We start from the raw sequence: 72,089 nt of genomic DNA on the forward strand, positions 1-72,089 counted from the left end.
CTTTCAAATCCAGCCATACAGATTGATGCTTGAAGATGTATCCCCTATCACTGCTACCTTTATGATATAACTAACATTATGTACCTTTCTATTCTGAGACCTTGCTGACTTGTTTTTGACCAAAGTTCTTACGGTAGTGAGTTCCATATTACAAGGAAGAACAGCTTTATCTGAGGAGATTGTTGAATAGCTATTTCAAAATTCTAGCCCACTTAGATTTATTTTACTGGCAAAAGTCGTATATATTTTGATTATTTTATAAAGGCTAAACACTACTTTGTTTATTTTGATGGATCAAAGATTTCCTCATTTGCTGGGATCAGAGTTTCCCATATTTTAGGCCTCAGATTAGGTCTAGTTCACAGAAAACTGTTATGGATTCTCAAAGCAAACTTAAATTTGAAAGGAGAAAGAAGGGAAGGAAGGAAGGAAGGAAGGAAGGAAGGAAGGAAGGAAGGAAGGAGAGAGAAAGAGAAAGAGAAAGAGAAAGAGAAAGAAAGAGAAAGAAAGAGAAAGAAAGAAAACTCTGTGTAGCTCTAGATTTTTGTCTGACCTCCCAGAAGTGGGATCCAGCTTCCTGGGGAATGAGTAAGCTCCCTGCTAAAGAGACAGAAGCAGGAAACAAACACTTATGACATCTCATAGAAGCAATGTTTACTCCTTCCAGATCCAGCAGGCCCAGGCTTAGAGCTTAGAGCTGTCTTCAGTCAAAACGACAAGCACAGCCCCTGTCCTGAAATTGGCCCACACTCCGACATATATTTTCTACCAGTTACATCTTTTTGAGCTGCGCACAAATGGTAGAGTTTTTAACACAGTGCATGAGATGGCTTCCAGCTTGGAAGTTTCTAGATGAGCAGTTGGATGTCGGATGAGCAGTTTCTAGATTTTGCCAATTCCCTTGTGAGAGATTTCATGATGTGGTGGTGATGATTGTTTCCTGTCAAGAATGGAAACCACCAATTATTGGAAGCCCTGAGATGCTTTATATAATTTGTGTGTCACCCTGATCTAACACCCAAATTCTGGCCTAATTTCTGACTACTGTAACAAGGCTGCTATTCATCAGAAGCATCACATACACACAGCATATAGTCAGGAAATGGAACCAATAGAAGGTCTAGAGCTATGTCTATACATCTACATATCTGTATCTGTATCTGTATTTATTATAAGGATTGGATCATGTGGTACTGGAGGCCCACAGTCTGCTGTCTGCAAGCTGAAGGCCCAGGAGAGCCAGAGTATTGTTTGGAGGCTGCTTCCTGGAGAGCTGATGTCATAGATTCCGAGTCTGAAGGCCTAAGAACCAAGAGTGTTGAAGGAAGATCTGTGGACAAGCTCACTGATATAGTTGGGCAGAGAGAGAGACTACGGAACCTTCTTCAGCTTTCTTGTTCTATTCAGGCCCTCAACAGATTGGATGATGCCCATTCACCCTGGGGAGAGCCATCTGCTTTACTCAGGTCAGCACCAATTCAAATGCTCATCTCTTCTGGAAACACCGTCTCAGACTCACCTGTACATAATGTTTAATCCGGTGTCTGGATATCCATGGCCTAGTCAAGCTGACATGAAAATATTAGTGGTCACATGCCCTCACCCTTATTGTGGTTGTGGCTGCCTTGTTGTGGCCCAGGAGAGACTGAGTTAGGCGAGCCTGGCCCAGGCCTCCTGCAGCTCTTGGAGACTTGCAATCTACAAAGAAGATAGGCTGCCATGTTGCCTGTCTCCAGGAAGTACCAGAGTGAAGGGCATCTATGGATGACCCACAGTGCTCTGCTTCCACAGCCATATGTGGTGACAGAGAGCCATGATCAGATTTGTGCCTTAGTGGTGGTGAATTGATACATCAACAAAAAACATCAGAACCAGGTTACTTAGCAATATGGAGGCAACTACCTAAAGAAATAGCTAAGGGTCAGAAGCAGTTGCTTTTAGGAATTGGGTCTAGAAGTGGGAGGTGTATGGAGGGGGGCAGAGAAGCTTGCTTGTCATTTTAAGCCTTTGATTTCTGTTTGATTTTTTTTTAATTTCTTAAAATTTATTTACTCATTTTGAGAGAGACAGAGACAGCACAAGTGGGGGAGGGGCAGAGAGAGAGGGAGAGAGAAACCCAAGCAGGCTCTGCGCTGTCAGCTGAGAGCCCAATGTGGGGCCCGAACTCATGAAACACAAGATCATGACCTGAGCTGAAAGTGAGAGTTGGCCGCTCAACTGACTGAGCCACCCAGGTGCCCCATGATTTCTGTTTGATTTTTAAAAATCAGATATGTGTATATATAAAGCAATATCATAGGCACATGTATGCATAAATGTGTGTGTGTGTGTGTGCATATGTCTGTGTGCAGGTATATATCAATGCACACATACATGCATATGTGTATGTATGTGTGTACATACATCTATAAATGTATGTACACATTCTTTGAGATTAAGGAGGGAGATATCCCTGGGGATAGTGTGGATCAAGTATTGGAGCAGGGAGACCAGTTAACAGGTGACTCCTGCACAGACTGGGGCCAGAGAATGCTCAGACCTGAACCCAGGCTGTTCACAGAAATGGAATCAGTTGATCTGGGAGATGCTAAGGAGATGGAAGGAACAGGACCCAGTGCTCATGAACACAGGCTTTCTGCCTCATGTCCTCGTCTCCTCCCCCTGCCTGACCTCCTGCTAGCCTCGCTCACCTTCATTGGGAATGGATGGGTGGAAGCAGGGAGAAAAGGGAGGCAGAGTAGATAGGAGAAGCCATGGGAAGGAAAAAAAGGGACCCATAGACTTCCTGCTGGGACATGGTGTTTCTTTCTCTTCTGTCTATGGATGCAGAGTATCTCCCACATTCAAGAACAGAGAGGTAAACAGATACAGTTCATAATGATCTTCCCCATGTCTATTTTGTACCCCATCCCCAAATATACACACACGTACAAGGTTTGGGGTACACTGGCTGTCTTTAATGTTCCCACACTTCTCTTTACACTTTCAATGTGACATATATTTGATGTGTATATGTATGTTTTGTGGGGTTGGGTGAGTGGGAGAGGATAGTGGTTTAGGGGGCCTGAGCTGGATAACAAAAAAGGTTTTATTTTGTTTAATAAAGAATATATGCTTTTTATTATATATATGTACACACATCATCATCCATCCCTCTCATTCCCTCTTACATGTATTCATCTATTTATCTGATTTTTGTGTCAGGGTATTATCTGTATTACTGACTCTCCCCCAATTATAGTTGCATTTGGAGAACACTAATTTGGATCTGACAAAAATATTTCTAGAGGTTACAGAATTTTGACTCTCCCCCAGTTGCTGGTGAGGCAAGAATCAGTTCTGATGATCTCATTCATCTACCAAATGTTAATTTAGAGCTTATAAGACAGTTGCTGTGTTAGCTCTCTTAGTACCCATTTCAAACTCTTTTCCCTTGCCTCCTTCCATAGAAGTTGCAAAGCTAAACACATTTTTAGGCAAACTTGAAGCTATGGGTGGCCATGTAACACTGTTCTGGCCAATGAAACATAAGAAGGAAATGTTGCTTGAGATTTCAGAGAAGGCCTTCACTTTCTTGCTAACATGGATAGTACCATCTGCCTTTATTCTACACCCTATCTTCCTTTATCTTGCCTGGGATAAAGATGTGATATCTGGAGCTCTAGCAGCTATCTCATGAGCATAAAGTAAGACCAAGAGAATTAGCAACTATGGCCTTAATATCCTCCACCTAATGAATCCACGCAAGCAATTACCCTCAGATTTCCTGTATAAGCTCAGACAATTGGGTTTTCTAAGACTCACAACAAAATGCCATTTCTGACTGATATAGATAGGCATTGGGAAAATAGTGGAAAGAGGACAGGATAGAGTCTCTGACCTATAATTTTGTGGGCAAGACAAGTCTATAGAATTTGAGGTCTTTAGGCAGTGTCCTCCACAGACATGTCTTGGAAGCTCAGGGCTCATTTTCTGCCTGAGAAACTTGGAGCACAGAGACCAATAAAACACATTTCTAGCTATTAATGCAGAATCAGTGGCAACTCCAGTGTTAATCCTGCAGCCTGGAAAAAAATTATGCTCTGTCTCCACTGGACTGAATCTTTACTAAAACAGCATTAAATACCTATTTATATTTTTCTATCAATATTTCATAAATTTGAAGAGAAACAACTTGAAAGAATTCAGATGATTTTTTTCTCTGTGTGTGCTTTCAGAGCATCAATTATTGCTGTGGGGCACCTTCAGCATTGCCTAAAGCTGCAATAAATTCCAGAGTTCTAACTTTGAAGATTTTAGAAATGCTAATAGTGAAATGCATATGAATTATTACTCTTGCTTTAACACAGTGATACTCTCCTGAAGAGTAAACAAAATCTTCATTCAATTTAAGAATGAATGATAATTTTTTTGGCTTGAGTTAGAGGAGGGGTGAGTGGAGGGTGGAAGGGACTTGTGAACTTCTTCATTGTTTTAAATTCAGTGTCTCACTGAGTAAAGAATATAGATAAGTCAAAGAAGATTGTTAGTGTAATATCTTTACATTTTTTTCCCTAAAAATTTCACATTTTCTAACTCATCTGCTTCTTATGAAAATATTGTTGGCAGGCAGGTGAGATATAACTATTTCCATTTTGCAGATGGGAGATTAAGGCATAGAATATATTTTCATCATGGGCTTCTCAGTGTTCCAGGAAGACAAAACTCATTATTCACAATTGGTATCAAAATGGTGATCTATTGGTCATGTCTGTCACTTTGTTGTCCTTCAAGCCTGGTAATAAATAAATAAATAAATAAATAAATAAAAACAGAACAAAATAAAACAAAAAGCCAAAACAAAATAAAACAAAAATAAAAGAAAAAACAAAACAAAACAAAAAAACCTGACCAACTTCCCTCATTCCATTCTTGAAAACAACAACAAAGAACGGAAATATTTGTGAATCCATTTACATTTGATCCAAAGTGAACCAGGAGAGGTAAAGAGGGAATGAAAAAGGGAGAAAGGAGGATCAGAAGTAGCATTAAAAAGATAAATATACCTTCATCTGCCCCCTTAATCCCTCTCCCAGATCTAGAAAAAGAAATGGGAGGAATAACGAAAAAGCAGATTCCATATTTTTTCCCACTTCACATATTTTAAGTTCTAGTTAAATCTGAAAAGAAAGGTGCATGGAGAGGGTGGTGAGAAGAAGGAGATGAGATTAAAATCAAGTTTGAGGAGAACTTCTGCAATAGTGGTGTGAGAATCTCCATGGATCATCTCCCCAACAAAACCATAACTGGTGAAGTTTATTTTTTAAATAAAGTCTCTGTAAATTGTCTTAATAGTATATAAGAAATGGAAAAAGATTTATTCAAGGAAATCTAATTAATCTTGATAAGAACAGCAAGAATCTGTGGCATTTGAGCCATGACCCACTCCATTACCTCACACACTCCAGCTCATTTCAATGGAAGTGTTATCATGAAAGGAATAACCATAAGAGAGCTAGAATGACTTGTACTAATACCAGACAAAATGGACTTTAAAACAAAAATATGTTACTAGAGAGAATCACTTTATAATAACAAATGGATTTATTCATCAGTTAGATGTAACACTTATAAACATATATGCACCTAACAAGAGAGGTTTCAAAATTCAGAAGCAAAGTTGACTATTTGAAGGGAGAAGTAGACAATTGAACTATACTAGTTTTAACTTCAATATTGTACTAACAATAGTATATACAACAACCAGGCAGAAGATCAACAAATACATAGAAAAATTCATGACATTATAAGTCAACTAGATCTAGCAACAATAGAACATTCTACCCAACAAAAGCACAATACACATTCTTTTTAAGCACTCATGGATCATTTACAGGTATAGATCATATGCCAGGTCATTAAAAAAAAAAAAACTCAATAACAATTAAAAGGTTGAAAGTATACAAGGAATGTTTTCAAACCACAATTGAATGAAGCTAGAGCTCAACAACAACAACAAATTTGAGAAATTCACAAATATGTGGGAAAAAATAAGACACTTCTAAATTACCAATAGGTCAAATAAGAAATTACAAGCAAAATTAGAAAATACTTTGAAGTGATAAAAACAAAGCAAAAAAGGAAGATATCAAATTTACAGGATACAATTAAAAAGCAATACTTGGGGAAAAATACATACTACAACAGTATTTGGAAAGAAATTATAATAAATGTCTATATTTAAAAAAGAAAGATCTAAAATCAATAATCTAACCATCTACCTTAGGACACTGAAAAAAAGAAAAACAAACTAAATCTGAAGCAAGTAGAAGGAAGGAAATAATAAATATAAATATATGTAAATATAGAATAGAAATAAAAGAAACGGAGAATAGAAAAAAAAAAAGTAGTGAAAACCAAAAACCAAAACCTGATTCTTCAAAAAGATCAACAAAATTGACAAATTTTTAACCAGAGTGGTCAAGAAAAAGAGAGAAGACTCAAATTACCGGACTCAGAAATGAAAGAAGGGGCATTACTACCAACTCTGAAATTCACTATGCTATATACACTGCTTTATCTTTCCTTACTGGGGGACAGGTCAGCCTTTTTGTTCTATTCAAGCTTTCAACTGACTGGATGAAGCCTACTCATATCAGGGAGGGAAATCTGATTTGCTCATTCTACTGATTTAAATGTTAATCTCATCCAAAAACACCACACAGAGACACTCAGAGACACTCAGAATAATGTTTGATCAAATAGCTAGTCATCTTGTGGCCCAGTCAAGTTGACACATGAAAATAACCATCACACTCCCTTCCTTCCTCTCTTCCTCCCTTCTTGTCCCATCTTGGCTGTAGGAACCCAGAGTTGAGCTTCTGTTGCACTGAGCTGGATGTAGAGTGAATGAGCAGGTTGTAGGTCAAATGCCATGGATTCTTGATTCTTATCAAGATTTATTAAATTTCTCTTGAATAAATGTTTCTCAATTTGCTATAAGCCATAGGAAAACTTTCAGGCTTTAAAATTTTAAACCCATTGGATAAAATGGAATTCATTCTCCCTCCCTCCTTCCTTTACTTCCTCCCTTCTTGCCAGAATTCCTTCTTTTCCCACTAACTTCCTTTCTTTTTTCTTTCCTTTTTTTCTTTCTTCCTCCAACACATGTTTGTTAGGGCCTCTAGCTCTACATAGCCATATTAAACTCTTTGGAGAAATAACTTGCAAAGACTGGAGATCTAAGAACTCTGAATGTGGGAACTGAATGCCAGATCTTGGATTCTCAGTGGGAAGTGTGGCCTGGAGAAGAAGTTTACAATGGTAAGGGTCAAAAAAGGTCTTTTTATAATAGAATGCTTACATCAAAAATCATCGGTATTCTGTGACTTAGAGGAGAATACTTATTGGAAATTATGCATTTATTGGTTTCAGTGTTGCACATTCTGGATTTGGTCTCGATTTCAAGATTTTAATTATTTTTAATTAGTATACATGACTTATACTATTGCCTTTTCTTTTAATGAATTTAAATATTGGTCTAAACCAATAACCAAAAATCTAGTAATATAGTTATTGTCTCCTGCAAAGAGTGGGGTTTTGTTTTTGATCATAACCTTATTGAATATTTTTATGCTTAGATATAAATAAAATTTCATTTTATGGATATCATACATTGTATATATTGAAGTAGTGATTTGTTTAGATTTTCCATAAATTATTTGTGCTGCTACATCAGAAAATTGAATAATGATTTTGTAATTTTCTTTATTAAAAATAACTGAAGCAATTGTTTTGAAACTAGTGGGATATGAACCATCTCTAATTCAACATGTTAATCATGGATGCTTAGGGGGAATATTTTGGAATCAGAGTATTAAGAATAATTATTATCCCCAAACAATAGGCATTCATTTTGTGTATGCGTGCACATGCTTTTTTGTTCAATTTAAAAAAATGGAGATTTAATGCCCCTTATTGTCCAAGAACCTGTATCAGATACACAAGTCTTCCATCATTTTTTAGCCTACTTTGAGGGTGGGAGACATATAACTGAGGTAGTAGAAAGTCTAAGAAAATTCCTTCAGAGGTTAGAATTAAATACTACAGAGTTTTGGAGAAGAGAGTAAGTGCGATTTGTTTCAGGGTCCAGGAAATACACAGGGGAAGTGATATTGAAATTAGAAATATAGGGGCGCCTGGGTGGCTCAGTCCGTTAAGCGTCCGACCTTGGCTCTGGTCATGATCTCTCAGTCCGTGAGTTCGAGCCCCGCGTCGGGCTCTGTGCTGACAGCTCAGAACATGGAGCCTGCTTCTGATTCTGTGTCTTCCTCTCTCTCTGACCCTCCCCCTGTTCATGCTCTGTCTCTCTCTGTCTCAAAAATAAATAAACGTTAAAAAAAAATAAAAATAAAAGAAATTAGAAATATATACCCTTTACGTTGGAATTAATTGTTTCTGCTTCCATGTTCTTTGCATCTTTATTATGGTATTTGTTTCATTCAGTTTTAGCATACTTCATTATTTTTATTTGCTTATCTGACTAGTTTTAAAGCTTCTAGAGGACAGGGACCTTGTCATAATCATATTTGCCCCAAATACTCACTATTCTTCTGTATCCTTTCATCTAATCCCCATAGTAGTGGCTAAACAAATGTTTGTTTCATTAAACTTGGCACTACTACGAAGAGAAAATTATGCAGAAGCTCAGAGTTCTAGTCTATGAGTCTAGATGAGTCTCCCAAATACCTTTGGTAAGAGGTTTAAGATTAACGGAAAATTCCTATGGAAGTAATTAACACTTTCCTCTGAAAAGAAGTCAGGGTCCACATAGACATGAGTTCAGAAACTGAAAATATTTTTGAGAAGCAAGGGGGGATATGGTAGGACATACTTGTTTACAGACACCAGGAGAAAAAAATGTAAGTGGGTCTTGTTACGATTAGTGACTGGAGGTCTTAATTTGTACCTATGAATAAAGATGTATTGTAAATTTTGCTAAGGATTAATTACAGTTAATCCTACCTACCTATGCAAACCTGTGTTATAAGATATGAACAGATAAAGAAGACTTGGTTCCTGCCCTCAAGCAGCTTTTCAAAATATATTTTTAACAGAAACATATCATCAGCATCGTTTCTCTTGCTTCTGCCTTCCCTATTTCTTATAACTAGGGCTATTGATTCACCATATCCAGCACCAACTATTTCCTGATTCTGAGGCTAATCTTGAGTGAGGCAGACATATTAGCCTCATGTGCACTATTTAGGAGGACGTGAAAATGAGTCTCATTTCTGGACCTGGAATCCAGGACTCAGCCCAGCCATGGGTGCTAGGCTCCATTGCTTCCTTGAATCTTCTGAACACTTAGACTTGGGATGGCCACTGTTCTGTTGTCACATGGGTAGAGTTATAGTATTTGCTACTCTCTCTTTTACCTGGTCTGGCACCTTCATCCTCTCAAGTTTTTGCCTTAGCCCATACCTTGTCAGCCATGTATTTCTCTGCCTATTTCCTCTGACCCTCTGGCCCCCAATACCAGACTGTTCCTTCCAGTCTCTTTCTTTGAGAGCTGGGCGCTGTCCTGGTATATCAGACTGCAGGCCCCAACTCTGTAGGGAATGGGAAAATCTCCCAGGACTGTCCTCTTCCATTTCCTGAGATTCTCTGCTCTCTTCCTTTTTGAATCTTCCATTCCTGTGCACTCTATTTGTAAGACCAGACCATGCAGTTGTAATGGTTTCCTGAATAGTGCCATGTTCTCTATACCCCTTGGATTCTAGGCCTTAGACTATCCAGCTTCCTTTCCCTGGGCCAGTCTTTGTAGCTGGACCAGATTCTGTGCTACCCTCACATCCATTTTTACTTTACTTAGTTTCTCTCCTCTTTCTTCCAGTTACATGTTTCTGAGGACCCTTCATACTTCAAGCTCAAGTCCAGGTAGGTACTGCCACATTGATCTTCTTATATTAGATGATGCTTCTAATCTAGTTAGAATAATTTTCTTAGCAGATATGGACACACACACACACACACACACACACACACACTCATCCATAATGCATCCTATTTAAGTATTAACTTTGTGTCCAAGTATTTTTCTTCATCCGTCCATCCATCCATTTATCCATCCAACAGATATTTAGTAAGAAACTACTGAATTTAAGCCATCTGGCTCAAATGATGATTGGTAAATTCAAACCATACAGATACTCTGAAGGTAAAACTCTGCTAGCTTTAAAATTTCTAAGATAACATGAAACTTTTGTGCTATATAATCATTAGTGATAAATTTTAGACCATGGATATAACTTAAGACCAAGTGTATTTTAAGTTCAAGTAAAAAAATATGATTTCAAGTCTATTATATGGGATTTTAAAGCTAACTGTTATATATCAGGTACTTTACATATTTTATAAGATAGGTTTTTATCAGTATCCACAATTTAAGATGTGAAAATAAGAAATGGAAGCTCAGAGAAAATTAAGTAACTTGCCCAAGTCAATTGTCAGAAAGCAGTGGAGAGAGATTGTATAGTTAGTTATTTCTAGGTCTAAAGTCCAGGTTCTTACCATATCACCTCTCTGATATTTAATAAAGAATAAAAATAACATTTGAAATCTTACAATCTGATCCTATTAGAATTTTGTATTGTTATTATTTTTAAATGGTTGCTTTTTTATTCTTCCTGATAAGTCTGTCGTTACACAGAAATGTTTTATGTGTGTATCCAACTCCCACCAAGCCCCCAGCGTTTGTCTAGATTTAAATAATCAGGATACAGTTAAAGAAAGGGGTTTGACCAGTAAAGGGAAAACACATGGCTTCCCTTCTGCTCAGGAACTTCACTTGAGGTACAGTATCTCAGCACCTCAGTTAATGTCTAAAGCTCTAAAGTTTTACTGAATTCTAACAATACTTTAGGTGGTTTCCCAACCCAAGGCAGAAAGAAGAGGGGGTGATGAAGGCATATAACTGCAAGAAATAATAGTTGCTGTGTTTTGATGAGAGGAAAGATGGGAAAACTACAAAAGTAGGCACAGGGACTAAGAAAACTAAACTAAGAAATTTAATGACCCTTTAAAATGGTGAGACATTAGACATACCTGCCCGAAAAATGCATTGTATGATAATTGCTTCCTTACAACCATTTAGAAGGGAGCTGGTACATAGGGACACACAAAATGATGATTTGGGGAACTAAGTGAAAGATTAAAATATATTCCAATTCTCTCTCTTGGAAGGCAAGAAAGTGTGTACGACATACGAGAGTATTGAAATCCAAAATGGTTTTAGGACTTCAAGGAATAAACTTCTATTTTCTGAAAAATTACACTCATTCGGAATATGCATCCCAGTGCTACTTCTTACCCTCTCTGTGACCTTTGGAAAGTCATTCAGTTTCTCAGAGACTGTTCCCTTCTCTGTAAAATGAGGCTAATAATAATAATAATGATGATGGGTTGGTCGTGAGGATGAAATTAGATCAAGTGCTACCACAGCTCCCAACATATGGTAAGCACCTAAAAAAGAGTTTGCTATTGTTTTTTAGGTTCTGTCCATTTGCATTTTGCATTTCCTTGGATCCATGGATTTAGGTTTTTGCATTTTAGAGCTTAAGAAAATTCATCAGCAGAGATATGTTTATTAGAGAGTTTGTTGTATCTTGAGATCCATCTTTGCCTGAGTTTCTCATTACTTTTTACAATTACATGAGACTCAATTATATTTCACATCTCTTTTTTTTTGTTGCCCAGACACTCCATAGGAACCACATGGCAGCCATGATCCAGTTTAAAGAACACCAGGCCAGCCTCTGGAGACCTAGATTTCATTTTGTCTCTCTCGGTACCTCACTGTGTGAACTCAGGTAAGCAGCTTAACTTCTCTGGGCTTTCTTGGTCTGAATTTCTCCCTAATATTCCTATCACCTTCTTTTATAGCATTTTCTATCAGTCTTTGGAACTATTTAAATGGTTTCTTTGAATAAATTTAAATATATGCATAGTATAGTGTTTAAGTGTGGACTCTCTAGGGTAAGTTTGACTGGCGTCAACACTTACTGGCTCCTGGAGGGTAGGCAAATAACCTAACTTGCCTGTACCTAGTTCTACTAATTTGTGAAATGGGGATAAAAGTATCTACTTTGTATGGTTATTAGGAGGATTAAAAAATGACTAACACACCTGCAGCATTTGAAATCATGCCTAGCACATGGTATAAGCCCCATAAGGGATATGGAGATGAATGCATTTTTAAAGAGCTGGCAATTTACTGGGGGGAGATTAAGGCACATACCAAATAACAAAGAAAAGTATGATGCATATTCAGTAGAAAGAAATTGCAGAACCTGATGGAACACTAGGGAAGGAGCAATTGATTCCTACTGAAAGGACCAAGGAAGGTCTCATGAATTAGCTCAATGTTGTCTGGGCCAGGAGGAGTAAACTGGCTCTCAAGGGAAGGTCAAAGGTATTTCTTCTTGGTAGAAGAAATAAAAGGAGGAAGGGTGAAAAACTCAGAAAGTACCTGATGTGTAGCTCTTTTTAGCTGCAGTGTTGGTGGTGAGTGAGGGTGTGTACTGAGAGATGAAGTTGGGAGAATGACCTGGGATTAGATCAGTAAGAGGTTTGTTTAGTGCTTCGGCAAGGAGTATGGGGTTGACTCCACCAGCAACAGGAAGCATTGAAGATTGTTGAAGTGATATCATCCCATTTGTGAGCCTGGGAAAAGTCTCAGGTGATTCTATCAAAGAGAAATTAGAGGAAAGAGAAAATGCAGTCAGGGAGAACATTCAAGGACCACTGGGGTAGTTGAGTAAGAGATTTTAAGGGTCTAAATTGGAGAAGTGGCTGTTGGGATAAAGAGAAGGGCTAAGATTGAGAACTGGGAAGATAGGTGTTGTCTTAGAAACTCTCTTACCTGCCCACTGTTCCCCCCCCCCCCCCCGCTTGGTTCTCTTTGTCCACCTTTTGAGCTCCTGTGGAATTCTCTCTATGGTGATCTACCTGTACCCAGTGGCCCACATGGGCCACTATCTAGTCATGGAAGCATTAAATGGCAAGCCCTCAGTGAGCTAGCAAGCCATCAGCTTTTATTCCTGTGTTTAAGGGAGAAGATATTTTAGAAGCAGAAGACAATCACACAACAAACAGCTTTTGTTTAATGGGGGAGAGGCTTCCAAGCAATAATTAATCTGAAAGCCTTCCTTTACTTGCAGGAACCCAACTATTGAATGGTGCATTTAAACCTCTTCATTATGTATCTGCAATAGATACTGTGTAGCAGGAATTTTGTGGGGGGCATTTTATACTGCAGAATCTGTGGTATGGAGAGCACTGTCGTTCATCACTGCCTGGGTTTGTTTAATAGCAAATAGGAAAGGGACCATCTAGATCAAAAGAAATAACTATTATAGGCAGCACCTATGTATTGCAGGGCAGATATTCTCTTTACTTGAAAGAGTGCATCGTAAGAAACTGAAGGTCATGCTGATTCTCTTTAATTAGTTGTACCTGGTTTGACAAAAGAAGGTGAAATTCATGAATCTGTGTAAAATACAAACCAGAAACCAATCAGTGAACACTGCAACAGTATAACAAAAGGGGATCAGAACCAGGTAGAAACATAAAGTTAACAATTATAGAGTGACAGTGATGCCCTGTGAAGAGACCATTAATGAATCCCAGAACCACACTGTAGCAATTATCCTGCATTTACATATGTGAATACGTATGCATATATACATCTGTGTATATATGCATAGGTATATACACATAATATAATACATAATATATGTAAATAAAAGATAATTCATTCAACAAATGTTTACTGAATGCTCAACGTGTGCCAGACACTCTCCTAGGTACTAAGGATAAAACAGCCAACAAAAACAGATCATAGCCTGAAGAGCTTCTCTTTAGTAGGAGAGACAGACAATAAATATACATGAAGTCAGATGATGATCAGTACTAAGAATAAAATAGAGGACACATTAAGTGGAGAATGAGAGGTAGAGGGAGGGCTGTGTTTTATATATGTTTAGGAAGGGCCTCCTTAGTAAGGCGAAGATTTGAGGAAAGGCTTCCAGAGATCTGGGAAGGAAAAGTGGTCCAGCCAGAGGGGACAGGAAGTGAAAGCTCTGAGGTGAATGTCTTGTGGGTTTTTTTGTTTTTTTTCCCAATGAATTTCTTTTATTTTTTTTTAATATGAAATTTATTGTCAAATTGGTTTCCCTATGACACCCAGTGCTCCTCCCAACAGGTGCCCTCCTCAATGCCCATCACCCACCCTCCCCTCCTTTCCGCCCCCCATCAACCCTCAGTTTATTCTCAGTTTTTAAGAGTCTCTTATGGTTTGGCTCTCTCCCTCTCTAACTTTTTTTTTTTTTTTTGAGGAAAGCGATGAGGCAGGGTGGTGGGAGCAGATAGAGGGAGAAGGAGATTGTAGATGGGGTTAGAAGAATAGGTAGGTCTTTCAGGCCCTCATAGGGCACAGTAAGGACTTTGGGTTTTACTCTGAGTGAGATGGTAAGCTTCTAGAAGCATATTATTAGTATTTATTTTTTTTTTATTTTAGAGAAAGACAGAGCATGAGTAGGGGAGGGGGCAGAGGGAGAAAGAGGGAATCCTAAGCAGGTTCCATGCTCAGTGTAGAGCCCTATGTGGTGCTTGCTCCCACGACCCTGGAATATGGCCTGAGCTGAAATCAAGAGTCAGACTCTCACCCAACTGAGCCAACCAGGTGCCCCTAGAAGCATATTATTACACTAACCTCATAGGGTTAATTTGACTACTTCCACATATTACTTTATGATCCCACTTTGCATGCATAAATTTCTAAAATAAGACATGTCCCCCTCTTCTGTCCTGCTTGCCTTCTTCCCATCTATAGTGCCCAAGCACAATGTAAAGACAGCTCTGGATTCTGTCCTGGCTCCTGCCACTGCATCCTTGGATAGTTTCAGTAAGTTACACTTCCTATTTGATTCTCTGATCAAAACAATGGAAATACTTTCACAAAACTCATGTTATTAATGATTTAGCAAGAAAAAAATTTAAAAAATGTGCAAACTCGTAATATTCCAAGATTCTTTGTCTTTACACAGTTGCCACAGGGCATAGTATGCAGTAGGCACACAATAAAGGCCTATGGAATTGAATTAGAAAATTAAATGAGGAGAGGTGTAAAATGTTCTATTAGGTAGGTAAAAAGTTTTATTAGGACTAGTATAATTTTATTCACTGAGCTCAAAAGATACTCTCCCTGGGGAGTATCACTCTCTACCCAGAAAGTAGTGCCATTTTTGTTTTCATAATGTTTCTCTAATACTCTTTTTAAAGAGCTAATTTTTTTATTTATTTATTTTGAGAGAGAGAGAGAGAAAGAGAGGGAGAGAGAGATAGAGGGAGAGAGAGAATCCCAAAAAGGTTCCACACCATCAGCGCAGAGCCTGATGTAAGGTTCAAACTCACGAACCATGACCCGAAAAACAAATAATCCAGTGAAGAAATGGGCAGAAAACATGAATAGACACTTCTCTAAAGAAGACATCCAGATGGCCAACAGGCACATGAAAAGATGCTCAACATTGCTCCTCATCAGGGAAATACAAATCAAAACCACACTCAGATATCACCTCACGCCAGTCAGTGTGGCCAAAATGAACAAATCAGGAGACTATAGATGCTGGAGAGGATGTGGAGAAACGGGAACCCTCTTGCACTGTTGGTGGGAATGCAAATTGGTGCAGCCGCTCTGGAAAGCAGTGTGGAGGTTCCTCAAAAAATTAAAAACAGACCTACCCTATGACCCAGCAATAGCACTGCTAGGAATTTACCCAAGGGATACAGGAGTACTGATGCATAGGGGCACTTGTACCCCAATGTTTATAGCAGCACTTTCAAAAATAGCCAAATTATGGAAAGAGCCTAAATGGCCATCAACTGATGAATGGATAAAGAAATTGTGGTTTATATACACAATGGAGTACTACGTGGCAATGAGAAAGAATGAAATATGGCCCTTTGTAGCAACATGGATGGAACTGGAGAGTGTTCTGCTAAGTGAAATAAGCCATACAGAGAAAGACAGATACCATATGGTTTCACTCTTATGTGGATCCTGAGAAACTTAACAGAAACCCATGGGGGAGGGGAAGGAAAAAAAAAAGAGGTTAGAGTGGGAGAGAGCCAAAGCATAAGAGACTGTTAAAAACTGAGAACAAACTGAGGGTTGATGGGGGGTGGGAGGGAGGGGAGGGTGGGTGATGGGTATTGAGGAGGGCACCTTTTGGGATGAGCACTGGCTGTTGTATGGAAACCAATTTGACAATAAACTTCATATATTGAAAAAAAAAAACAAAAAAACAAAAAAAACAAACTCACGAACCATGAGATCATGACCTGAGCTGAAACCAAGAGTTGGATGCTTAACCTACTGAGCCACCCAGGCACCCCTAAAGAGCTTATTTTATTTCTTAAAGTGAAAATGGTTAATTATACTTAGATTTGTACTTTTCATTATGCTACAGATAATACATAATTATTCCCTTTATGAAATTTTGCCAACAATTTTAGAACAATTTTGAAGCTTTGCAGAATGATCTGTGTGATACTTTTGTGTGTATATACCTTGAGTCTAGCTTTTATAGTAGATGTTTGCAAGAAATGGTCAGAAACTCTTTTTCTTCCTATATACATGTCCCTTTGATGTGACTTTGCAACCCATTAAGAGCTGATATCTATTTCTTTATGTCTTAACTCTGGACTTGGCCATGTGACTTGCTTTGCCAATAGAACATTAGCACATGTGATGCAACTAGACCCTTGAAAAGTACCATGCACAGGACTCTCCCTTGCTGCTCTTGGTAACCCTGTGGCCAATAGCATGTAAACAAGGTTAAATTTACCTGCTGGATGATGAGTAACATATGGCCAATTACCTTTGCTTCTGCCAAGAGCCAGACAACTACAAGATATGCCAATGATGCTATTGTCAGCCAGCTGACACATGATTGAGCCTGACCAACAACACATAGACCAGAAATGAACCATCCTAGCTGAGCCTAACCCAGCTAATCCACTGAATTCTGAGCAAATACATGTTTTAAGCTCTAAGTTTGGGATAGAAAAATCTAACAGATACAGCTAGTATCCCTATTAATTGTTTATATTTTGTGAAATGTGTTTTCTTTTCGCTCCTTTTTGCTCCAGTGTGTTTCCCTCCAAAACACACTGTGGTAGGGACAAGTGTCTCTACCCCAACATCCATTTTCTCTTTTTTGTTTTATTAATAGACCTCCACCCTTTCTTCCAACTTTCCACATTTGAGTTTTATCCAGGCCCATGGCCGTCCAACTTAAGACTAAATTCCCTGCCTTTCCTTGCAGCTAAAGTGTGGTCATGTGACAAAATTGTGGCCAGTGTGACATGAATGGACAAAATGTGTGCTAAGAAAGCTTCTTGCTGTCCACTCTTCTGCTCTGTCATTTTTCCCTCCCCATTTCCTCAGGCTGGGAAATGGAGCAGCCTCAGACCAGGAGATGGAAGCCACAGGTTAAAGACGGCAGATGTAACCCACTAGCTTGGGGCCCAGAGCACACCTACTTTGCACATCATACCTACTTACCCGTCCTGGACCACTGTCTACCACTGGTCTGTTATGTGGTAACCGTCTTAAGTGTGCCACTATATTTTCATGTCTCTTTGTTACAGCAACTTGACTTTTACCCTAACTTGTACATAACAAATAATCAACAGATAAAAATAGCAAATACAACTGCCTACAACTTAGAACTCAGGAGCTCAGTTAATGTTAGATTCATGCACTTATTCAATAACAGTTACTGATTTCCTATTGTGTATTATATTGTGTATTAAGCCTAGAGTTGCCTAGATAATAGCTTTTTTTGGGGGGGGGGTGGTGGGCAGGACAAATGAGCAGGGATAGAAAAACATAACAAACAAACAAGAAAGGAATTAAAGGTGAAGAATACTGTAACATAGGACTCTGTCAGGGGTGGTATCCAGAGAAAATGAAAGGATTTGGAGATCTTTTAAAAGTTTGCTGTAGTAGGATGAAACACAAATCATGAAACGAAGCAGCCATTCAATGCGCCTGTACAATTACTTTTACAGAATTTGGAAGCCTCCTCTCTCTTGTTTCTGGGTCACTGACCTTGAGCTGGGGCAGGGGTAGGGGCTGGCCACTGGCTTACTGCTTTCTCACTTCAGACTTCCAACACTATCTTTTCAAAGGGTTTTGTGTGTTGGGCATAGGGGTGGCAATAGGGACGGAGGTTAGGTTTAGAGGATTACTGACAATCCTGTAATAACTTTTGAAATAGCTTTTCAGATCAATTCCCATTCATTTCCCACTTTACAGAGAAAAGAGGACCAAGGAAGGATCAACAGTTATGAGAAAAACTTAGAGGAAAAAACTCCACTAACCACACCTGGAAATGGAAGATATCTCTTTGTTCCTGTGTCCCATTCCCCGCCCACCCCACCCCCAACCATATCCTGTGGCTTATTTGTGTTTTCCTTCTATCATCCACAGTAGCTTTTATTTTATATTGAGAATGTCCTGGGAAGAAGGCACTAAGTGAGAAATCATTGCGAAAGTTCAAGAAGAGAATACACATAGTATCTTGGGTGTTAACTAAGACATACTAAGCATGAGAAAGAATCTTGTCAAATTAGGTAGTCATGTCTACTTCATCTAATTGCACCAAATCTCCTGTCACGATCATTGGCAATAGTGGTATTTTTTACCTTGAGTCATAATAACCTTGCTCTTTATGAACGCCTTGCCCATATGTGCCTTATGTTTTCAGAATTCCATTCATTTCCAAGTTGTAGGTTATATGCCTTTACAGAAATCATGTATCCTCTGTAAGCCCCAGTTTTTTTTTTTTTTTATTTGTAAAATGACCACATAATCTATGAGATCTGCTTTGGGTCCCAAATTCGATAATTTGAGTTCCCTTGTAAACATATTGATTAAAGTCTGGTGACAACTGTAGCTACAATGACAACAGAATGACGAAGCATATTAACGTTAGTGTTAATGCAATAATCAGCTGTGTTTTATCCCATATGGCAATTTATTTCAACAATGAAGCCAAACTCCATCTGTTTTGGCATACACATTTTTTTTCAAACGGGTTCCTGAACTACATCTTTGGAAATAATTTTATGTTTTGCAAATATTGCTACCATCCATAAATGATGACTGTGTGGAATCTTTCTGATTAAAAAAAAAATCATGGGTGCCAAAGCCCATCTTATGTGACAAAGGGCTCGTTTTGCTGTTTGACCTTATGGATATGTTTCATTGTCTAATTGATAGTCCCGGAAAAGGAAGATAAATCTCAGTGTCTGTATAGAGGGAACGTACATGGGGTGCTAGTTCCTAGAAGAGACAGAGAAAGCCTCAATGCCATCAACAGCAGATTTCTATTTTTCTGACCTGAGGATCCTGTTGGGACAGGATGTACCTCAATCTGTGATGGAGACAAGACAAATGGTAACTTCCATACATCCGGCTTGGGTTGAGCTGCATTGACAGAATAGCAATAGGGAACATTTGTCTTTATCTTTATAACGCTTGACAAGAGGCATGATTACTGCTGTAAGGGTATCAAAATAAAGAAAAAAATGGGCTGTCCTACAGCCCTGTTATTTATCACATTCAGAAACGCTAACCCAGACTAGCAGGAGAGAAATTCCTTGTCAAATTGCCTCTAAAAATCATTTCCCTCCCTGAGATAATATGTGAGTCCCATGGATCCACCCATGCTGTCCCCCCACCCCTCCAGGTTTGTGGTTGGGGACAGTCTTCCCCTGAGCCAGGCTGTCCCTCCATAGACTGGAAGTTGCTTCCATGTGGCTCATTGCATGTGCCAGTCTGCCAATAAACACACCGTTCCTTGCATGTGCAGGAAATACAGAAAAAATGCTAGCTGGCAGCTTATTAACAAATATTGAATGTACACAGCAAAAATTCGATTTATTTTGCAGCAAGTGTTAGGATGTCTCCAGGCAAATTAGTGCTGGAGCCGACTTCGTTCAACCCCTTTATTTATTTTCTTATTCCTCATTTTCTAATTAGGCAGGCTTTCTTCTGCTTTACAAACACCCTCTCTGCCTAAATCATTGCAGGTCTATTGCATCCTGAATACAATAGGCTTACACATTCATAGTAATACCATGATAGGGAGGTATAATCCACCCTTCTGCATATAGGCTCCAAATTGTTTCAAGAGTGATACTAAATGCCTTTATGACACAGTATGCATTTTCCCACTCTGACTTATAGGAGGCCTGCATGTGCTAAAGCCAATGATTTTTTCCGAAGAAATTGCAAACAGTAAATGGGTCTAAATAGTGTTTTTGTTTTTGCTTTTGTTTTTTTGAAAGGCCACCTTCTTCAGTGTGTGGTACAAAGTAGTGTTTTCCCCTCAAAATGTTCTTTTTCAACAGGTATTTGCAAAAGAGGGTATTTGCTCCCAGTTCCTCATGGAGAGAGCAACTCAGGAATTAAATCAATGGCTATGTCCTGAAGCTTGTTTGAAATTCAACATAATTTTATTTGGATTCACATTCTTTTGTAGGGTATAGAGCAATGGTTCTCAACCTTAGCTGTCCATTGGAATCATATGTGAACCTTTAAAAAATATTGATGCCCAAGCCCCTTCCCAGACCAATTAAATCAGAATATCAGAGGGTGGGGCCATATGGCACTAGCATTTCTAAAGTTCTCCAGGTGATTCTATTAGGCAGAAAGCCATTGGTTTTCAGGGTTTTTATCATGAGAATACATCCAAAGAACTCTTGTTTATTTATTCAATGAATATTTGAATAACTACTATTAGGAAAAAGACTATGTACCATAGGGGAATCAATGACCTACCAAAGAATGTCTATGTTCTGAAAGTAGCTGGTAAGTTAATAGAGGACATGAAGTTTTCATTCATTCCACACATATTTATTGAGTCTTATTATGTGTTATGAGCATTGGGGAGTGAGCAGGGAACAAGACAGACAAAGCCCCTGCTGTCGTTGAGCTTACATTCTAGCCAAACATTGTTTTAAATAGGTACTGATTAATCATATAAAGAAATGAATACAGAGATAACATGATAGAGAGTGGCTGAAATGAGGGAAGAGTTCTGGGATGCTTATCTGAGCAGCAGATGAGAATGATGTGAAGGAAGCAGTTAAGTGAAGACCTGGAGGGATCCAGTTTTGGGTAGAAAGAACACCAGTGTCAAGGTCTTGAGGTGGGAGTGAGCAACTGCAGAAGCAGAAAGAGGCCAAAGTCTTTAGAGGAGGTAGGTGGTCAGAGAGGAGGTCAGAGAGGTGAACAGAGAGTCAACAGTCTTCATAAAGGTAATCTTAACAGAGAGAAGAAAGCAGGTAAGAGTTGGGAGATGCAGATTAATGGTTCTGAGTATTCAGAGAGAAATGACATTGCTTTGGTATGGACATTCAGTGTTCATAGAGAAAGTGGTTTTGAATTGTACCTTGAAGGAGAATACCTGAGAACTGGAGGGGAAGAACATTTTAAGTAGTAGTATTTCTCTGCAAAGACAAAAAAGGCACAGCAATCTAGACCATGAACTGAGACTAGTATATTGTTCAACTTGACTGGAATGAGGGATATAGGAAGGAGTAATGGGGACTCAGACGTTGGGGTAATAAAGGACCGTGTATGTAGAAAGCTTGGACGTCATCCTAGAGAGCTGCTTACTTCTTTAGTCTTATGTGTGGCCAATTCCTGCCTCACTCTCTGTGTCCCAGAAACTCCAAAACACTCCTTACTGTCCCACCTCCACACACATACCACCGTGCTGGTCCTAGCCTTTAGGTTACAATTGTCTTTTCCTCTGTTTGAAATATCTTTCCCATGTTCTTGGGCTCCTCTTTGTCAGGTAGTCAAACTCCTCCTACTCAGGAGTTAGCCACAGTTACTTCAGGAAGGTGTTTCTGACACTCCTTCGTGACTCCATAAAATGAGAGGCATATTTCAAGGGCACTTGCCATGTTGAGTGGATCGTTCATGAGTGCTAGGTACTTGCTCTTTATTGAGTGCTAGGTACTACTCTGTGTGCTTGCATTATGGCTTAATTGATAGGCAATAAATACTGAGCATAACAAATAAACAAATTGTATAGTATGCTATAGATGGTAAGTGTGATAGGAAAAAGTAGCCTAGGATATGGAAGGTTAGGAGTGGCGCAGGAAGGCAGTTACACTTAACAGTAGTAAGTCAGAGTGGGCCTAACTGAGAAAGCAAAATTTGAGCAGACTTTGACCAACTGTTCTAATTTACTTGAGACTATTTCCTGGGATGTGGGATGTTCAGTACTAGAACTGGATCAGTCCTGGGCAAATCAGGATGGTTGGTCACCCTAGAACTGTCTGTTAATATTTGTCTTCACTACTAGTTCTAAACAATTTGAGGACAGGAACTAGAGAGTCAGAGTAGCATGGTGGCTAAGATCATAGGCTTTGGAGTCAGAGTAGCAGGGTTCAAATCATAGCTTAGCTCAGCCATTTGTTAACATTGTGACCTAGGACTAGTAAGATTTTTAATTTTCCTGAACCTCTGTCTCTTAATCTATAAAACTGAAGTAGCTGGCACAGAATAAGCGCTCAATAAATGTTGCTGTTATTATTCACAGTGCCCAGCACAGACCCTGGGGGAATAGTAGCTCCTTGGTAGATGTTTGTAGAAGGAACAAATGAATTAATGATAATGTACCATGTGCCAGGCACCAGGCTAAGCCCTGGATATATAAAAATGAATCAGGCATGATTTCTGCCTTTAAGAAAATCGCAATCTAGCAGGAGAGACATACATGAAACACCATATTTGATTTTAACAACCGCTCTGTTGTTCTACCATGCCATTCTTCATTCTACTTTCTTGGTGTACTTTTCTTTTATAGAGTGTTCTTATATGTCAGTTATTCTCATCAGAATGCAACTGCTTAAAAGCAGGGACCTTGGTTTTTTCACCGAGATATCCCGAGTGCCTGGAACAGTACCTGGCATCAAGAAGATGCTCAATAATGTTTTGTGGATGCATGAATAGAAGGTCCATTTGGTGTGATAAGAACTTTTAAAGAGAATGTGCAAGGTGTGGATGACTATTTTTGGAGTCAGGAAAGGTTTTGTAGATGACTCAGGTTCCACAGATGTGGCATTTTAGGTTGATCTTGAAGGATATACAGTGTTTCTTCTAGAAGGCTTCTGGAAGGCTTCTAGAGCCTTCAAGGCTCAGAGCTCATCAAGAGGACCTGATAGGAGCAGGAGAACCAGAAGAATGCAGGGTCAATGAAGGTGGAAAGAGGGATTGATGGGTTGAAGAGAACCTGAAGCAGCTTAGTATGGGTGAAATTAAAAAAAAATTTTTTTTTTAACGTTTATTTATTTTTGAGACAGAGAGAGACAGAGCATGAACAGAGTAGGGTCAGAGAGAGAGGGAGACACAGAATCTGAAACAGGCTCCAGGCTCTGAGCTGTCAGCACAGAGCCCGACGCGGGGTTCGAACCCACGGACCGTGAGATCATGACCTGAGCTGAAGTCGGCTGCTTAACCGACAAGCCACCCAGGCGCCCCTGTATGGGTGAAATTTAAGAGACATTTCAGTGTGTTGTTGTTGATGGAAAATGGATCAAAGGTTGAAGCAGTGTGTGGCGTGACAGCATGGAGACCCGTGTGTAGTTGCTTAAGAATCTGGATGGAGATGAGTTGGTAATTTGATGGAGGATGGTTTTAATTTTTAATGAATTAAGATCACTTGAGGATTAGAACACTAAGGGGAAATAGCCAACGGAGGAGGCTAGAATAAACACTGGAAGAGGGCACAACTGATACAACGAAGTTCTGGAAGAGACAGGAAGAGATAAAGTTGAGAGAACAGAGACAGGGAAGGAGGGATTCCTCTGAAAGGAAAAGAAAACCTTAATCTTCTTCGGAGACTAGACTTAAGCTTCTCTCACTTGTGTGGAACCCAATATTCATGAAGTCATAGGAGACAGAACTATTATAGAAGCTGAGTCACTATTGGCACGTCAGTCGAATCCTGTTACCTCACTTTATGCTGGATAGCAGTTAAGAAAGGTGGAAACTGGGAGACTTTCTTCAGCAGGAATGTTTAGAAAAAAACTTAACCACTCAATTATTAGAAAACACAGGGTGCTGTAATGGAATTTTCTGGCCAACTCAGAATTCACCAAAACCAAAACCAAACCAAACAAAAAAACCCAACCCTTTCTGTTTCCAACATTGTTAAAAGTGATGGCATTTTTTTCTTTAATGGAGAATGACAACTGAAAAAAAAAACCCAAAACATTTGGTTTTTAACAAATTCGAAATGCCTCAGAAGTTTCCTCCTCATTTTCATTTAATTATACTGAGTTGCAGAGGTAGATGGTATGAGGGATTAGTATTAATGGGTATGGAATTTAGGATGTACCCAGAGACAGCCTTTTTTAAAAAAAAATTACTTAATTCCAGTTGTGGCACAACTACTTAGTGAATTGAGGATCCTGGTTCTTTCTTTTACTTATTTTTGACTTTTGTTTTATATCGGAAAATTAACATCTAAGAATTAGGAAGTGAAAGGTTATGAGTAGCCTGGCTTTTGCAGATCAAACTTTAGCTTATAAATTTTGTAGTGGGTGGGTAATCTTTATATTCTGCCATCAGCCAAAGAAGTGGGTTGTCTCTGAATATAACTATTATATTATCAGCCATAATAGTCTTTTCCTCAAGGGCAGTTTCTCAAACAAATGATTTCAAAATCAATAAACACCCTGTAGCCTCCTATTTCAGAATTTACTTATTCATGAGATGCTTATCTCTCTGTAAATTCCCAGGAAGAATTCTTATTGCTTAATCCCACCATATTGGATTGAATGCTTATCAGTTCAAAATTAGTTCTTATTAAATTTTCTTGGCAACTTTGTAACCATCTCAGGGGGTTCTCCCCCAGAGAGTTATTCTTACTTTTAAATCTTACATGAATAGAAACACACTTTAACATCCTAAAAATCATTAAACATTGGCTTGCCCATTTGCAGTCTGTTCCACTTCAGTGTTAGTTAGGCAAAAGCCATATGCCCTCAAACAGGGCTTCCTAAACAGACTATTTTGTACATCTGCATCTTTTCATTATTAGACACCAACAATCTCCATCACTGACAGGTAGAGACACATTGGAAGCTAAAGCACAATGGAGGCTAGTATAGGCACGTCCTCATTTTTCACCTTGAAGGCTGTTCTGCCATCCTTTGGTTTGGTCCCAGGGTCATTAGCAGCTTCTCTCCCAATCTAGGGATGTGATGTACACACACATGGCCAGGTAACTAAAGAGGAATGGTCTGCTCAGACTGCCTGACTCTGAGAGAAGATGCCTGCTCAAGATGGCGAGAGCTTCCGAAATAATGCTTTGCTGTGGGCTCATTTGAATAATCTCTCCACTCATTAAACACAGCTGCAAGGCAAGAGGCAGCAGAGTTCAAAAGGCAAGCCAAGGGAATATATTAGTAATAGAATTATAGTTTAAGCCTTTAGGCATGTTTCCCCAATATTTTTGTACTCCATTAATTACAACAAGAACACTTTTGTCACTTACTGAAAAAAAAGGTTAGAGGAATATTTTGACTAGGAAACATAAGTAAAATGTATATGTTTTATAAAAGTGTTAGGTATGCTGCAATTAAATTTTAAGACAAACTCTGGAAGTCATCCAACAAGTCATTTCCCTGTTGTACAATTTAAATCCCTGGTGAGCTGGGATTAGAAACCATCAGCATGATTTAGCTTCATGAGTCACTTTACCCTCGGCCCAGTACTTTGGTGTCCTCACGCAGTCTTCTCACAGCTGTGTGTGTGTGTGTGTGTGTGTGTGTGTGTGTGTGTTCTGCTGGGTGATTTCTGGTTTAAATCCTAGAATGCCTCTTATACCCACTCAGAATAGCAAATTTATTATAAGACTAGAAAATATATAATAGAAGACAGACAACAGTGGAAGTAAAAGGTGGAAATAAAAAAACCAAAAGTTTCTTTTTGAAGACCTCACTGGCAGCATTTTTCCTCTTCTCTGTCTTTGAGTTTCAGGGTCACTTGGGCACTTCTGGAGTTGCAGGCTCTAGGGTCATGTTTTTGCTCTTGATTTACCCCCACCCCTAATCTCATCCACCACACCATCTTGCCTGGATGACTCACCAACATGACATTTTAAGATATTGGGAATTTGATGTATTTAAATTCTGAATGGTTTAACTCTGAATTCAATTCTGTAACCTCCCTTGGGCTGTGGATTGGATTGAGCTGAGGTTTATTACCCCAGGGACTCATGTCCTCTTCCAATACAGAAGCAAATGGCTTTCATTTTGTCACAGTTTCTGTAGGGATTTGAAGGATATATTGGTGTCCAAGGGTGGACAACTCCATCCTTCTCCTTTCCTTGTATACCTGTCTAAATTGACAGAAAGTGATGTAAATAAATGTAGCACTATTAGAGATTGTAGGGACATTCTAGTTCTCCATTTTCATTAACATTTCCATGTTAAGGTGTTCCTAAGGCATGAGGCAGAAAACTACTGAAGAGTTTTTCTTTTTAAGGCACCTTATTTCACCCAGAGTTGGATGAATAAAATATTCCTTTCTGGTGAATTTTTTAGATAACCGAATTTGTCTAAAAGTTTGAAGAAGAGTTAACTGACAGTTTATCACTTGGTTTTGGCTTTGATCTCTCCCTCTATTTGATTTTGTATGTGGTAAGCGCTTGGCAAGCAGTGAGTATAGTATACCGAAAAATGGTTCCTCGAAAGATTTCCACATCCTAATACCTAGAACCTGTGAATGTTAACTTATGTGGAAAAAAAGAGTCTTTGTGGATATTATTCAGAATCTTGAGAAGGGGAGATTATGGTGGGTTATCTAGTTGGGCCCTAAATGCAATCACATGTATGCTTACATGAGGAAGGCAGTGGGAGACTTGATACACAGAGGAAAGGTGATGTGGAGATGGAACAAAGTCAAGTTTTGAGATACTGGCCTTGAAGATTGAAGCAATATGGCCACAAGCCAAAGAATGTCAGCAGCTACCAGAAGCTGGAAGAAGTATGACTTTACCTGGAGAGACTGTGGCCCTTAAGATACATTGATTTTTGCCCAGTGATACTCATTTTGAATTTCTGACTTCCAGAGCTGTGAGGAAATAAATTTATGTTGTCTTAAGCCACCAAAAATCTAGTAATTTGTTACAGTTGCAATAGGAAACTAACAGAGGAAGGCATTTTCATAACATTCAAACACTGGGGCCACTAGCCAGGCAAATGAATCCCCACGTATCTGATAGTTCCATGTTTGCAAATGATCTTCTAGACTAGTTGCAATAGCACAAAATATTTAACAAAAAGGAAAAAAAACTAGTGACTTAGGGGCTATAGACCAAAAGAAAAATATAAATTTGGTACCCATGGGTTTATCCCTCCCTCTTATTTTCAGCCTGAAGGTACCAGTTCTTATAATCTAGATGTTCTTTCTCAGGAATGAAATAGATGGCATTGGATATTATATAAATAAGTCCTCTAAGATGAGGATCTGGCTGCTGCTGTGTCCATAATTTCAGTTCTTGCCATGTTATTGTAGGGGAAGCCATAAATTGTCACCTTAGGTCTCAGAGTAACAGGTGGTCCAGCAAGATGCACGGTATAGCATTCCTGTCCCTTACTGTGCCCTTGCCCTTTGATCTTTGGTTCTCCCCTCCTCCCCAAATAAAAGAAGCCCTGACTTTTAATGTCTTTTCCATCAAGTTAAATCAGAAGCACCTTCTCATTGGCCAATTTCCTCCTAAGACATCCTACTTTTGGCCTTACCAGGTCCATTTCAGTTAGGGAGACGAGTTCGGTAAGAGAATACATCAAAACATCTCTTTGCCTAGATTTATGAAACATATATCTTCTAAAAAAGTCTGAAATATCAGACTGTAAACATATCCGTATGACTTTTTAATTTCTCTATGGAGAGGAAGAAGTAGGCTTTTTTGGTGGATAGCCCCTGTAGCTGGGACAATGCCCATTTTCCATTTTATTCTTCTTTAAGTTTAGAAAAAATAAACAGAACTTTGAGAATGATTCCACATATCTCTAAACACCATCATTACATTGGCAGCAAGATTTCACTAGTTTAGAATAATGATGTGAGGGTGGAGAAGGACAGAGACAGCTGAAATTCTGGTTGTGGGAAATTTTTAAAGAGCGCTTTGGTGTCACCTAGAATGCATACTAGACAGTAAGGTATAAATGTATGTTAGTTATTGGAATAAAGCAATCTGAACTAATTTTAACATTCTTTCACACTGGACTAAAGAGACAGAAGTCATTTAATATGCAAGAATTTATTATGTCTCCTCAGTGGTCTGACTGAACACATCTGGAGGCGTGTTTATAAAGAAATCCTTCATTTCAAGAGCTTTTGGTTAGATATAGCTACTGATTTTATACTGGGTTCCCTCCCCTGTGAAACCCCAAAAAGGTTTTCCAGGAATGTGTTATTTTGACCTTCAATAATAGATAAAATGGACTGATATCATCTTTGAGAATTAAAATCTCTGTCCTGCCTATCAGGACTGAGTTTATGATAAGCATTGTTTCCACGGACTGCCTGTTTATTCACCTTCTTCCCAACTTCAACCCAATGCAATGTTTCTTCTTTCTTCCCATCTCCATCAAAATTGTTCTTGGAGAGGAGCAGTGATATAGTTGCTAAACTCATTGGATTCTTTTAGTACTTATTTAACTGAGTTCTTGGAAGAAGGTTGATCCAGTCCCGGCAGTAGTCGGGTAAAACATCTTGGCATCTGCCCTGAGAATTCCACTGGACTGGAATAGTTATGGCCTGAAGCCTCTGTCACCCTGATCATTGATCCAAGCCATCAACTCTGTGTTCTCCTTTCAGTACCTCTTCTGGGCAGGCCCCATGCTGTTGAATGAGAGTAAGAGTGTAAGAATAACTAAGCTCTGATCTCAGGGTAACCATCTAAATTCTGATCTAGAGTCAACTTCTTGGGTCACCAGATGAAGTCCACGTGTCCTTTCAGGCAAGCTCCTAGAAATATGAATTAATTGTATTATTCCATTGAGTTTAGGGCACATTCCCCTCCCCTCTCCCCAACATTTTTAGCCTTTTTTACGGTTCATGGCATTTAGAATCACTGTTAGCCTGGATTGACATTGACTTCTTCCCTGGAGGATTTGAGTTTCCTTTACCAGTCACTTGGTCTACTATCAACTTGAAACCACTTTAAAATAAGTTCTCAGGTTGAGGTTTCTTTTGACCACACTGACGGTGTAAATTCAGATAAAAATCTGTGTGTTGGCTCATATTTTTATGGGAGAGGTTTTGATTTCCTTCCCAATTAGTGCCAAAATTGAGGTACCCATTCTTTACTGTCCCCTTCTGTGTGGTGGGTTTATTTCTCATTTACTCTTCTACAGAGAGTGTAGCCCTTTGTCTTCTAGCTCTAGGCAGAGGTGTTTTTCTCTCTTAATAATACACAAAACTATGGTGCATGTTTTTTTTCAGGGACAATAAGAGAACAAAAGGTCAGTGTTGTACCTAGAAACTTTCCAGCAGGCAGGCTGAATTCACCTCCTAACTAGAGAACTTTCCTTCTTTCCCTCAAGACCACACCTTTTGTCTGTAGCATACAACTCTCACCTCTCTCCCCTAAAATGCACTCAGATCTTCCCCTAGTTTGTTTTTCATAATAATACTATTGGTATGGGATACAGTTCACTCATGACTAGGTCAACCAGGGGTGGGTTTGGTCTTTATTTAACTTCATTAAAATGTGAAGTGTAGTCTTTATTGAAACTAACCTTAACCCTACCTGGTCATGTTCCCATTGCATTCTTGACTCATTTCATTCCTGGGCTGTCAAGAATGCACAGCAGTTCACATTTTGACCATCCTCTTCCACCTATTTTATCTGGTTTTCCTTTTGTACTAGGATGCTTTACCCCTAAATTTGCTAATTTAATTCTTTTTTATTTCAACTAGCTAGCTTTGAAGATTTTCTCTTCTGCTATGTACAACAGGTTGACCCTCTGAACTTCCTCTCTCACTGGTATATTTTGTATAACTCCTATCACAATGCTGACACTTACTTCATTTTAGAATGCTCTCTTTTCTTGTCTTCTTTTACACCATGCTCTTCTGGTCTTTCTCCTACTGCTCTGTCCATTCCTGCCCCTTGAATGTTGGTGTTTTTCAGGCTTCTTCCCTATGCTCCTTTCTGGTCTCACTTGGTATACCTTCTCCAGGCCATCTTATCTATACTCTCATGGTTTCAATTTTAAATGCGACTCTGACCACTTCCCAATCACAATTTCTGGTCCAGTCCCTTTGCTGAGCTCTAGGCCCATCTATTCAGTTGCCCTCAGACATCATCCACAGGCACCTGAGATCAACCAAGTCTAAAAAGGAGTCAGCACCTTTTCTGCAAATGTTTGCCCCTCCTATATTTCAATGGCACCTGTATTTCAATGACACCATCATTCAGCTCTTAGCTCTGCCTCCAAAACTGGATGTCATCCTTACCGCACTACTTATTAGGTTTACAGGCTAATCACGTATTTGTCTCTGTAAGTCTTATTTCCTTCATTTCCAAAACAGGAACAGTAGTGCCTGTTTCATAGACTTGGGAGAACATTATAAATATGTTTGTAGCACTTTGTATAGTGATCTATGATAAATGCTCTATTATTTTTTTAAATTATACTTGAGTCTTTCCTTTCAGATAACCCTTATTCAGTTGATCACCAAATATTCCTGAACCCCCCTCCTAATCCATCTCTCCTGTGTCTTTCTCATTTGTCCTTTTCTTATATCCACATTGCTAGAATTTTAGTTCAAGCCACTAGTGTCCCTTAGGCTAATTATTTCAACTGATTTCTTTGCCTCCCATCTTGCCAGCTGTTTATCCATTTTCCACCATTCACCCAGAACAGTCTTCTTAAATCAAACACCCAATTGTATAACACTGCTGCCTGGAAACCTTTACAATTTTCCATTGTCCTAAAGATGTCCAAATGTCTTTATAGGATCTCCATGGTCGGGCATCTGCAATCTCTCCTGCCTTATCACCCCATGCCCAGTTATTTTGTATGACAGTGATAGGCATAAGCCAGTCTCTTTCTCTGCATGTGAACTTTGCACTTGCATTCCTTCTTGAAACCTCTTAACTTTTCCTTTTTCTTGGTTAGCTCCTATTCATCTTTCAGATCCTGGTTCCCCAGTCTGGGTTACTCATACATCCTTAACCACTTCTTTAGCATTCAGATCATACTTACCACTTCACACTGTTGCAATTGCCCATTTACTTTCTCTTAGGCTCACCAGATTTAATAGATAAAAATACAGGACACCTGGTTAAATTTGAATGTCAGATAAACAGTGAATAATTCTTTAGAATAAGTATGTCCCATGCAAGCCTTTCTTCTATTAGACTGCTCTCACTTGAGGGCAGGGACCATCATTGCTTCCCAATACCTCGCATTTTGCTTAACCCACTGCACACACTTTATTCACTGTTGACTAATTGAGTAAACTACCTAATGAAGTCCAAATATATATTCATTAGTTGTATGTTAGCTGACATGTTCCAGATCTTTCATTTTGATGCTATGTTAACCATGAGACACATTCTTCTAGTTGATTATCTATCTTTCAACTGGGCTCTAAAGCAAGCAGAGAGCTTAGGAATTGACCGCCTTCACCACAATTAGCTTTTACGTAAATGATTCGAAATGCTCATGTTTGGAATTTTCACTGTGTCAGAACGAAGTTAAAATTTCAACCATAGTTTTCAATAAAACAGAAGCAAAAACATAACTTCCACAACTCAACTGCCTTTTCCTTTTTGATCAGTTGAAGGGCTTTTGTTCTTTCTAATACAAGTGTTTTCTGTTCATGCATAGCAAAGACATAATCTAATCTCCAAGGTTTATTTGCCTAAAGAATCACTAGATGTGAAAAGGAGCAAAGGTTTGAATTTTTATTAATTTGAAATGCAAGTTCACCTGAGAATTAATGTGCAGATCTCTCATAGGAACCTTTTCAAAATAAGAGTACAACTAAGGGAAAGTTCATAGATATTTTCCAACCTATGAACTTAAAAGTTTAGTTAACCAAATGAAAGGGTTTCATTGTAAGACTGTGAATGGAATAGAAGCAAACCAGTTTCAAGGTAAATTCTTCATGCTCTGAATCACTGAATGCCTTCTTTCTAGAGAACAATAGAAGCCCTCAGCTATTTTATAAAATTTGAGAAAATACCATGGGGTCTGAGATTGGCTTTATTCTCTGCTGTGATTGGCCAACTCCTCTTTCCTTTAATTGTGCTTGTTCAGTGGTCTAGTTTAGAAAAAAAAATGCTGGACTGCTTTCAAAGTATGGAAAAAACACCTTACTGTATTTTCCAATATACTATTCTCAAGGCTAGTAACCATAGGGATCACACTCTAGAATGTTATGCCAGTGAGATAAAACGAAACCTTCCACACTCATTAAACAAATCTTTTGGTGTTTTTGGTGAACAATAATTACAAGAGCTTTTAGTCATTTTGGTGACTGTGTGACTCACACAAGTCTGAGACAAAAAAAAAAAAAAAAAAAAAAAAACCTACAAGAAAAGGGCACACACCAAATATGCTTCCTAGGGGATTAAACACATTAAAACCAAGAGGCACTCTCATTGTAGAATTTAATTGAACTATTTTTCAGTAGCTGATATTTAGTTTGCTTTATTTATATTTAATGTAGCTGTAAGTAGGAAGACTGTGAATTGGGTCTCTGGGCTAATCATGCTGACATGTTCAGGGATGAAACTCAGGGGTTTTGCATAGCGGAGTTCTGTGATCAGGTCAGCACTGGGTTATTGAGTTTCTAAGGTTGAGGATGGGCTGTGTCAGTTTATACTTTTCCAGATAAGGAAAAGAAAATTGCACCTGGAGGCAACAAGAAGAGTCAAGAGTAATTTGCAGGGAGTGAGCAAAATGAAATCCTGCAGGAGGTCAAGTTTGTTTTCGCCAGGAGGTGTCACTATTGTCAACATACATTACTGGAGATGGAGGAAAGCTAAGAGGCAGTGGCTAGCATCATTGGACAACAGGAGACAATTTTTCTGAATTTCTTCTTCTCCTTTCTTCCTTCCTTCCCTCCCTCCCCTTTTTCCTTCCTTCCTTTGATGCCGCAATTTACGTACTCTATGTTACATGTAACGGGTGTGTTAAAATGCTTTTATTAACATCAGGAGGAAAAATCAGTGGTGGGGAAAGAATGGAGAAGAATTCATGTAGTTTAGAGGCCACCAACTCAGATACATTGTAGCTTTTCCCCCCTCTTAGTCATGACTTAATGGCCTGAACTAATGAAAATTTGAGGCCATCGAGTTGTGAGAACTGACCCCTTTGCGTCTTTCTATTCCTGCACGACTCACTTTCGTGAGTATTTTATAAAATTCCTCTCGTGAGGAATTTATAGAATTCCTCAAGATTATCCATCAGAGATAGTATGGACAGTCTTCTGAGTTCATGCTCTGTGATATTGTTTAGGTTTTTTAAAACAGAGTTGGGGACTTCTGAGTTTTTTTATTTTTGTTCACGCTCCAAAGTCAGAGAATTTGGCTTGACTGGCTCTATGTAATCCAGCTATGCAATCTTGTTTGGCAGCTTATTTACTCTGACAAAAACCTTAGTTTCCTCACATGGAAGCTGACAATAATAATACTACCTACTGTCACTGGAATGCTAGGAGGATTAGGTATGAATAAATGAGATAACATATCAAAGCACCTAACACAATGCATGGCACCTAGTTAGAAGCAGTAAGAGTTAACTTTACTATTATCTGTTAATGTTGGCATCTGGGCAGTAGGGAGGCCCTTGTAGGGTTTGAGAGTCATACTGGCTTTCAAGTTGCCCTAACTTCTCTGTCACCAGTCCCTGGGGGATCTAGAAAAGACTATACGCCCTTACTTTCTTCAAAGTCTCCTATCTGGCACTACTCTCCATTTGAGTTGATAGTTTACAAAATTTATTAATGACACTTCCTTGTTGGAATATGGTGACTGCAATTGCTTTTTCTCTCTCTTCTCTGCAAGCCCAAGTGCTTCCCTTCCTTTATGCTTCAGGTCAACTTCTACCTTTCATGTGTCATCTTCCTCATCTTTTCAGCTCAATTTCTATAGCACTCAGAGTCCATATTCCACAAACTAGATTACTGTCATTACCACTTTTTATTTTTTCGCTAGTAGTGTTAGCTGTGCAAACTCTACTTCTTCAAATAGCTTTTTTGTTTCTTAAGGGTCAGAAGGACATTTGTGTCTTCCTTTTATTCCCTGTAGCACCCAACTTAGTCTTGAACATACAGGAGGGATTGAATACCTGTGTGTGTGTGTGTGTGTGTGTGTGTGTGTGTGTGTGTGTGACTGGTTGACTTATTGAGAGTCCAGAATGTCAGGGAAGCATATTGAAACAAACAAACACGAGCAAGTAATTTTGCAGCTCTAAGTAGGATGAAGGAATTTAATGGGAACTTGGGATTGGAGGTGGAAAAGGAGGACTTTGAGAGAAGTTGGAGGGAGAAGCTCTGGAAGTTTAAATCTGGGAGAAAAACAAGAATTTGGCTAGAGCTACCATTGCTGGATAAAGGCAGGGCTGTTTGAAAGAGACAGTGTGCCCTAAAGGAGGTAGCGCTAGAGTCACGGATTTGAGTCCTGAGTCTATCACCACCTGTGCCCTTGAGAGAACTACACAACCTCTCTGGGCCCATGCTTCTTTGATTTGAAAGTGAGAAGCTTGGATTAGCAACATCTAATGTCCAAAGTCATTCTAAAACTGTATACTTCTGAGATAGGAGAGAAATAGACAATTCTAGACTGTGATTCCTGAGATTCCAGATGTTTCTTTCTTTTCCCCCAAAGTGTAAAAGAAATAGTGTTGGATAAAGAACGAACACTGCTCTGTCATAGACTCACTGTGTACCACTCTTTCATTCACCCAACAAGTGTTAGCGGAACCCTGCCATGTGGCAAGCTCCAGGCTAGTGCTGGTGACCAAATGGTGAATGAAACTGGCATGTCCCCTTCTCTTCAGATTTACAACCTAGTGGGGGAAAATAGGTCCAGAAATGTAAAGCTATGAATTGGATGAGGTCTAGGAAGGACATGTAGATGGTGGGTGAGAGAGCCAATTTGGACTTAATCTGGGAAGGCTCTTTAGTGGAAATAATCTAGGTAGATGGCAGGTAGAGGAAAAGGACATGTGTGAAGATCTCTTGGTGGGAGGGAGAATGGAAAGTTTGGAAAATAGAACAGTGCAGCTGGAGGTGAGAGGACTAAAGAGGATAATTTAGATAATGAAGGAGTGATGGGGTCAGATTATGGGGGACTTGTTAAACACTGTAAGAATACGGGACGCCTGGGTGACTCAGTCAGTTCATGATCTGACTTTGGCTCAGGTCATGATCTCACGGTTTGTGAGTTCAAGCCCCACGTCGGGCTCTATACTGACAGCTCAGAGCCTAGAGCCTGCTTCGGATTCTGTGTCTCCTCTCTCTGTCCCTTCCCTGCTCACACTCTCTCTCTCTCTTCCTCCTCTCCCCCCCCCACCCCAAACATAAATAAATATTTTAAAAAAACCCCAAAGAACATTGTTCTTTATTTTAGGAAATAGAAGGCACCCATGAGAGAGGGGGGGTGATCGGCATTGTGGTAACTGGATTTGAGAGTGGCTGGAGTGGGTGTGGGTCAGATCACTCAGGAGGAATCCAGGCGAGTCATAGCCGTAGATTGGTTTAGGGAGGTAATGCTAGAGACAAACTGATCACAGACTTTCAGGACCTCAGTTTCCTCATCTGCAAAGAGAAAAGCTAAGTTCAACACTAGGATCCTTTCTGGCAATTTCTGTGGTTTGATGGGATGGAAATACTCTGGGGAAGAGTGTGTTGCTGTGTGGCCTCATGACTGGTGTGTAGACATGTATTCTCACATCCCACCTTTTGGGGTGGCCTTTTCCTGGATTTGGGGATTCTCTTAGAACTCCTCAGATGAGACATGCATTACAGCAGAGCTTCAAAACTTACAGGATTTCTGACAACTGTATTTTAAAAATTTTACTGTGAATCAAATTACAGCATGGGATGAGGGATTGTTGAAATTTTCCTCTGATTTAACCCCTCCCTTCTTCTTCTTCTTCTTTTTTTTTAAATCCATATTGGATGGACTAGACACAACAAAACAAACAGCTGCGTCTACTAGTTTTCGTTCTGGCTCCACTGGAAGAAATAATGAGAACACTTTGGAAACATTCCCCCCAGGGACATAAATCCCATGAAAAACTCAAGAATTTTATACCATGACTTAAGGCTTCTTGGTATAACAAGAAGAGGGACAATCTATTGTAAATTTTACAGCCTCTGCCCTGACTATAAAAATATATGCTAAATGCAGACAAATTTTGAAAAATACAGAAAACTGTAAAAGAGAAAATTAAGATTCCTCAAAATCCCGCTACTTGGAGATAAACACTGTTTAACATGTTTATTTATTTTTGATTCATTCTTTCCTATCAATGTACATATGTGAGCATATTTAGACATACAAACACACGCACCCTTCTTTTATTCCTACAGGATGGTGTAATGTTTAGGGGTAGGTGCTCTGCAGTCAGACTGCTTGGATTCAATTTCCAGGCAGCTCTTGGATAAGTTTAACAGTTTCCCTCGTTCCTAAGCCTCAGTTTTCTCACCTGTAAATGGGCACAATAATAACACCAGCCTCTAGGACACTGAAAGAGCTAAAGGAGATAAGGTATGTAAAGTCCTTGCTATGGCTCTGGGAACCAGTACTTCAATTTGCATAAATAGATATAGGTTATTTTTGTTATGCCATTTTGTTATATAGTTTCTGTCATCTTAGATTTTCTTCCCTTGTTTTCTGTCACTTTCAGTCTCTCCTGTGATTTGGAAGTTACACATTCTATTTTTATTTCTAGTGGCTATTTTTGAGTTGCATTTTAAAACTTTGCTCAGTCTATATTTCTCTAAATATTAAAGTCAATCAGTCATATGAGGGCTTTAAGATACAAAACAGATGAACATAAGGGAAGGGAAGCAAAAATAATAGAAAAACAGGGAGGGGGACAAAACAAAAAGGACTCTTAAATATGGAGAACAAACTGAGGGTTACTGGAGGGGTTGTGGGAGGGGGATAGGCTAAATTGGTAAGGGGCATTAAAGAATCTACTCCTGAAATCATTGTTGCTCTATATGCTAGCTAACTTAGATGTAAATTAAAATACATAAGTAATTAAAAAATTTAAAAACATAAAAATAAATAAAAAACAAAGTCAAGAATTAAATGGTATTTTTTGACCTTCCCCCACCATGAAAGAAAGGACCACTGAATCCTTGAGTGGCCCCCCAGGACATCTGGTTCATTACACGGATAGGTTTCCTGATTTTTTCTAGACTATTAACCCCATTGCAAGATGAGGACACCGAGACTTAGGGAGATTAAGTCACTTGCCCAAGGCCATATATTTTAGGGTATGGGGCTAGTTGTCAAACTCAATTCTTTCTGACTCCAAACCTATTAATTCTTGGCTTATGTCAAGAATTACTCTGGTCACTGAGTTTCTGTTTGAACACTCCTGGGAAAAAAAGGATTCATCACTTTCTAAATCAACCTAATCCACCTTGAGTGGTTATAAGTTTTCCTTGTATCCAGCTGGAATTTTGTCCTTCCAGTTTCCTCCCCTAGCATCGACTCCAATTTCCTATTATGCTAATATATTTTGAACAGTCAACCAAACATTCCTTGAATTTTATGTGCTTGGATTCAAAGCAAGTGCTATGTGGGCTTAAGACATGGTCTTTGTCCTTAAGTAGACCTTCGGTGAAGTAAGACCAAAGTATATAAAGTAATTACAGGATAAAATGAAACTGTGAAGAATTAAGTAAAAATATACTGAATGAATTATCAGCTCACGAAAGTTCAACAAAAGGAGAAGAGAGCACAGGGGTACAATTTCCATGGAAAGTTTATCTTTACCTTATCTCTCACTCCATCTGAAATGATATAATTATAATCAAGAATTGGGGATTCAAAGTGCATTATTAGAACTAAATGGTAATGCAATAGCAGAAGAAACTTCTGCAGGGGTCCTTGGATGTTTGATGTAAATGTAAAACAGATTCCACTAAAATAATAAATGTCAAATATAAAATCCATTGTTTCCAATTACTGCCACTTCACAGACTTTAACTACCTAATTTAGCCAAAGCATGAGGGGAAAATATTTTGCACTTGAAAATGTAAATTAAAACATTTTCCAGTGCAGCAACAATGCTGTATTATTGAGCTTGGCAGACCCCTGCTCCATCTCCTATGGTCCATTACCCTGGCCCAGCGCCTTGGAGCTTATCTGGGCTGCAAGACATTCTTTGCTTCAGACTCTGCCTCTTGATAAGGGTTATCACTTTGCTAGATGTAGAGAGCTCATATGTGCCAGCTTAGGGTTTTTACCAGAAATTCATGGCAAGGTAAGGGGCATGCTGATGGGGTTTTTCCAGAGCCTCATTCTTTTCTCTTTTACTGAAAAAATTGGGATATGTCATTTCCATCAAGCCTTTGCAAACCTCTTAGCAGAAAGACACAATGTTTCTGCTTGTTCAGGATCCTTCTTGTACCAAATTTTAGGTTCTTTATGTGGCTTAGCTCAGAGAACAGACAGGTGACCCATGCTTCAGGGAGTTTATTTTAAGGAAATTAGAGCAGGATCAGCTTGAAGACAAGTTATGCTCTGTGTATCTCTCTCTTGGGCTAGGGGGGTCTTTGTGATTCATGGCTTCTGTCTGCACATGCTCTCGGTATTGACTGGCTCCCTATGTTCCCTCATAGTTTCTGCTTTCTTATAATGGCCTGCAGATGGCGTGGACTTGCCTTGGTCTTGGAGTCTACCTGATAATGCTAACCATCACTTACATGGTGCTAACTCTATGTTAGCCATCATTCCAAGTGCTTCCCACATTCATTTACTCTTTGAACTTTACACTAGGGCCACAGTGCAGGTTCTATTATCACTTCCATTTTTACAGATGAAGACACTGAGTTCAGAGAGATAACGTACCTTGGCCAAGATCACACAGAACTGACAACTGGTACAAGGATCCAGGCTGACTAGATCCAATCTTCATTCCCTACTGTAATATGCCTACTAATGGTATTCTTTCAGTTTTAACTCCCATTCCTTCATTTTCTCAGTATTTCTAAATACACATTCTGCTATAGACTGAATATTCCTGTCCCCCCCAAATTCATATTCTGAAATCTTACCACCCCAGGGTGATGGTGTTATGAGGTGAAGCCTTTGGGAGGTGATTAGGTCATGAAGGTAGAGATCTCATGATGGGATTAACACCCTTATTAGAGACCCCAGATAAATTTTTCCTCTTACACCATGTGAGGTTATAGTGAGAAGACAGTTGTCAATGAGGAAATGGGTCCTCACCAGAATCTGAGCAGTACCATGACCTTGGACTTCCCAGTCTCTGGAATTGTGAGAAATAAATGTGTGTGGTTTTTTTTTTTTTAATAGCCACTAAATCTATGCTATTTTGTTACAGCAGTCTGAACAGACTGAGACAAATTCCCAAGGGAAAGAATCTAATTGGTCAGTTCTTCATTCTGTGCCTGGTTGCATCATAATTTTCTGTCTCTGGTCCAATGAACGATATACATCTCACTAGGGCTAGGGGGATCATGTATCTTACAATGTGGTCACATTGGGTTTCCTGGTCAAAGGGGTTCGAGAGAGGGCATCATTGCCCAGATCAGGCGTGGAAGGGTAGGTCCTGTTAACTGAACTTTTATACCCATGAACACTATTTTTGACATGTAGGGTTAAAATATTTACATATATCCACAGGCTTCCCTCTTAGAGTCACTGAGTCTGCTAACTTGGAGATCTGTCTGTCCAAATTTTGAAGTGTTCATCCACATTATTGTTATCTGGTTGAGATGAAGGCATATTGCAGCATGCCAGAAAGCATGCTACCTGCTGGTTTAATTTGCTCCCTGTGGAGCCTACTGCATTAGCACATCAAACACTACCTGCTCATAGGTGATGTGTAGGGTACAGAACAGCAATGAGAGTGTCTCTGCCATAAGGAATTTATAATCTTGAGGAGAAAAGTCTTGTGCACTGGCACACAGAACAAAACAAAGCCCTGTTGATGAAAGAAAAATTCCACCAATATTTACCAAGTACCATGTTGGGTGTTTTCACAGATGGTACCTTACTTGGTTTTCACCATCACTCTACGTGATATGTGACTTATGCCCATTTTTCAGATGAAGAAACCATGCGATGGTGATGTCGACTGTCCCAAGACACAGATGGCATGCAATAGGCATGGTCTTCAACTACGGATTGCCCTGACCATTGCAAAATGCTCAACATTTTTGTTCTGAGTGGCCCACTTCTAACTGGAATAAGTCACATGGGTTTTCAATTTATGTAACTGGCTCTGAGAACCTTCCGAAGATGGAACTGGTTTAGCAATATTTATTTCTGAGGACAATGAAAAGCAGAGATTTTGCTATGACAAAATTCTGAAAACCTTTGCCTTGGGTCTTGCTTTGCTTCCTAGACAAATGCAGCAGTACTGGGCTGGAATTCTGTTCTCCCAGCTGGAGCCCAGGGGAGTGATGAGGTGAGGTCTAGCTAGATACAGAATCTACAGGAGAATGAATCTTGAGCTGAGCCCGCCTTGCTCTCCCTCTCTTTAGCTTAGGTGCTAAACATGAACTTGAGTAAGTCTTGGGCTTGTATGATCCTTTCTCTGGTATCCTTTCTCCAAGTGATTAAGAGCTTGGACTTTGGTGAGAGACAGACCTAGGTGTGGTCTTAACTTTGGCATTTATCACCTGTGTGACATGAGGCAAATTAAGTGCTATCCAGGAACCTCATGTGCCTAACATGTGCTTGCTAGACTATATCTATTATCATTAATTTCCTCGTTCTCATCATCTAGGCCCTAGTTTCTAGGAAAAGCATTTTTTAAAGTATTTTGTAATGCTGGGCTTCTTTGGGATACTTTTTTCTTTTTTTTTCTCCATTTCCGTCTTTGAAAATGTTTATTTATTTATTTTGAGAGAGAGAGAACATGAGTGGAAGAGAGGCAGAGAGAGAGGGAGAAAGAGTATCCCAAGTAGGCTCTACACTGTTAGCACAGAGCCCAATGATGAGCTCAATCTCATGAACTGTGAGATCATGACCTGAGCCAAAATCAAGAGTCAGACACTTAACCAACTGAGCCACCCAGGTGCCCCCAAGATTTATTTCTCTTTGGAAATTTGGCTCATGTGATTTCCTGGCAGGGGAGAAGCTTGTCCTTATGGCCAGGTGATAAAGAGACATGTGAAAACAATGATGTCAAGTGTCACCAGAGGATTAGAATTAGTTGCCCATGGACGTGTCCTCATGCTCCTATGCAAACATACAATGAGTAGTGAGTAGGCCTCTTGTTCTCCTCCAAGGAAAACTGTACTTATCCCATTCTGCTTCTAAGAAATGTCCCCCCTGCCCCATCCTAATCATGTGGTTTGGATAGAAATGGACAAATTCTTTTTTTTTTTTATGTTTATTTTTGAAAGAGAGAGAGAGAGAGAGAGGCAGAGAGAGAGGGGGACAGGGGGACAGAGGATCCAAAGTGGGTTCTGTGATGACAGCAGAGAGCCCGATGTGGGGCTTGAACCCATGAACCATGAGATCATGACCTGGGCCAAAGTCAGACATTCAACTGACTGAGCCAACCAGGTGCCCTGGAAATGGCCATATTCTTATGGATCTCATCAACTTGGCCTCTATTCTTTGATTTAGGATAAACATATGATTTGTGCTTGGCCATTTGGAGCACTTTCCAGCTTTTAGAACTTGGGATGAGAGAAAGTGAGATGTACTGCCTGATCATGTTGGTGGTCATGTTTTCTGTTACATCAAAGAAGACTGTAGGAGAGAATGAAAAATATGTGCAGAGAGAAGCAGAGATGAGAGATAAGAAAAAGTGTTTTGGCATCTTTTGGGGCCCTGGTTCCATTGTCCTTTAAACCACATGCCCTCAAACCTTCCTGTAGGAACATAGGTTAAAAGTTTACACTGTTTAAAACTAGTTGAAATTAAGGTTCTGTCACTTGCAGCCTTTATTGTTAACTATTGCCGAATGATAGAGTACTACAAAAATTGGTGACTGAAGACAACAATGCTCATTTATTATCTTATTATCCAGTTTCTGTGGGTCAGGAATTCAGGAGAAGCTTTTCTGGGTGATTTTGACTTGGGATTGATTTGTTCATTCAGATGTTGGTGGGCACTACAGTCACCTGAAGCCTGGAATGGGGCTGGAGGATCTGTGTCACATGGTGGTACATTGGTACTGGTTGTTGGTGGGAGGTTTCACTTACTCTTCACACAGACCTCTCCACAGAGCTGCTTGTGCCCATATGACATGACAGATGGCTTCCCCAAGAACAAGTAATCCAGGAGGCCAAGGTGGGAGAAGCAAATGTCTGTTATGACCTAGCCTTGGAAGTCACACATTGTCACTTCTCCAGTATTGTATTGTTCATATAGGTTAGCTCTGATTCAGTATGGGAGGGGACTATACAAGGACATGAATACTAAGAGGTGAAGATTATTGGAGGCTGTCTTGGAGGCTGGTTACGATGGAACCAAAAGAGTCCTGACTGGTACATTGTGGTGACAGATGTCTCTACCTGAAGGATAGATTTTATACCATATAGGTATTCTGATCACTATGATAATCAATATTTGTTCATTAGGTAATTGCCATTATTTATCACCTATCATCTCTTTGGAGGTTAAATTCATATAATATAATTCTCTCTTTTCACCTCATATATAATATGCAAACGATTCATGAATAGAGTTCCATTTTTGTCCAAATAGATTTTTCATTGGTTAAGTTCCTCGGTTGTGCATAGGCATGGAGGTGTGAGATGATGACATGAAGAAGTTAAGAACAAATTGCTAACCTCCAAGTTCTGCCATTTTCCCAGTTCAGAGGTCGTAGAATTAGGGTAAGAGGAATGGGTTTAAAACATCTGGTTTCTAGTTCTGAATTTGCCACATACTAACTGTGTGACCTTAGTCCCTTAAGCTCAATGAGTCTCTTTCCTCATGTTTAAAAAAGGGATCAATATTTTTATCTTACAGTGGACTTAGGAGGATTCTGTGATTTGGTGCTTTATAAACTATGAGATGCTACTTGTTGCTGCAGAAAGGTACCGTGGTATTGGCTTGGGAATCAGAAATCAGACTTGGGTCCAGTTTAGCCACTTGTGGGCCACATAATTTTATGAGGAATTATTTATCCCCCCTGAGTTTGGATCTCCTCCTCTGTAACACCAATTTAATAATAATAATCATAGTTTCATGCAGATATGGAGTTCAGATGAAATGCTGTCTGTAAAAGTTTGGAACACAGCTTTGCTATGACAATGTCTATTAGAGAAGGGTTGGAACCAAATTTACTGTATCTTTTATATCAAAGTAAACATGACCAAGTAATTTTACTTAATGAATCAACATGTATTGAAGATAAGTATATGGCAGATGTGAGCTAAGTGCTATGGATACAACAACAAACAGGACAGACGCTATTATCCCTGTCTTCTCAGAGCTTAGAGTTGATGAAGGAATGATAAACAGGCCAGATATTACAAAGCCCTGTGATAAATGGTATGGATGGGCATGTGGGTGCTATGGGAGCATGTAGGAGTGTTGCCTCACACAGGCTTGCAGGGTCATGGAAGGCTTTCATGAAGAAATAAGGTCTAAAGTAAGATCTGAAAGTTGAGTTGGAATTAGGTTAAAGGAAGTGGGTGAGAGTTAAAGGGAGGAGCATCCCAGATGGAGGAAAGAGCCTACCCAAAGAATGAGAGGTAAGAGAACACAGGATGGTCAAAAATTATTCACTGTGGCCGGAGCCATGAGACAGAGGCGGAGCCCTTTGTGAACTAGGGTTGAAGAGATGCCCGATCTTAGAGAACTCTCTGGTAGGCATGCTAAAGCTTTGTCCTGGATTTTGTCTTGAGGGCAATGAGGATTCCCTGGAGGAGTTCAAAGCAAGAAAGAGACATATTAGATTTGCATTTTAGGAAACTCACCCACTCCATATTTTTCAAAGAGGCTGCTAGTGGCATTTTGAGTGGAACAATTCTCTACTATGGAGATCATTCCAGCTGTGGTTGCAGATTACTGGCTTCCCAAAGATACCCATGTGCTAATTCCCAGAACCTATGAACAGGTTATATTACATGGCAAAAGGGACTTTGTAGATAGTATTAAAGTTATGGGTTTTAAAATAAGGAGGCTATCCTGGGTTACCTAGATTGGGCAGGCCCCATCTAATCACATGGGCCCTTAGAAGGGAAGAGGAAGACAGAAGAATCAGGGAAAGATGTGGTAGGAGACGCGAGGCATGAAAAGTATTCAATCCACCATTACTTTCTTTGAAGATGAAGGGAGAAATGAACCAAGAAGTATGGGAGGCCCTAAAAGCTTGAATGATCTCTGCTGATAGCCAGCAAGGAAACTGCCACTTCAGTTCTACAATCCCACGGAACTGAATTCTGCCAACAACTTTACTGAGCTTGGAAGAGGAGCTCGCTTCCATTAAGGAGTGCAGCCCTTCCGAAACCTTGATTTGAGCCCAGTTAGACCTCTGTCAGACTTCTGACCTACATAACTTTTGCAGTAATAAATGGATGTTGCTTTAAGCTGCTAAATCTGTGGTACTTCACTACCCGAGCAGTAGGAAATGAGAACACTAGATAATGCAGCCTCCCTGGCTCCTATTCCTTTAATGACAGCATGGCCCCCCACCCCCTGCCCCCAGTTATGTGACAATCCCAATGGCTCTCACACATTTCCAAACGTCTGCTGCTGCTGGGGGCAAGGGTGGGGGTAGAGCAGTTTGCCCCTGGTTGAGAATCACTGCACTGGAGAACTGTGGATAGGAAGAAGGCTGTGTGGAAGGCAGAGGAACCAGTTAAGAGGTTGTTGTGAAATTTAAGCTGAGCAATGAAATGGCCTGAAGGAACATAGTGGGAACATTCATGGGAATAGGGAAGGGGATGACTTTAAGAGATAATTAGGAAGCAGAACCAACAGTGGTGGTTTGATTAGCATTGCGGGTGAGCGATCTCCTCTGTCCCCAGCCTCCCCCCCCCCACCACCCTTCCACCCCCACCAGCACCACACACATCTAAAAGCAAAGAGCATTTTTGTAGAAACCTGACTTCCCCTCCAGTGAGCAAGAGGACACACTCTTGGAGCCATCAGCAATTTGTACCAGGATCAGCCAAGGAAGGGAAATGACAGCAGAGCTATTGCAAACCCAAAAGGCCCCTTATGGCCAGAGGCACCCAGTTGGTGAAGCCCAGTAATTGCTTGAACACTTTTCAGCTACTCCATGCTGCAATTGACGACAGGAAATGAGGAGAGATTTTATACTTCCCAACAGAAGCAAGTCGGGCGATCCAAATGGCTGGAATGTAGTTCGAACCAGGGTGTTTGGCTGAGCTGACCAAACCCCTGTGTGCAGTTTGAAAGCATTTTGCCCTGGAGGTTTTTATTTATACTTTGTCCATAAGAACCTGTGCCCCTTACTTACAGCCATGGACCCAAGTGCTTGTAGTAAATCCCTTCTGTGTGAAATACTTGGTGCGGTTTCTGCCTTCCTGACTGGACCCTGAGGCAGGGCACATACCACACCACACACACAAGCCTATTTCAACAGTGAGTTTGTTCTCACTCTGAGATGTCACAGCCCACTGGCTTCCCAGCCCTCCTCTGGTTTGTGCTGAGTTCCCCAGCCTAGTGACTGGGAGGGCCAACACTGCATCATTGACCCCTAATCCTGGGAAGATGAACACAACAGAGCATGTAACCAGTTACCCAAAACAAATGCAAGTGTCATAGGAACCTTTTAAAGTTGGTTCTCAGTGGGAAACGAAAATTCTCCCTGCGTTTGCATTTTCCTTACGTTCTTGAAAACAGCCACGGTGACATGAATGAAACATCAAGTCAAAAAATAATGATTCAACATAATTCATAGGTCATAGCAGAGAAGCTGAGTTTTTTTGTGCTCTTTTATGCATAGGGATTGATGAATCCCGCAGGTATTCCTGACGTCGGCACTTTAGGTAAAGTGTTCAGCCTGTAATATTAAGACTAATTGGCCAATATGTAATTCACACATGAAGGTTTTGCCTTTCAAAGTCCAATGAAAGTTGACCACACACTCTTATCCCCAGTGGAACTGAAGTGGGTCATGTCACGGGGTAGTTCGGCTCTGTGTCTGCTTAAGCAAAGCATTTCCCCCTTTCTGCCTCTTGATGAAAGTCCATTTAAGTGGAATCAGTTCTGTTTCTTAAAGACAAAGTTATCTCATTTTCAAATAATAATAACAATGTTAAGTTTCAGCCCCAAAGCAGGAAAACCCAGGGCTGATGCTTCTCATTGCTCTACACTTACCTTGCTTCTGAGTCATTTTCAGTTCCAAGAGATCCTCTTTGTTCTCTGCCCAGGCACTGAGAAAAAGCCAAGGACAGAAAGCAGGCCTCGCTGTCAAACGTTTTCGGTGTCATTTTCCTAATGCTGACTACGTATCAGTATGTGTGATTTTATAATTATAGCTGTTTATTTGATTTGGATAGGCAAATTGGCTTGGGAGTGAAAGGGATGTTTTATGTCAAGATGCTCTAACTTTGGTTGGCAATTATCTTCTGAATATTTAGGGATGGTGACAGCCGTCTCTCCATTCTTGAATATATTTCTGGCATTGTCGGGGCTTCAGTCCCAGGAAGGGAGGAAGAAGGCTCCTATACAAGAGGAGATAGCTAATAAAACTATAGTGGTGGGATTTTTTTTCTATAAAAGAAAATCCATAAGTGACAAAATATCTCACCAAGTCATTTTTCCTCCCCAGTGTCTTGGCATTGTGCGCGTGCTTGGCACATGCACAAATTAAGTTTACAGATTCTGTAAAGCAATTCATCCTGCTCTGAATCTAATGCCAGTAATTTTTCAAGGAAGTCAGCAAAATGTAGCCCAAGAAGGAAAACACTGCCATTATTTTTTCAGAACTCTATTGTTTTTATTCAATCTGCTACTGAACTATGACTAAATCATTTACTCTTCATATTTAATTTTTAATTTTGCGATATTCTCACCCCAAATGAGGTCAAGTCCTAAATCCTTGTATCCTAACATCCCAGCTGTACAGTCATATAAGAGGTTTGTTTCAGTAAAAATGATTACTGGTGTCTATAATAGAATTGTAATAACTCAATACTGTTTTATAAATTTTTGATTCACTCTGCATTTTTTATTTGACAGCTTGCCAAGTTCCAGTTTTTATCTGATCATCTTTGCATCAATAATACATGAAGCTGAGATCTTCTGAAAAGAGGATACTGTTCTCCCCCCTCACTGAATGCTTTGCTTTTGCCAGCACCAACATTGATTTGGATTTAATAATCTGTAGTCCTTTTGGTTTGATCACACTTCTCAGGAAACCCCAAAAAGAGCCATGGCCACATATCCACCAACATGGAATCAATTGCTCCTTCTTAATAAATGCAATCATTGAACACCTGATCCATACGTTGCTTGTTACGTGTAATTGATTAAAGTTTCGACATAGTTAAGATTTGAGTGGCCCCAGGTTTTCCATATTCAGATCCTCTCAACCAAAAAAATGACAATCAACAAAACCTATGCCGTAGAAGGATGATGTTTCTGATTGTAATTCCTTGTCACCTCCATCATCGCACATTTCGTCACACTCTGCTCTTAAACGATGGTAGCAGTTCTGCTGCTCTCAGGCTTCTCTCGCTCCAGCTGTTCACGTTAAAGACCACTGTGTGAGTAACAGGTCTACCCATCACCCACCTCCAAGATTGTTATAAATAATCAGTATCAGGAAAAGGAACTGACTAGGACTGAGAGCACCACATCTTCATCTATTGTCTTATTTTCCACCTCTAAGGAATGCAGCCAAGGGCCTTTTACAATTCATCATTCCCATCTCAAATAAACAATGAAATGCTGGTGAGTAAGAGAATTGCTCACCCAATGGTTGTCAAGTGATTAAATCAGAATCTCTGGGGGGGTGCATTGTGGGCATTTGGTATTTTTAAAAGCTCCTCGGGTCATTTCGATGCGTAGCCAAGGTCGAGGCTCAGTGTGCCCCAACCTGAAACCTTGCCACTCTGTGTAGCTGGGTGCCAGCCTCATGGGCTTGTTAGAAATTCAGAAATGTACTGAATCAGCTAGATCTGTTGCACCCGGTCTACTGAACAGAATCTGTGTATTAGCAAAATCTTCAGGTGATTTGCAGGCACGCTGAAGTTGGAGAAAAACTGACCTAAACTGCTATTGTTTTAAGAGACATCCCTAAATTAGGTAAGCCGATTGCTGAACAGATTGGCCTCTCTCGGTGTCTCTGGAGGAAGTGGGGTGTAACCGTGGGGTCTATTGTCAGGCAGTTCTGGGTTTGTACCCTGGTTATGTCAGTCAGTAGCTGTGTGACTTCGGGAAAGTCTCTCTAAGCTTAAGTGTGCTCACCTGTGTAATGATACTAATAATAGTACCCACCTCTCTCGGGTTATCGGGAAAATGAATTGACAGATTTCATGGAAAGTGCTTGAGACAATGCCAGGTGCACTGTAAACAAGCAATATTTTTTAGCAGTTAATACTAACATTGATAAAGTTATACTCTTCAGAGACTCTGCAATTTCTCAGATGTTTAAACGCAGATAATAATTCTTGTTTATTTATCTGTTCACCCTCAAAGCCAAGTGAGGCTTTTATGAAGGTCAGCCCTAATGTCCACCCTTGCATTTTCAGCTCACTCTTGATCCCATTCATCATTTACAGGAGGGACAACAAGAAGGTTAATGGATGCCTAGAACAACAGTGCAGTGGTGAGCTCAACCAGAATGCCTTTCCTAATGCCTGAGTCCGGGTGACTTCAGCTGAATTTTCTTTGGAAGCCATTGCCATTGTATGTAAAAGGACTCACAAAGCAGGCTTCCATGTGGGGCTAACTCTGTTCACCTACATTTGGCCTGATTTAGAAAGCTTTCTTGGCTTTTTCCCATCCAATCCAAACAGGGATGGGAGATTTTATTAAAATGACTTGGGCCCAGCCTGCTCTGTGTTCTGAACCATTGAAGAGGGCCAAAAATGTCCCCTGGTGTCCATAGAAACATTGTTCTTATTTTTCAAAATTAATCCTGCCGAATTTGCGAGGCTGCCTCACCTCCATCAGAGCTGCAGACGGCCAGGACAAAGAGCTGTTTTGATGTTCCCAGCTGGGAACCCTGCCCTCAGCAAATACAGTTGATATAAATAAATGGTCTCTTGCCTGCCTACATTCATGCCCATCTGTTTGGAGGGCGTGGTGCCCAATCAAAAGTTGCCTAGACGCTCACCACGGGCACCGGTGCCAAGGAAGGACGATTTCATGGCAGCCTGCCTAATGCTGTGAGTGCCATCTTTCCAGTAGTGGGTTCTCATGCTGGACCAGAATGGGAGCACTGGCACCGCATGTTTCCTTACTGTTGATCGCACCTGTTGACAAGGTGGTGCCAAACTAAAAAAAGAGGGAGAGAAAGAAAACTGCTGTGTAGAAACATCGTTGGGCTCCCAGGGCCTGGCACATCCACTAAGACAGATTCTAATTAAGTAGAGAAAGTCTCTGCCCATGGATGTTCTGATGAGGCACGAGATTGGCAAGTCAAACTTTACTTGGCTCTATCACAGGGGCAGAGGGCTAGCTGCTCCCAGCTGGCAGTCTGCCCCTGTCTAATAGAGGAAATATGATAGAATACTGGTCTTTGTGATGACATCAGGAGCCAGACAAACCGGGGGAATGAATCATGCTGAGCCCAGCCCACCATCCCCTTGCTCCCAATTTTCACCCACCCACAGGCAATGATAGACCTGATGAACACAACTTACACACCGTAAAAACCTAGGAGCTGATTTTATTTTGCGTTGGCTGAGCTTGAGAAAGGAAACGAAGCCAGTCAGGAGAATGCAGGATGTGGGGACATTTTCATGCTGATAAAGGTAAATAAATTCCCTCAGAGTTTGTTAAGCGCGATTGCTAATAAATGCACGTACTCAGGTCAACAGGGGACCACAAAGGGGACCAGGAGAGAATCCTCACAGCAAAAGTTAGGAAATTACTAATCCCGGCATTCTCTGTGGACCTCTAAAGGGCTAAAAACAGTGGTTCTCAGCCACAGAATATTGTGGAGATGCGGAGTGAGTAATCTTTATTGATGAGAAATTCAGGCACACTACCTTGTCCTGTGGAAGAAAAATAGGTCGAGAAACTGCTGGCTGAGAGAATCAAAGCAACATGCCTTATTTACACTTAAAAGGGCATTTGTTAGTTCAATATTTGGTTTTGATCCGAAATTTGCATCGTCTTATTTAAACAGGAAGTCTATCAGTTAGACTTGTGGATAAATCTTGAGGTAAGTTGACAACAGTCCTCCAAGATGTCCATGTGCTAATCCCCAGAACCTGGAAATATGTTACCCGATGGGACAAAAAGGACCTAGCAGGTGTGATTAATTTAAATATCTTGAAATGTGGGAGATTATTTTGGATTATCTGAATGGGTCTGATGTAATCACAAGGGTCCTTATTAGAGCAGAAGGCAGTGTGAAGAGGGCAGCAGAGACTGGGTGATGTGTTTTGAAGATGAAAGAAGGGGCCCAAAGCCAAGGAATACACACAGCCATCAGATGCTGAAAAAGGCAGGGAAACCAGTTCTCTCCTCAGAAATTCCAGAAGGAACCAGCTTTGTATATACCTCTATTTTAGCCCAGTAAGACTGATTTTGGAGTGCTTACAATTCCTTCAGAATTGTAAGAGAATAAATGTGTTTTGTTTTAAGCCAATAAGTTGTGTAACTTGTTACAGCAGCATTAGGAAACTAATGCAATCCTTAGCTCTGTGTAGCCGACTCAGGGTGGCCCAAACTGGAGGGCCCCAGGCAACACAGCTTGGAGTAACACAGTCTTATCAGCTGCTCTGATAGAACCGACTAATTCAGTTCATTGTTTTTCTCCCCAACTCACTGGCCTTTTCTTCCCCCATCATGAATACAAAAGACTGCAATCAAATCCAATGTTTTTGTTTATCCTTATTGGCATTGCACAAGCCTAAGGTTAAAAGAAACAGTTCTCCATCAGGTCTTGGGTCCCACCCTTAAATTCACAACATTTGGCCTACCAGGCGAGAATATCACTCACATTAACAGCACAGGCAATGCCAGCTCTAATCGGAAGCATTCAGATCCCAAAGGCTGGGAACAGTTTTAGAGCCTCAGTTTAGATTTATGTTTGACTAATGTTGTATCCCTACTATGTGCCAGGTATGAACCATTGTATGTTGACATTTGGAATAGATCCCCAAGCAACACGATGGGTTAACTTTGCAATTACTGGATATACATGCAGTGTGAAATAGCCATTATTATTAGAAGTTAATAGGTGACTTATTCCTCTCAGCAACTGACCTAACACTGTAGGGCGCCTGCTGTCACTGAATGTTAGCAGCAGGTGCCTGTCCATATACCGGTCCATCATTCCATCTCAGTGTAGCAGTGTGTCAAACACAGGGAGTTGGGACATTGAGGCTTTTCTTTCCAGGAAGCAACTTTATTCGTGCCAGCACGGGCTCAGTGGGCTAAGACCCCAAAAGGCTGAGCCCCGAGCATAGCGGGGGGGGGGGGGGCTACCTTTTGTACAATTTTGCTCCTTTGTCTCCCATATATGGTAACATACATCTGAATGAGTGGTCTGTGTTGCAGAGTTGTGAGGAAGGTCGCGCACTTGCACATAGCCAGGTTGCCTTTCCTTGTCTTGAGGTTTTTACCACATTCCTTGGGGAGAAGCTCTACCACATTCCCCCCTTTGATGCTTGGACCCCCTATTTTGGGTCAAAGAGCATCATCTTGGTTTAGAGGTTTATACTTCCATAACATCATCACATGTGTGGCCGATTCCCTTTTGACTATCGCCTCAGTGAGGTTGGAGACAGACTGTATAAGCCAGGGACCTAAGCATGGTAGGATTAAGCAAGCTCCCAAAATCAAGAGGATAATACTTAGGTGGGTTTTGAATCCCCAAAGAGTTGAAAACCCTCCTGCAAATAACTCCCCAGGGTCTCAACCTTTCCGGGTCTGGACTGGCACAAGCAACATTTCTCGTTCGATCTATGATCTCCTTTATGACTTTTCCTTCATCATCTATCTGTAGGCAGCAGTTGCTCAGGTTAAACTTCCCACAAACTCCTCCCCCAGAAGGAAGCAAGTAATCTAAGGCCAAGCGATTTTGATAGATAGCATCGTGCATTTTGGTTTGCTGCTTGGCTAGTAAGTTAAGAGCTCTAGCACTTTCATTGGTTATAACTTCTACAACTGCTTACAGTCTGATTATGTGGTTTACATGTAAATGGGATTGCAGTAGCAATCCTACCCCATCCTCTAACCTCTCCTAACCCATCCTCTGCTAGGTGGCAGGGCCATAATATTGGATTATACACTTGGGAGGCCATTTATCATCTTTCCAATTGCCAATTTGTAGGGCACATCATTTCCTTTGAGTCTCCCTGTCCCCATACACTTGGACTCCCAAATCCTCCCCTCTGGCGAGGGGGAGCAGGAAGAAAGGTGGATGAAAAGTTCCCAGCACACATGACCCTGACCAGCCTGAGGGAAGTACTATATAGGCTATCCTTCCACATATCCAGTATAGTCAACCTGGGGCCCGCCATTCAATGGCTGCATTGACATTGTCCCAGGCCTCTTGGAGATGAGAGAAGTTAGACAAGGGGTGGGGATCTGTCTGACTCAAGGTGATCTGGGGATCCCCACCATTGTGTTTCCCGGGGGGTTGAGTTATAAAATCTTTGGCCTAGACACGTGAAGCTTCCAACAGAGATGGTGAACTTTCTTCCCCACCAGGCAAGGCAGTTTGTCTCAATAATTGAGGATTTGAAGAGCCAAACCCTGGTAGGACTGGATTATTCTGTTCCATTATAAGGTTTGCGGGGATCTAATTCTCTAGCCTCCCATGGTCATTGATCTCCCATGTTGGTTCCCACGCATACGTAGCAGAAGAGATCTTCAGAGTCTGGGCTATAGTCTCTGCTAGGGCTAGAAACAAGTTCCTTGCTGTGACTGAAATGGGAGCAGGCTACTTCTTATTTCTTCATAGAAGGAGTGGAAGACTTGATGGGACATGGTTGGATGGGTGGTAGTGACTCTCTTGAAATATAGCACAGTCCCTGGGTCTCTGCCTCGCCCAGGGATCTGGATGCCAATTCAGGTGCCCCATTGCCATTTGGAATCTCCTGGGTTAATGATGGTAAAATTAACAGCATTACAGACCTTTGATTGACAACCTGATGTAGCAGCCCCCTTCTGAAGGAGCACTGTTGTGCTTTCTTTTTTCCAAGTAGCCCGTGAAACACAGCTCCAGCTGGGGCATAAAAACTCAGGTGTATAGGCACATAAACCATTTTCCTCACACATGCATTTGTCATTGAGTCAGTAAACCCACTCCCAGTCTAAGCCTCCACATGGTGTATAAAGAGTCTTTGGGCCCTCTGTGACAAGTGCCCACTTTTTTCTTATGACAGATGCCTCTGTGCCAATACCTATAACCACACATACGTCAAACAACATTGACACTGGTCCTTTTGGGTTAGTAATTTGTGTCCAGCTGACCAAGGCCTCCCCTCCCCCTCTGGAAACTTGGTAGGATCAGACTTCTAACCAATCTTCACTGAGGGAGTACTGTGGGGTGAAGCAAGTGTTATTGACTCTCCCATTGGCAGATAGAATAGGTGGTCTTATGTCTGCAGGTCCCCAGTCCTTTTCCCTGGGATGAGAAGTGGGTATGGTAAAGTCCAAGTGACTCTCTGGCCTGACCTGGTTATATGAATACATGGGTCACATGATGAGGGATCTAGGTCTACAGAAGGGGTCCAGATTAGAAGCAACCAATACCAATGAAGCATCCTCTCCACAAAGGGAAGGTGGCACTAACAGAAACCTCTCACCACACATGCAGCCAGCCGGGCAGCCACTGCCAGTCCTATGGCAAAAAGTAAAGCAAGAATCACAATAATAGCAAGAAACAAGGGTGACAGTGCATCCCAGTAAGGAAACAGATATAGAAAATAAGGACAGTCAATTTTTCCCACCAGACCATCGATTCCTCAGGGTTCTGCCATGCATAGATTAGTCAGCTTCTGGAGTGACTAAAGCAGGGCTGTAGTGTCCCAGAGCCTCTGGAGTTGCAGATTGCTCCCTCCATATGGTCAGCTTGCACGGTGTTGATGGATCAGGAATGTACTCCCAGTTTCGAGATGCTGCCTTCACTGTGCTGTGGTGAATCCAGGGACCCACCTCGGCTACCTTTACTGCACTAGGTGACAGTGAATGGGCCCTTCAGGAGGGGTTTTAGGGGTTGGACATTCCACTCCTTCACCCATATAGCATCTCCTGGTTTAAAGGGGTGAGCGCCTGTGGCCAGACTCACAGGTAATCCCTCCCCAACCCAGTGGTGTAAGGTGGTTAGGGTAGAGCCAAGGGCCCACATCTGTTGCCTCAGGGTTAAACTGCCTATCTAATTTAGATCCCCACTTATGCCCTTGATAATGGAGGGAGGGCACCCATAATGGATTTCTTAACGGGAGAACGCCATCTGCTTAGTGGGGCTACACCTGATTCTTAACAAGGTGATGGCAACACCTTGTTTCCTGACATAGTTTACTTAATTGCAGCTTCAGGGTTCTGTTCACTCGTTCCATCTTCCCAGAGCTCAGGGGTTGGTATTCTGTATGTAATTTCTAGGTAATCTTTAACCCCTTTGCCACCAGCCACACCACCTCAGCCGTGAATGCTGGCCCATTATCTGATCCCATAGTGGTAGGGATTCCAAATAGAGGAATGATATTTTTAGAAGAAGTTGGGCCACTTCCTGTGCCTTTTCTATGTGATCAGGGAAGGATTCCACCCAGCCTGAGAAAGTACACACAAAGACCAACAGATATTTATAGCCTCAGACCCAGGGAAGATCAGTAAAGTCCACCATCATATTTTCAAATGGGGCTCCCCCAACACTCTGCACCCCAGGGGCAGCCTTGAGTCCCTGACGTGGGTTATTCCGGGCACACATTTCACATTGCTCGCATACTGCTCAGGCTATGCTGGACAGTCGAGGGATGTAGAAATGTTGGCTCAATGTAGTCTTGAGAGCTGTCTGGCCAGCATAGTGTTCTGATGGAACTTCTTGACAAAAGTTTGGGCCAGGGCCTCAGGAATTGCTAACTTGGCCGTCTTCAAAGTTCCACCATCCACCTGGGAGGTAGCTTCCATTTTCAGTCTTAAACCAGGTATTCTCATGTTGTGTCATTAGGGTCCCATTTTGCCAGTGGACTAGGGAACAGTGTGGCCATTAAAGTCGCAGATTCCACTGTCCTTTGGAAGCTGCAAGCTTTGCCTCTCGGTCTGCTTTACGGTTTCCCTGTGCAGCCATGATGTCCCCAACAATGCATGACTGCCACTCTTTAGGGGCCCACACAGCATGTAAGAGTTCAAGGATTTCCTTACCATACTTTATGTCTTTTCCTCCTGAGTTTATTAGACCCTTCTCTTTATATAAAGCCCCCTGTACGTGGAGGGTGGTGAAGGCATACTTAGAGTCTGTATATATATTAACACCTATCCCTGCCACCAGTTGGAGAGCTCGGGTTAATGTGATGAGCTCTGCCTTCTATGCCAAAGTCCCCTTTGTCAGGGATTTGGCCTCAATGATAGAATTCAGGGTCACCACAGAGTACCCCACAAGGCATTCCCCCTCTTTCACAAAACTGCTACTGTCAGTGAAATGCTCAGTGTCGGGGTCCTTGAGGGGCTGGTCCCTCAAGTCTGGTCTGCTGGAGAACACCTCATTCATGATTTCAATGCAGTCATAATCTGGTTGATCTGGCCCAACGGGCAGTAGGGTTGCAGAGTTTAGGGTCCACACTACTTCTAGGTGAATGCATGGGTTCTCACATAGCATTCATTCCCTGGTATCTGACCATCCTGGCATTGGTTAGTCAGTAGTCCATTAACGTCAGTACTGAATGTGGCACTCAGACAGTCAATTCTTATAGTTAACTTGTCAGCCTCAGACACTAAGGGGGCCGTGGCTGCAAGTGCCTATAGCAGGGTGGCCAGCCTTGGGCAACAAAGTCAAGCTGTTTGGAGAGATATGCCACTGGACAATGCCAGGACCTCAACATCTGGGTTAGGACTCTCACATGATGCTGGTACATTCATGAACGTACAAGAAGAAGGGCTTGGACATGTCTGGGAGCCCCAGACCAGGCACGTTGGTGAGGGCCCATTTGATCTCTTCAAAGGCCTTTTGCTGTGCTTGCTCCCATAACTAGAGGTTCCTGCCCTCCCTACTCTGTGGCCTCATAAAGGGGTTTTGCCAAGACTGAGAAGTTAGGTAACTGGATTCTACAGAAACCTGCAGCCCTGAAAAACTCCCAAACCTAATGTCAGGTCAACAGGACCAGGATCAAACAAATGGCCTGTGTTTTCTCTGGGCCGAGTTGGCACTGCCCCTGGGAGAGGTGAAAGCTAAGGTACTTGACTTTCTTTTGACAGATTTGGGCCTTTGGCACCCCCCCCCCTTCCTGCATGCCATTTAGAAGGGCTTCTTGATACTGGTTAGTACTCACCAGCCCTCCATCTACACATGAGTCATTTGGGTCCCATTTGGGGTCCTCTCCAGGGAAGTGAGCCCGAGCATAAGCGTCGCAGCCGGGCCATTCTCCTCTAACCATGCTAGGGCCACCTGGGTAATTTGAGGGTCAGGAGGAGTTGGCAGCAGTCCATGCAGGTAGGTTTATGGGTTTGAATTATGGACTGCATTAGTTCAGTCATAGCCTGGGGCTTCTCTGTACAGGAGGGAGTGTGGTGCTTCCAATTTAGGAGGTCCATAGTGGTAAAGGGTTGGTACACAAAACGTGCTGGTATCCTCGGATCTGGCCTTCCTGATCATCATAGATGGGTCCCCTAATTTCCCTCAGTGGCATCTGTAGGGGTCCCCAGTGTTGTTGCAGGGAGGGACTGTCTCCACCGGCCTGATCTTCTAATCGCCCTCTAGGAGGGATATATGGGGTTAGGACGGGTGGTCCAGTTGAGCTGGTCACATCCAGAGAAGCCGGTGGTGCTAGAGGTGGTGAGGTGTCAGGACTAGGGGCAGACTCCTGTGGGGTTTCAGCAGCTGGGATGGCTGGAGGCACAGGTGGCAGTAAGGGGTATAGTGGGGGCATATGGCAGTGGGGTCCCCTCAGGCTCTCCCAACAGTATGGGTTTTTCAGTTTTTGGCCAGCATTTGGAGGATGCCATGATGCGAGCCATCGTAATTTTATAGTTCTCTTTAATACAGACTTTTAGCCAAGGCGACTGGGATAGGACTAGGTCTTGCCAACATTCAATGTGAAGAAATTGGTTGGGGGTGGCCTGGATCCCCCACAATGACCTTGAATACTGGACCAACTAGTTCCCTATCAAGTGAGCCCTCAGAGGGCCAGCCCACCCCAAACGGTGGCTAATCAATTTCATAGAATGTCCAGAGCTTTCCGGAAGTTAATTTCACACTGTAATCTCCTGAATATCCCTTTTTGAAATTCCTCAGAATACACTCTATGGGAGTCGTTTACTCTGCTTTCCACCCATTTCCTCCCCATAATGGACAACTTTCATGCACAAGAGAGGAGAAAAGGGGAAAGAAGGGACTAATTTGGAGAGGACACACACTTGCTTCGTCCATTTTCGGCTGCTCTCCTCTCAGAGATATTTCAGGCGCCACTTAGCATTGGTGGGTTCAGTATCAAGCGCTGACCCAGGTCAGACTCCTGAGGAAGTCTGACGCCGCCCTAAGCCATATGAGGTTGCCACGGAACCACAGACTGGGACTCAGAATTCACTTTGACCCATTTAATGGGTCAGGGTCAGAAAACTTCCTCTGTCCGTCTCATTTACACACAGTCACACAGTGACTCCAACCTGCTGCCCAGTGCCTGGTATCTTAGAGTTGTGGTTTCATTCCTTATGGAACTACCCGGGCAACTCTGGGAGGTGATCAGGCTCCCCTTCGGCCTCTTAGGGGCAGGTCTACCAAAATGAACCTGGGTTCTTACCAGTCTGATGGGCAATGTTCTCTGAGCTGGTTCCTGGGCCTCACCAGCTTCCTTTGTGGATCTGGGGCCCTCGCCCCAGTGTGCTGGGAGGCGCTAATCTCCTATGGACCAAGCGGTCCGCCAGCGCCAGTCAAGGTTGCCTCTCCCAGTGCCCTGAGGTTCGTGCTTGGTGACAAGGGAGGTAAAACACCGTCCCTGCCTCCCGGGCGATGTCCCCACAAAATGTAGTGATGTGTCACACAGAGAGAGCCGGGGACACTGAGTCTTTTCTTTCCAGGAGGCAGCTTTATTCATGCCAGCTCGGGCTCAGTGGGCTAAGACCCCAAAAGGCTGAGACTTGAGCACAGTGGTCAGGTTGCCTTTTGTACAATTTTTGCCCCTTTGTCTCCATATATGGTAACATACAGTCTGAATGTGCAGTCTGCGTTGCAGAGTCGTGAGGAATAGTGCACACGTGCACATAGCCAGGTTGCCTTCCCTTGTCTTGAGGTTTTCACCACATTTTTTAGGAAGGGACCCTACCACATCAGCAGCTGGATTGTCTATTTGCCTGCCTGCAGTGGCTGTGATGTGCAGAAAACAGACACCAGGAAAAATTCAGGCTTTACCTGTGGCTAAATTATGGTTGGACCAAATTTAATATATATATTTTAATGTTTATTTGGAGAGAGAGATCACGACCAGGGGAGGGGCAGAGAGAGAGAGAGAGAGAGAGAGAGAGAGAGAGAGAAAATCTCAAGCAAGATCTGCCCTGTCAGAACAGAGCCCCACTCAGGGCTCAATCTCATGAGCCGTGAGACCATGACCCGAGCTGAAATCAAGAGTTGGACGCTTAACTGACTGACCCACCCAGGCGCCCCTACTATATTTATTTTTAAACCATAGTGGACGGCTTTTGCTTTTGTTTCTTCTTGGACACAGCATGACACACACAGTACACAGTAAGTATGTACATAAGAATAAATGACTTGAGCTCCAAAGTAACAAGGATCCTAGAAAAAGAAGTGGTCATTTAACTGTTTTCCTTTTCCTTCAAGGAAATTAAATACTTCTACCTTGTTTTTTCGCAAAAATTTTGAGAGATTGAGAATCTACCAGCTCTTCTATTGTTAATAACTGTTGAATGAAGTTAAATGACATCTTTTCCAAGTTGGTTGAGTTGTATCTATGTTTCCCATCAATTGGCCTATTTCAATATGCATTTCAAGCATTTGGCCTACTGGAAAAATTGCCTTTATCACTTCTTAATCTAATATTTGGACTTCATTCTGCCAAGGTTTTTCTTTTAAAAATAAAAGTAAATAAAAATAATTTTCCTCAGTGTATCATCTTTTTCTCTAAATGCTGTTTTCTGTTTTTATTTTGCTTGCAATCTAAGTTAGTGATAATTCAGTATCTTCTGTTATGATAAAAGCCTCAGTTTTTGAGATGCCTTTAAGAGTGAAATGAAAGCATCTCTGTAGAGCTCTATAGACTTGAGAAGAAAATAATCAAAATACTGTTTATTTATTTATTGGGCGTCTAGTTGCCCTGCTATCTTCCCTTTCTTTCTTTTTGTTGTCTTCCCCCCACCCCATTTTCTCTCTTCCTCTCTCCTACAAAGTTGGCATTGTATCTCAGAAACTTGCAATTTAAAGATGAACAAAATGAAGGACTCTTAAGGACTTAGAGTTTAATAAACAGTAATAATGCAATGCAACTGTTCTGTTATGGAAGGGTGCAAAAGGTACAATGCGGGTATGAGGAGGGAGAGTCTATCTGTGCATGGGAGCATTGGGTTAGGCAGATAACACTTAGATAGAAGTTTGAGTAGGATTCTACAAGCGAACAGGATTGGGAGTATATTAGTTTTCTGTCTCCATGTAACAAATTACCACTTTGTAGTAGTTTAAAACAATAAACACTTATTATCTCATAGTTGCTGTAGGTCAGGCGTCTGGGTGTAGGTGAGCTTGGTTCTTTGCTCAAGGTCACACAAAGCTAAATTCAGGATATTGGGTGGGCTGCATTCTCATCTACAGGCTTGACTGGGGAATAATCTATTTTGAAGCTCATTCACGTTGTTGTCGGCTTTCATTGTCTCATGGTTGTCTGACTGAGGGCCCCATAGTTTTGCTGGCTATTAGACAGAGGCTGTCCTCAGGTCCTAGAAGACAGCTTTCATTTTTAGAGGCTGCCAGAAGTTCCTAGCTATGTGGTCTTCTCCTACATGACTTCTTACTTCATTAAGCCAACAAGGATAGTCTCTAGTCTAGTCTGCTAAGAGAGTCTTATGTAATGTAACAAAATCATGAAAGGACATTCCATCACCTTTGACATACTCTATTGTTTAGAAGTAAATCACAGGTCTTACCTGCACCTAAGGAGAAGAGATTATACAAAGGCATGAACGCAAGGAGCAACTCATTGGGGGTCACCCTAAGGTGTGTGCCCCACATGGGGTGATAAGAGGAATGGGAGAAGCAGGTAGATAAGAGATTGTGTAGGGAATGAACAATGGTTCTGTATAGCTGCAATGGGATGGAGGAGTGAAGGAAGAGTGACTCAAGGTAAGACCCAAGGCAGAATGATCACTGCTAACATTTAGATAATGCTTAATCCATGCCAGGGTACTTTATGTATGTTAAATCATAGAATCCTTACAAAAACCCCAAGAGATAGATATTATCACCATTAAGACAGGCAGAAACTCAGAGAAGTTAGATAACTTGACTGAGGTTGTATAGCTTGTAAATGGTGGAACTGGATCCCAACTGTCTGGCCCCTGAGTCTGTGTCTTTAACCACTACACAACCTAGTCTTTGGGCAAGTATTGAGGTGTGCAAGGAGGAGATTATGAAAGGTCTCGTTGTGGAATTTGAATTCGTTCCAAGAATCAGTAGGGAAACACTGTAGAGTTTTCAATGAAAGGTATAGATGCTCAGATTGACATGCTGCCAGAAGCACAGAGGAGGCACTGGTATAGGTGAGGGAAGATGGGTTACTGGAAGTCACTGGGACTGGGGCTGGGGAGGAGGGAACAGATAAGAGATCTTTGGATGATCTGACTCAGTGATCAATTATGAGAGCTGGGTGTGTAGTGGTGGAACTGAGGAAGAGCAACCCGTCTCAGGTAACTTCCAGGTTCCTGGCCTGAATGATTTGGGGTGGAAGGAGCATGGGACTCATCCAATAAGCTCAAAGTTACTGGAAGGCAGGGACTATATTCTTCTTTTTGGTGTTAGATCCTTTGGGCCTCGCATATGTCTTTGCCTAAAGTTACAAAAGCAAACACTTGGGCTGTGCATACTACATGCCATGCACTGTTCTAAGAACTTTGTTTATACTAACTTGTTTAATTTTTGCAACACCTCTGTGAGATCTACTATTATCATCCACGTTTTACAAAAGGGGAAACTGAGGTATAACATGGTTAAGTAACTCGACCAACTTCACACGGTTGGTAAGGATCATAGCCAGGACTTGAACTCAGGCGGGCTCTCTTCAGAGTCCATGTGCTTAACTACCACATTATGCCACATCCACACAAACAGATGCTCAGTAGTATTTGCTAAATGTTGTTGTGTGACCTCACGAAAGTAGAACAAATATTTAAAATACAATGTGATAGGGGCGCCTGGGTGGCTCAGTCGTTTAAGCGGCCGACTTCGGCTCAGGTCATGATCTCGCGGTCCGTGAGTTCGAGCCCCGCATCGGGCTCTGTGCTGACAGCTCAGAGCCTGGAGCCTGTTTCAGATTCTGTGTCTCCCTCTCTCTGACCCTCCCCCATTCATGCTCTGTCTCTCTCTGTCTCAAAAATAAAATAAATGTTTAAAATACAATGTGATAAATTTGTCCATGGCCCTAATGGCCTTTGTGTAAGTCTCCATTATCACATTGAGGAAATCGTATTCTAAGGATATGTTGAAATCTCTCTCTCTCTTACTACTGTTAACTGCTCACACATAAGGACTGGGTTCTATTCTAGACATTTCCATTGTGTCTTGTGCAGTACACTCAATAACCATTTGTGGAGTGAATTACTTTCTTGTATATTATATATATGATTAAAAATTAAAAACTGTATTTACTACATTATCTCATTCAATATTGACATCAACCAGAAAAGATAGGGGTGGTGGGTCCTGTTATTCCCATTGTATAGCCATGGATATTGAGGCAGAAGAGAGTGACCAAATGGAACCCCGAAGTTCAATTCTTCCTCATTATAACTTAAATCTTGGCTGGGATAATGAGGACCAGCGAGAATGTCAAATTCTAGTGATTCTTTGCAAGTTTTCCTTTTACAAGTACATCAGGGGATCAATAAGGACATGAGAACATAGGGTACACTAAAAACTAAAGGGACACAGCAAAAGTATCATGACCGGCATTAAGTGATTAATTAACTAATTAAATGGCCATCAGAGTGTAGTCTAAGGAAGAGGTCTATTTATTGAATAAATAAAAATAAAAAGCTGAGGGAACAAACTGTGACTGCCACCCTTGCTTCAGCACATGCCCACCTCTGTCACTCTGACCTCCTATCCACTTACTAATTCAAAATAAATTTAAGAAAATAACCCTCATCAGCAGTGTGGCTTTCAAACTACTCCACAGGTAAGACTAATAGTCTCTGTTTTTCCTTTCAAAATTCACCCCAATTCTTCCCTTAATCTATATCCATTGTCAAATTTCCTTCCATTATTTAAGAGCCTCTTTTTCCCCATTCTTTTCCTCTAAGATAACATCTTAAGAAATAAGATAACTTATTTATCTTTCCCCCCTTTTTCTTGTTTGCTTGCTCTGTCTTTTCTGCAACCTTCTACTTTCTTCCCACACAGACTCATATTGACTCCTTCTGCTTTAAGTATCAGTTCAGGAGTTCTTTTGGGGTAGGCTGACTTCTAATAAGGGCTCCCATGGCCTCTGCTTCCTAGTATTTATGCCCTTCTATAATCTCCTCCCCTTGAGAATGGGCTGAACTTAGTGACTTGCCCAGGACTGGCAAAAGTAATGGGATTATTAGTATGGCAAAAATGATGGGGTGTCACTTCCATGGTAATTATGATGTCCACCTTGCAAGTAGGCTCTCTCTTTTGTCTTCCTGGCTTGCGTGTTTTGATGAAGCAAGCTGCTAAGTTGCTATGCTGGAGAGGTCCACATGGCAAGGAACCAAGGACAGCTTCCAGCCAACAGGGAAGAATTAGTGTCCTCAGTCCAATAGTGCACACAGAAATGAATTCTGCCAACAGCCACAGAGCTTGAAAGTGAATCTTCTCCCCAGTAGAGCTTTCAGATGAGGCTGCATACCTGGACTAACACCTCGATTGTAGACTTACGAGAAACCATGAAACAGAGACCTAGCTACACCATGCCTGGATTTCTGACCCACTCAAGTGATGTGTTTATATATGTGTGCTGTGTTAAGCCACTAAATTTTGGACTAATTTGTTACACAGCAAAAGATTACTAATACACATCCCTTCCAAGCAGCTTCCCCTCACCCTAGGCACCTCTCCTTTATGTAGCCATCTGTATAGGTCTATTCTTGTACTTAGAACATGGTATTCTAATTATGTTTGTCTTTGTTTCCTGCTCTGCACTGAGCTCATTGAGGGCAGTGACCTGATTTATCTCCTAGCACAGCACCTGGCTCAACAATAATTGTGTGTTAAGTAATGAACTTATATTCAATAGCCCTCTCTGCTCCCACTGCTCTCCTACCAATCACCAGCAATTGGTGCCATTAGGGCAAGAGAAGTTTCAGCTCCAACCATCTCAGGTAACTGCTGTAATTCTTCCTGTGCCCCCACTCTCTCTGTCCATTTGAGCAACACATCCTGGCAAAAATGGGAAGAGCAGGTTTGTGATACATTGTCTTATTTGATCTTCCAGTCAATGCTATGAACGAGGTATCAGGATCCAATGTATAATGAGGAAATCAATGTTTTATACAGAGCTGCACAGCTGTTAAATAGCAGAGTCAAAGTTGGTATCTAAATGTGTCTGATTTTTAATTCAATGCAAATCTCTATTCACAGTTACGTTATGCTGCATGATCCTGGACAAAGTTTCCTACACACTAGAATAAACTGGCAAAATGAGAATAATAACAAAGATAATACTATTTTAAAACATTTATTGAGTTATTGTTCTGTAACAGGCATTGTTCTAAGCCCTTTAAATGGATTTACAAATGAAATTTTTATAAAAGCTATGAGAAAAGTATTGTTATTTTTTCCATTTTACAGATAAGAAAACTGAGATGAGAAAAGGTTAAATAAGTTGCCAAGGTCATACACTTCAGTGGCAGAGTGAAGATCCAACTTGGGTGGTCTGGGTCTAGTAATCAGTGTGGTTTTAAGGGACGTGATTCATCTCAGGTAATTTTGACTTGCTCCTATAAGAGAGTAGAGTGACAGAGCACTGCTCACATGTTTTTGAATCCTAGGTTCTCAAGACAAAATTAATTTGGAGATCCGTTTCTCTTTTGTTAATGAGCATCAATTTTTCTCTAGAGAGAGGACCCCCTCCTGTTATAGATCCCCACTGCATTGTAGGAGCTCTAATTAAGCGTATGCAAAGTACATAAAAAAGGGAAATAATGAGAATCTGCAATTGAGAAAGACATGACTCTGGTAGCAACCTTGAACACAATTTGGCCAGATTTTGTCCCTTCCTCTTAGCATCTTAAGGCTGTGAGCAATGGGAGGGAGATGCAAAACATAAGTTAATTTTTGAGAAAAGAAAGCTTAATTGGAAGATTTTCTCAAGCAAGGGCACAGAGCATTATGTGAGCCTCCAGTTCATTTGCTAAGAAGAATTTATAAATTTTATTTTCTTTTTTCATCAGTTGTAATTGCCACGTAAAAAGTCAAACAGTTCTGCAAGACTTATGAGAAAGATCAGCTCCCTGCACAGTTCCCACCCCTTGCCCCCCACAAGCTACCTCTTTAAAGCCTTTTCAGCTGTCTCTCATGATATTTACCTACATATTTTCAAATAACTTGCTCATACTGCTGCCTCTTGATTATTTTAGTTTTAGACATCATTCTGAAGAAGGATTTGTCACTGGCATTTTATATGTCAAGTTAGCATTTCCTTTTCAGACATTTCTCCAAGAATAAAGAAAATAAGGCAAAGGGGTAATAGTTCCTTGACATAAAAAGTACATCCACATTTATACAAAGCACCTCGAGATAGGTGGGGTAAGTAGAGAGAACAGCTATACGAGACAACGTAAGAGCAGTAACCAAGTAGATGGGGGGAAATATCCATCACTATTTTGGAATATAAAATGAAAGCCAAAGCAAGCTTGAGGTGCCATGTGAAATTTAATATATTAGCAAAAAAGAAAGGCTAATGAAACACCCAGTGCTGGTGTGGTTGTTGTAAGTTGTAAGTTGTAAGTTGTAAGCTGTTGTGAGTTGAAACTCTCACATGTTTTTGATGGAATAGTTTTGAAAATAAATATGATAATTATATACCAGGTGCCATTAAAATGGTGATACTGTTTGACCCAGTAATCTACTACTGGAAATTTATCCTAAGGAAATAATACAACAGAAGCAAAAAACGTATGAACCAACATGTTCCTTGTAGTATCAATTATAAGAGAAAAAGAGTTAGGACACATGGACGGACACACACACACCGAAAGGCAGCCAGTTTAAATATAGTGTTTCATATACTAATGTAAATCACCAGATGGATTACTGTCCACCTGTTAAAAATGACAAACACGAAAGCTTTATAAAAACATGAGAAATATTTACGACATTCACTGAACAAAACTGAACACAAAATAGTATACATTCTCCGTTTAATTATGTATAAACAAGTATGCACACCCACGGGAGTGGCTATGGTACGAGGGACATGAGTATTGAGAGGGAGGAGCTGATTTGAAATTTAGGTCTTCCATTTACAAGCTGTGTGTTGTTGGGCTTTAAAAGAATACTTCTCTGAGCCTTGCTTGTTGCATCTCTAAAACTGTAGAAAATATCAACTTTTTAGTGATGTAAACATTAGAGAAATAAATAATTGGCAGCTAATTTGGTACACAGCATATTATGGTAAGGGCTCCATAGATGGTTATAAGTATTGCTAATATATGGGCCCTATTCGGGAGAATGGGGGAGCTATGTTAGGGACATGTAGCCATGAGTGCCTTTGTGCCCCTTAAAATTTTTTATATATGCATATATATAAAATGTTATATATGCATGTCTATATATACATTTTAAAAATAATCATATATATATATATATATATATATATATATATATATATATATTATTGCAGCATGAGCATTTACTGACCTTGTCAGTAACGAGGCTCCATGTTTCTGAAGGTGTCATAATGAAACGATCCGGGAGTGGAGAGAAAGCAAGGCTGAGAGCCTTGGTCTGTTACACCTCTGTTCTCTTTTTATTGCCCTTGGCTCTCCCAGCTCTTTGTTCTCCAGTGGGCGATTGCGACTGGAACTGGTGCATTCCTGCTAAATGGCATTTTAACCCTGGTATTCCCACAACTCTCTGCTATTTCCTTAACTGACATTTGCATGGCAGATGGCGCAAATGGCCTAGCAAATATATACTGGGTCAGCGTTAAAAAACTGCCAGATTGATGGCTTTGTTGGCTGTGTGCCTCTAAGCAGAGACACGACTGGAAATTGCACAGAGACTCAATTTTCCAGACCAACTTGTGGGCTTTCTGTTCCTCCCTTGCTATGGGCGATCAGTAGGACAGGTGAAGATGGGGCTAGTCTGATTGGCTTCACTTTTAAATAGACACTGATGTGGGCAGATGGGTTGGCACACAATGTGCTGAACTGGGAGCTAAATCTTTCTACTTCTAATCCTGCCTGCATCAGATTTGCTAAGGAATGGAAGCCAAATCTTAACCTGTTCATTTCCACAGTGTTCCATACGATAATACTAAGCTTCTTTCGAGGAGTGTCATGAAGGCTGATTTAGAAAGGTAGAACATTTTATCTAAGTGGCTAAAGAAAGCTGGTTTACTTAATACTTGTTAGTCTGAACTACTTTTGGGGAAGAACATACCATTGACTTGGCTTATACATCTTTGGCCCTTAGGGTTTTCATTAGGGCCTTTAGTTGTTTCACAGAAACAACTGTTTCTGTGTTTGTGATCTTCTTAACTAGACTATAAGTTCTTTGGGGACAGAGACCAAATCTCATATATGTTGGTCTTCCTTATGGCATATAATAGGATCTCTTGCCAATGGTAATTCTCAGTGCCTAGTAAATGTTTATCACATAAGTACTGCTGGTCTGGTTCATAATGCTATGACAACAGGCAGTTCTGTTCTTAGAGGGACCCCTGCCTTGGGTCTCCAGTGCCTATCGTCCTACTGTTGGGATAGAGAGTCCAAGGTTTGATCATCTTAGTAGATGACTATGAACATGACATGGCAGTTAGGTAGGATTCTACTTGGGGATTTCTCTTCTCCACACCTACTAGACCATATTCTTCATATCTGTGACTCTCTAATTGCTTATCCCAATGGTCCTGAGCCCACAACCAGAACCCGCAAGGTCCTCTTCCAAGGGAAGACACTCTTCCCTGTTCTCCCGAGGGGAGACTATCCTAGTGTTTGTGTCTTTAGGCCTGGAGGGTAGCCAAGGGGCCGTTGTTTGTGGGGAGGGGAGGAAAAAGGTAGAGATGTAGCCTGGAAATGTGACCCAAGAGATGAGTGTAGGTGGAGTTGGGGCCTGAAGAGACAGTGGTGAATAGCAGCCCGGTGCTGACACTCCACGGGCTGCCACATTCAGGTACAGCTCATGGTGATCCAAGAGTTTAAATCTGAAGCTGGCCTTCAATTTTTCATACTAAGATAGGACCATATGACAAGATCTATTTTTCAAAGTGGACAGATAGAATGTATTTTATTTCACCTGTGTAAGCTCGATTGATAACTTTTAAATATATGGACATAGAGTAGTAGGCTTCTGTTTGTATTGTCACGCCTGAGCCCTGCAAATTCTAAGGGCAGGCTCATGTCAATGAATTCAACCTGCAGAATAGTATTGGGCTGCAAATGTGATGCCAATCCCTGCATTTTATCTACTTAGTTAACCTTCCTATAGTAGGCACCTTTGAATGTAGTAAACAGCAGGAATAAAAGGTAAGAGACCACCACCGCGTGCAAATGGCACTAGGGATATTTTCCTTATATGAACCTGAAACCACAGCGGGTCAATCCCGCTTCTTTCAACCGTGGGAAGTTGGGGGAAGAATCTGAATGACAGAACAGCTTGAAAAACAACACAACTTTGTTACATATAATCACCCAAACTGATGACCAACTAAGTATTGCTAAGTTGAAGTCCTACGGGTCTCCTTTAGTAAAAAGATAATTAGCTCATTAATGGCTCTGAATGAAATGAAATGAAATGAAATGGCTCTTAAGGCACTCGAAAACAGTATTTTCTAAAAGAGACTAAACATTCCAGTTGTATTTTTGTATCTGGCTAATTTTCTTAGGTCATTTCATCCCTGACCTTTTGTTCTCTAAGATAAGGTAAACTTCTGCCTCGTTCGAGTAAGAATGATGACCAATTCTGAGACGCACAGGGCCCAACTGGCAGAGTTTTATGGTGCCGATTAATGTTGAGAACAAGACAGGGCAGATAAGATTCCAGACCCAATGTCAAGCATCCGGGTTTTCCTTTGGGATACCTTTGGTAGAGAACAATCGTCAAGATAATGATTATTACAATTTATAGAAACATTTTATTGTTCCTTTTCAAATGATTTAAAAAACCCCACTATAAGCAGGAAGAAATTAAATTCAGAGGGAAAACAAGAACTTTATAGGCCATCTGCTCAGACTTTCAAATTTAAATTTTATACATAAGAGCACATTAGCTGTGGGGAAAAAATGTGATCACATTTTGTAGCTGTCTGAGCAATGAAGAAATTTCCCTCGTTGGGCTTTCTGCATAGAAATAAAAGGAACCGTTTTGCTGAAGAAAATGAAATGGCTTCGGTATGGGGGAAATTTGCTATTCACCATTTTATATTTATGGAGTGCTGAACTTACACCGTTTTTTGTAAAATATGAAGTAACGGTCGATGCCTGGGGTGGGGAGGTTCACAGGTGACGTGAGACAAACAGTATTGGAGAGCACCTCGCAGAGAGAAACCTGGGACCCTGACAGCCTGTTAGAGGTGGTGAGTAATGGGATGAATGGGGGAATTCAGGGCAGCAGTGGGCCCACCTGTGGGGAGGGGGAAACAGGTGCATGAGGGAGGAGGTTTATCCTGAACCTTCCCCTGAATCTGGGCCTCCAACTTACAGCCTGGTCCTACTGGCCTGTGCCTTTAGGTATATCCTTTCTCACACAGGCACAGAGAACAGTAGGATGCAGTTGACAGCATGAGAGAGTCAAGGATCATACTGAGTCGAGAGCGGGTGACAGCAATGCCGCTCACAGTGGCCGCTGACCCCTGCGAGCCAAAGCTGGCGGCTTTCCTAGGAATGGTCTGGAGAGCGTTTGATTAGGTCAGGCTGCTCCTGCTGCTTCAAACCTACCTGTCTGATGCTCTGTGACAGGGGGAAGAGAGGTCGCGGCGAACACCAGGACAATTAGTGTGCCGGGTTTTTTGTTTTTTGTTTTTTGCATCTGCCTGCCTTCCTCCCGTTTGGTGACCACCAGAGAAACCTCCATCATTGCTTGGTCAAATGAAGCCTGGCAAACAAACCAAGCCCCTTGCCCCACTTTGTTGTGCTGTGAAAAGATAAAGGAGGCACAGTGAACATCCAACTGATGGAATGAATGCTGACCCTGGTAGGCAACTTGATCTTTTACAGCCAACCCTAAGAGCTGATACCTTAAAGCACCTAATTTAGAGAGGTATGTGAAATCGTTAAAAAAAAAAATACTAATTAAGGAAAACCAGCTACAGGGAAAACTGTGAACTGAGGGTCAGGAAAAACAAATTAAATTCATCTGAGTTGGTGCTATTTTAGAAAAGCCTAGAAAGGCTTAAATTAATCTGATGATAAATGAATGAAAGGAACACAGAACTCAAAAGGAATGGTAAGCACTGAAACTCAAGCTTCGTTCAATCATAAGATCTTAAAAAGCAAGCAGCACAGTGGTTCAGGGTTCAGCCTCAGTAGTCAGACCTCCTGTGTTTGAATTTTGGAAGATGGGAATATCTTCCAGCCATGTGACCTTGAATGAGTCAATTACCATCTGTGGGCTTCCAGCTCCTCATCTGTAAAATGGGGCTAATAATAGTAGTTAGTTCACATAGTTTTGAGGAGCATTAAATGAGATAATACATAAAAAGTACTTAAGAGGGTGCCAGAGATACTTGCAAGTGCCCCCTAAATATTAGCAATTTTAATCCAGTAATTTTAAAACTATGCTTCAAAGAGTCCCAAGTTTCTACAAGTCTCGTGCTGAAACACCTACAAATTTAAGATAAGGATAAGCAGGGGAAACTTGGTTTTTATCTGCAACTACCACAGTTGCTCAGCTTGTGTGTACCTTGTTTTAATTTCTGTTTGCCATTTTATTTGAACAAGATCCTGTAAGTTAAAACAAAACAAAACATGTCTTATAAGGCATCTGATCCAGCATCTGATCTGTTTATCCAGTTAGATCAGGAATCCTGTCCCTATCTGTGGATCATCCTGCCTCTTCTTGAATCTCTGCAGAAAACGGACTCTCACTGATCTATAGACCTTTACGGTTCAGGGTTGTTTGGATAATTAGAAAGTTCTTTCCCATGTTGACTTGTCTGATTTCACCTCCAGGTGCTAGTTTTGCTCTCTAAATATGGCCAAATTCTCTTCTGAAAAGATCCAGGTAGATGTTAGGAAAAAAACGATTGTACCCTTTGAGGTCTTCAGTGGCAAGAAGCAGAAATTGACTTTGACAAACCTAAAAAGAAGATAAATTTCTTGATGAGCCATTGGGCTGCTCATAGAATTGAAGAGAAGTTGGAGAACCAGGCATAGAAGAAAAGGCAGGAGTCAGTCTTTCTGGAGATCTTGATGGCATGACCCACTTAGGGCTTCCCCTCCCACATTCTTTCAGCTATCCCACCTAAGATGTGATTTCCATTCTCTCTGCCCATCAACCCAGCAGCATCTCTCCAAGAATGGGCCCAGAAAGACCCAGCACACTCTGCATGTGCTCTCTTGGGCTCAGTGAATCCTGGGGTTCTTTCATCTAGTCGTCATCCTTCCCGTCATACCTCGGAATTGATGTGCTTTCCAAGGCACCCATGTCTGAAGGCGTGTACTGAGCTTTCAGTCAATTCAAACCTCAAGAGTAAGGCTTCCAGATTTACTAAAACACACAGAACACCCAGTTAAATTTAAATTTCAGATAAACAAGGAAGAATTATTTAGTGTAAGTATGTCCCACATATTTTGTCTGGCAATCCCACTTCTCACTTCTTTTGTTTTTTAATAGAATTGGCTGTGGAACCATTGCTGGTTCATCTTCTGTGCTTCATTTTAGAAGCTAAGCTCAGAAATATCCATTTATCTCAATTAAATTTCATCACATTGATTTCAGCTTCTCTTTCCAACTTGTCAGAAGTTTTAAATCTTGATGTTATGAAGTCAGTGTGTTCACTCTACTTCTAACCCTGAATCCCTAGTTTGACATTGTGACCAGAGAGGGAAGGAGAGCAGAGGTCTGTGGAGGGAAAAATAAAGAGAATGATGCAGTG

At 41.0% G+C, this 72,089-nt stretch overlaps 1 long non-coding RNA gene across 1 annotated transcript; it reads left to right on the top strand.

Annotated features, from left to right (window-relative positions):
• Positions 1 to 7,070: 7,070 nt before the first annotated feature.
• LOC109265272 (uncharacterized) lies at positions 7,071 to 47,751 on the top strand. Its single transcript, XR_002079088.2, has 3 exons — positions 7,071 to 7,302; positions 9,875 to 9,918; positions 47,491 to 47,751. It is a non-coding gene; the product is annotated as an uncharacterized LOC109265272 (long non-coding RNA).
• The last annotated feature ends 24,338 nt before the right edge of the window (positions 47,752 to 72,089 follow it).

The sequence above is a fragment of the Panthera pardus genome, unplaced genomic scaffold, assembly GCF_024362965.1.
Source record: "Panthera pardus isolate Hobbes unplaced genomic scaffold, ASM2436296v1 HiC_scaffold_6, whole genome shotgun sequence".
In the NCBI taxonomy this organism is placed as follows: Eukaryota; Metazoa; Chordata; class Mammalia; order Carnivora; family Felidae; genus Panthera; species Panthera pardus.